This window comes from Poecile atricapillus, chromosome W, assembly GCF_030490865.1.
Source record: "Poecile atricapillus isolate bPoeAtr1 chromosome W, bPoeAtr1.hap1, whole genome shotgun sequence".
Classification (NCBI taxonomy): Eukaryota; Metazoa; Chordata; class Aves; order Passeriformes; family Paridae; genus Poecile; species Poecile atricapillus.
Window position 1 is genome coordinate 58,358,875 of NC_081288.1, and position 72,089 is coordinate 58,430,963.

The 72,089-nt window shown below is 36.4% G+C and overlaps 1 protein-coding gene across 7 annotated transcripts; it reads left to right on the top strand.

The window, feature by feature from the left end:
- Nucleotides 1-667: 667 nt before the first annotated feature.
- Nucleotides 668-55,887, top strand: LOC131591727 (bromodomain-containing protein 1). 7 transcript variants are annotated; one of them, XM_058862716.1, is made up of 13 exons: nt 668-1,016; nt 5,105-6,485; nt 17,877-18,033; nt 23,418-23,549; nt 24,751-24,879; nt 25,790-26,102; nt 26,888-27,148; nt 30,321-30,809; nt 45,614-45,749; nt 46,908-47,035; nt 48,841-48,950; nt 50,973-51,127; nt 53,893-55,885. In XM_058862716.1, the coding sequence occupies exons 2-13, from the start codon at nt 5,119-5,121 to the stop codon at nt 54,074-54,076; spliced, it is 3,561 nt and encodes a 1,186-aa protein (XP_058718699.1). In that variant the 5' UTR covers nt 668-1,016; nt 5,105-5,118; the 3' UTR covers nt 54,077-55,885. The 7 variants fall into 7 exon arrangements, with proteins under 7 accessions (XP_058718699.1, XP_058718698.1, XP_058718700.1 ...); XM_058862715.1 differs by having other exon boundaries at nt 731-1,016; nt 48,844-48,950; nt 53,893-55,887; XM_058862717.1 differs by having other exon boundaries at nt 731-1,016; nt 30,705-30,809.
- The last annotated feature ends 16,202 nt before the right edge of the window (nt 55,888-72,089 follow it).

Here is a 72,089-nt window from a genome sequence, read left to right on the forward strand (position 1 = left end):
CTTTATGATTGGCATAGGCAAGTGTTTGTGTTAGGCTTGCCCAGCTAAACGTTTTTTAAGGATGTGGGTGCAGCTGCCTTGCAGAAATGTATTGCAGTAAAATCCTCCAGTTCTCGAATATGACTGTAATGGCTGTCTAAAAATAATACCTAACAAAGAGTGTCCTTCGCAGGAGGAGCCAGAAATAACCTTCTTTTTCTCTGTCAAAATGTAAGTCTATTATCTATTAATCTACTAGCAGCAGCTTGACCCAGAGACCACGAAAGAGCTGACTTTCAAGCGTATTTCCTACGTAAGGAATCTTGAGCTTGGACTTCCCCCCGAAAGAGATAATAAATACCACTCGCTTCAACTTTTGAGCCTCGGTTTTGTAACGAGCCGCGTCCCGCCTCCGTCCGTTCCCTTGCCCCCGCGCTGGGCCGTTCGAACGTTCTACCAGGGACGCGCGGCGGGTTCATGCTCGGGCCCGGCCGGTCCGGGCGGGAGCGCGGTGCTCGCGGGGCCAGCGGGTTCCCGCCCCGAGCGCGGCCGGTGCCGGCCCCGGGCGCGGGGAGCGGCGGCGCGCAGGCCCCGCCCCGTGGCGGCGGCAGCGCCGGGGCTGGGCGGTGCCTGGCGCCCTCACGTCCCTTCCCTCGCTCGCTCGCTCCCTCCCTCCCCGCCCGCCTCTCCTCCTCCCCCCCGTCGGCGCAGCGCTGTGGTGAAGCCGCATTGTTTGTGCCGCGGGGGGAGGGGAGCCGCTCAGCCCCGGGAGCCGAGCGCCGAGCCCGCAGCCGGACGGCGACGCGCGCCGCGCCTCACGAATGCGCCGCGCCCGGCGGCAGCAGCAGCCCCGCACCCAGCGCCGGGTGACCGTCGCGGGCAGCGCGGCCCTCGTAGCGCCCGCTCGCCCGCCCGCGGCTGCCGGACGGGGGGCCAGGCGGCAGCACCGGCGGGACCTCCGCCATTAACCCGGCCGAGCGTCGGCCGCAGCGGCGGAGCGGGAGGTCTGTCAGCCGCTCCTCGGCGGCTCCCACAACGTGAGTACGGCCGGGTGGGCGGCGGGGCCGGCGGGCGGGGGCTGCGGGGCCGGGAACCTGCGTGTCTCGCCTCAGCGGGACGGGAGAACGGCGTGGGGGAAAGAGCAGGGCGGACTGGGCACGGCAGCCTGCGTGGGGGGGGCAGCGGCGGGCGGGCGGCGAGGCGAGAGCGGCGGTCTGGGGGAGGGAGGGAGGGCGCCGCTGGAGCTGTTTTGTCAGCCGCCATATTTGTGGGCCGAGTATTTTCGCGGCGGGGAGGGAGTGACTGTTGGGAAGGGCTGGAGATGATGGGCCCGGGCAGGAACCATCCTGCCGGGGGCCGGGAGGGGGGAGCGCCGCGCCGGGCAGGAACCATCGGCGGGAGGGGAGGGAGCGCGTTGGAGGCTCCCTGGGCGTGGGCAGGAAGTGTTGGCGCGGCACCGGCGAAGGCGGGCCCGGGGGCGTGGGCAGCCGCGCGCGGGAGGCAGGATTCCGGGATGGCTGCGGATTCTGGCGTCGGCGGCCCTTTTCCTCTGGGCCGGGAGAGAGCGGCTCTGGTGGTCTCGCGTGTCTCGGCCGTGCCCGCGCACGTTCGCTGGGCTCCGCGAGGCCCCGCTCTGGGCCGTGCCCCGGGGAATCGCTCCTACTGCGCGGCTGAAGCGGCGGGTGGTGTCCGCCCCGTGTGAGCACGGTTTGCTTACCGTCCCTCATTGTCTAGGATTGAAGAGCATTCCTGTGACTTTTTTTTTTTTTAATGGTTTGCATGAAAGTGCCATTGAGAATGGAATTCCCCAGTCCATTGAGCAGGGGATCCAGGGACCAAAGTTCATTCGAAGAGGAGGAAGATAACTAGGGCAGAGATTGTAATTTGAAAGTATGTGGTACTGTTCTTTTCGTGTTGGTTTTAGCCATCCTACACCTTGATAAATAGCTTGGTTGGGTTTTTTTTTGTTTTGTTTTTTTTTTTTGTTTTTGGGTTTTTTTGGCCTCATACTGTGTATTTCTGTTACAGTGAGGAAAAACGTTTGCTGGTGATTTCCTTCCCAAGTAGCTGATGCAATTCTAGGAGATGTGGATAACTTTCCTGGTTTATATTCTGCAGTCTTTAAGGGTAGGGTAGTGCTAACAGAAGTGCATTAACGTAATTTTGTGTGTAGTTAGTGCAATATCTTTGTGAGCATTGGATGGAAACTTGTCTTAGTTTACTCTCCAAATCTTGGTCCTCATTCCTGTCGATTTACACAATACTGGGAAGGGGAGTGGGGGGGGGTGGGAGGGAGATATGCTAGCTGATAATTACCTTGGAAAAGCAAACCAGTTGTAAGTCATGAATTTGCTATGCAGAACTCTGGTGTTCAGAGTATTTCTAGAACATTTGCAAACAGAAGAATTTTGGAGAAACAAAACACTGCTTTAGCCTCTGGGGCATTTAAGTTATTCACACTAAATTTGTATGAAATTCATCCTGAGTACTACCAGTTTCGATTCTGTGTGCATTGCATTATATTTGTAGGCTATCCATTCTGTGTTTTGAGACTGCAGCTTCCTTCCTAAGTCAGCTGTATTTACTGTTGAGTATTACAGTATACTTAGATGTTAGCTCAGTCATTTTTTTCATCAGTCTGGTTCATACAGTTAATTTGACTTTTGCAACAGCTGTCCTCAATCTTTAAGCAAGATCAAAGATCTTGTACTTTTGAGTATTTTCTTCTTACTTTTAATGCCTGCCTGAAGCCATGCTCAAGAATCTTGGGAACACAGTGGGGTGGAGAGCTTGGAAACATTAATGTGTTCTACTGTGGTATTGGGCTAAGGTAATGTGGACAAGTTACACGTTTTTGATTTCTGGAGGTCACCTCTCATCTCTCCCTCTGTATTTTTTTCCAAAACGGTCTCTATCCTCAGGAGCCACAATGAACAGATACACAACCAGCTAAAATGTAGGAAGGGGCATTAAAAATACCAAAACAGACTTTTACATCTAGACAGAATTGAAAGGCAATTATATGAGGTAAACATGCTGTAAACTGTGTTTCTTGGTTGGTGAGTAAACTGAGTCCATTCTGATCTGTACTAAGTTGCTGTACAGTGACACATCAGTGTGTTTTAGCTGAAGAATCCATCATTACTGGTTCACAATAGCAGAAATCAAGGCCATTGTATTATCTTTCGGTCTCTGAATTGCAAAATCTATACTGAAACTGGGAATTAACTTTTAGTTTTGGTTAAATTACTGGTATGTTTTTGGTTTTAGTCATTGTACCTTCTTCGGCAGTATTAGTTGTTGAAACTGTTTACTGCAGTTAAGTGTGATCAAATCCTGTGCTTTACAGAATTTAATTATTAAATATTTCTTCCAAAGTCGTTTGAAGAGGTGGAACCTTTTATATTCTTCTGTTGTTTCTAAAAGGTAGATCAGAGATCTGTCATCATTAAACACTGATTGTTGTCTGGCTATATGGTATAGGAACTAGTAATAAGGGTTAAGAATTAGTTGTGTAAAAGTTAGATCTATGAGAAGCACAATTCTTGCATGAATAGTAAAACTATCTTAGGTTACGAAAGCAGAGTCTGTTTGTGAGAGCAGACAGAGCCTTTTGGGAACTAGTCTAGGGTTAGTTGGCTAAGTGATCTAGTCTTCCTGTAAAAGGAGTTCCTTCAATACTTTGAGGCCTTTAGAAATCGGCATCATGGATTTAAGCAAAAGGCAAGCAGCATGGAGTAGTTCATGTAGTTCAGTGCTTGCTGTTTTCTTCCCAAAATAGATACACTGGTTTTTCACAGTAGTTGTGTTTTGATTTCTCTATTTGTCTGCTATTTTGGCAATACATGCTAACGCTAGTTGTGTTATAGTGAGCAGCCCTGACTCAGAATGCAGAGTTGAAATGGTGAGGCCCTAACAAAACTTTAGGCAGTGATTAAAGATCAAGGGGTTTTTTTTTTGTAGCTGAGGTTGAATGATGCTATTTATTAATGATTTATTGGGAAGAAGGAAGGTGTGGAATAGAATTTTAAACTTGACAGTGTTGGTCAGGTTTGTAATATATTCAGCCTTTATAGGAGAAAAACCCCACCTAGTGTGAAGATGTCAAAAGGCATGAGGATGTATGGAAGCTTTTAACTTAGAAATTTTGCGACCAAAATGTGTGCTCATCCTAGTCATGGGGCTTTGGAGTGGAGGGGAGAAAGCTATCTTTTTGTATGGTATGTGATGTTTTTGCAGTAGGTTGTAAACTTAAAAATTGTTTTAAAGAGCTTGGGACTCGGTTTATAAACAGGGAGATTTTTATCTATTAGCAGATGATTTGAGAACAAGTCCTGAAGAATCTGTTGAAGGAGAAGGGTGTGTGTACATGCATACTTAAAAGAAGGGAGAATGTTTTGGCCCTAAGTCAAATCTACTTTACAGGTGGAATATTTACTAGTTGCAGTTCATACTGCATCATATTGGGCACTGTGAGTTCTTGTCATGTTGTGAAAATAATGGGCTCACTAAGGATTGAGGAAGGTAAAAAAAGTATAGGGCTGTCAAACTGCCCACTTGCCAAATGTGGAAGTGTGCTTTTTGAGCTTTTAAATATAGCTATAGTAATTGAGTTGATAACATGAGTGGTCGAAATTGCACTGGAAAATATTCAGAGAAAACTTGTTTTTCTTTCACAATTGCATAGTTCTTTTGAAAAGAGGTCTAGAGGACAAAAATTTTCAAACTGCAGGCACCCCTAAGGTATTAAGAAGAATTGTATTAAAGGTTTTCTTACAAGGTAACAAATGCATTTTTTTAATCTGTGACACTTCTGAAATGTTTTTATTCTCATGCAGTGGTCTTTCCAACAGTGCTTCTTGAGGGTTTCTAGCAAGGATTTTGTACAACTGTGTTTACTCAGGGAAGATGTTATTTAGAAGATCTATTGATCTTTAGGTTAAACTTGTACGAAATTGAGCATTCCTATTGAGTCAGAGTGACAGACTTCAGGTTTTGTTTACTTTTAGTTAAATATATGCGTAGAGGGCTGTAAAACTGAAGGTTTTTCTCCTTACTACAGTAAAACTACTATTTTAATAGGATTGATTTGAGTTCATAGTATTAACTGTTGCTCTAATTTTAGGTAAACATTACCAAATGAGGAGAAAAGGAAGATGCCATCGAGTATCGGCAGCAAGGCATTCTTCTTCCCCATGCAGTATTAAGCACTCCCCAACACGAGAAACCTTGACATATGCTCAAGCTCAAAGGATGGTTGAAATAGAAATTGAAGGTCGCCTGCATAGGATCAGTATCTTTGATCCTTTAGAAATTATATTAGAAGATGATCTTACTGCCCAGGAAATGAGTGAATGCAACAGCAATAAAGAAAATAGTGAAAGACCACCGGTTTGTCTAAGAAGCAAACGCCATAAAAATAACAAAGTGAAAAAGAAAAATGAAGCTCTTCCGAGTTCACATGGTATACCTGCTACAACAGCTCCTCTTCCAGAACCAAAAGTACGGATTGTTGAATACAGTCCCCCTTCAGCTCCTCGGAGACCTCCAGTTTATTACAAATTCGTTGAGAAGTCAGCAGAAGAACTTGATAACGAAGTTGAGTATGACATGGATGAAGAAGATTATGCGTGGTTAGAATTGATAAATGATAAGCGGAAAAGTGATGGAGTGTCAGTTGTTTCACAAAATATGTTTGAATTCCTTATGGATAGGTTTGAAAAAGAGTCTTACTGTGAGAACCAAAAACAGGGTGATCATCAGTCTTTAATTGATGAAGATGCAGTGTGTTGTATATGCATGGATGGTGAATGTCAGAACAGCAATGTGATCCTGTTTTGTGATATGTGTAATTTAGCAGTACATCAGGAATGCTATGGGGTGCCATATATACCTGAGGGCCAGTGGCTCTGCAGACACTGTTTGCAGTCCCGCTCTCGGCCTGTAGACTGTGTGCTGTGCCCAAACAAGGGAGGTGCCTTTAAAAAGACAGATGATGATCGTTGGGGACATGTGGTGTGTGCTCTGTGGATTCCAGAAGTTGGATTTGCCAATACAGTTTTTATTGAGCCAATTGATGGTGTCAGGAACATTCCCCCAGCCAGATGGAAGTTAACATGCTACCTCTGTAAACAGAAAGGTGTTGGTGCCTGCATCCAGTGCCACAAAGCAAACTGCTATACTGCATTCCATGTGACGTGTGCTCAAAAGGCTGGTCTATATATGAAAATGGAACCTGTGAAAGAACTGACTGGCAGTGGAACAACTTTCTCTGTGAAAAAGACTGCCTATTGCGATGTACATACTCCACCAGGTTGCACACGGAGACCGCTAAATATTTATGGAGAAGCTGAAATCAAAAACGGTGTGTGTAGAAAGGAGGGATCAGTCAGAACTGCTAGGTCTACATCAAAAATCAGAAAAAAGACAAAAAAAACCAAGAAAGCAGTGGTTGAACCCTGTACAGTTATGCCAACAGTATCTGCTCCTTATATCCCCCCCCAGAGGTAAGCAAACCATCAAAATGTGAGAAACCTTTATTATCTGTCTAATTTTAAACCAGTGCTTTTAGAGTCCACCTTTAAGATTTTGTATGTTTTTTACATGCTTTCTTTAAAGGTCTTTTTCAGATAATTACTGTTAATTATGTACATTGCGCTTCTGTGGAGTTGCATTAAAAATACAGTAACTTCCTCAGAGAAATTGTTAAATGATTAAGTGATCTATCTTGTCCTCAGAACATTTGGTTTGGGTTTTTTTTGTCAGACTAAGTTATGTTGTATGTTCATTTGTCATTCACTGTACTTCTAAGAATTAACCACTGAATTTGGAATAGTAGATGCAGTTGATCTTCATATTAAAGAAAAAAAGCCAAGCTCAAAGTTAACTTTATTTGTAATTTTGGATTTCTGAGCTTCTTTTTCTGATTTTAAGAGGTCCAAAATGAAAATCATAATTGTGTATGTAAGTTTTGAATCTTGTTCATCTCACGTAAATTACTTGTAGTGTAAAATCTGTGGACGTTTTGCAAACAACCTTCAAGGAAGTGTTTTCCTTGTGTGGCAGAATAACTACTCCGGAGGCGTTCCCAAAATTTATGTTTGTATGTTTCCAACACCAATATATGTGTTTACCTGTTGAATTAATTTAAGAGCAGTAGTTTGGAAAGTTTCTCAAACAGGCACCAGTTCATGTGGAGGCTCATTTCCTGTACTGTGACCAGACTCTGAGTACACAGAAGTGAGGGCTTTTAAAATAATACAATGCCTTTTTAAGTAGCTGACTCACAAGTCTCAGGTAGTAAGCAATTAAAGCTGGTTAAATTAATCTAAATAAATACATGTTTAGAGACTGCAGTTCTTTTCTGTAATAACTTTTGTTAATGTAAGAAGCTACTTGACTGACTTTAACAAACAGCCTTCAGCTTCCATACGGTGTTCACAAACACCAATCAGATTTATTGCTCTGTTCTCTGATAGGACTGGCTTGGTAAAATGGTATTTCTGTTTAATAATGCACTGCAGAGAAGCTTTAGTTGACTGTTGACAACTAATACTGCTATTTAAACAGGAACTACTGTCCATGGAAGAGGGAAGTCAGTGTAAAATAATTTGGCTTTGTCTTAATTAGGACCTAATAGTGTGTTTTTGTTTAGCTTTTTTTAAGACAATATAAGAAAGAACATGAACTAAGAATTGAGGATTAGAAAGTATGTTCTCAATTGTGCCTCTGGCAGATCATTTCATTGGCAACTTTAAAAAAAAACAGGCACTGAAATGATGCTATCATCAGATTTTTTTTTTTTTAAATAGTCATTAGATGACAGGAGCAAAAGTGCAGAGACATATTCTTTTCTTCATGTTAATGATTAAATTTCTTTTCAAGACTGCAGAGAAATTCAGCTTTCTTCTATTTATGCTTCTCTTCATATTTCTAGAAACAACTACCGTTCCTATACTATATGTCATAAGTGTGAAAAATGTGTAAGTTTAAAGGTATTTTAAAGTTGAGCTTTATTATAGATTGCTTGTCTTTGGTTGAGGGAGGCGCTTGCTTAAGTAGTCTTTGTAACGTGAACATGTTCAGTCCTAGAAAATCGGTCCCTGAATTAAAAATGAAACAGAAATGAACATACTAAAAGTGATTACACTGCAGACCCAGATCTCTAGTTTTAGAACCAAAGTTGTCTGGTTTTCTTTGGCTGTTCTTCATTTTTTTTCTGTTTAGGAAGCACTCTTGTGTTTCTGTAGGAATTAAGTACATACCTGTAAAGTATTAAAAAATTATTTGGATAATTTCACAGTGGTCTTCATTTTAATTATTCTTTTTCCCTAATCTGTTTTTTAATACTCTTTTTTTCCCTTCAAGCTGAAGCATAATTTTTCAGAGGTTTTGAGGAAGAACAGTTAAGCTATTTAAGTTACTAGAGTATAAATATATACACTCAGTGTTTAAACACTAACCAGTGCTTTTTTTACCTGAATAATTTGATTTCAGTGTGTTTCCAACATCTCCGGAAACTGAGGCACACATGGAGATGCTTGATTAGGATGGCTTTCTTAATACCTAGACTATTCATCTCCTTAGCATATCGCTGGCTCTTCAGAGTAGGTAGTTGGACGAGTGTACAGATATGAAGATCATAGTGAGGAGAAAAAGTACACGCTGGATGCAGCCCCTGAGTACATCCAGCGAAGCTTAAGGAAAGTCGTCTTTCCTAATGTTTGAGTTCAGTTTAAGGAGAAGGATTTGTATCCTTCTCTGCATGGTGACCGTATATGAACAACTGAGCATTTTAGTAACACAGTTTTTAATAATTTTCTTTTCCAAAATAGTTGTCTTAATGTTCAGGATATTTAAAAAAGACTGAGAGTGGAAAGCATACTTCATAATTTCTGCACAACTTTTTGTAGCTTATGAATTTCTGGATCAGCTTACCTTATGGTCAAGTTTCTCTGCTACTGCCTTGAATAACTAGAATTCCTTACACAGATGTCATACACTGAGGTTTTTGCTGTTAAATTATATGGGTAGTGTCCTTTCTCTAGGTCATTTGTAATCTAATTATATGACTTCTCAGACTGTGAGCTACTGATTTAGGGCTGAGTTTCATCTGTGAGCTACTGATTTAGGGGTGCAGATCACAAGTTGCTAACCACTAATCCATTGATGATAGGAGGTAAATGCTTACCTCCCCTGCCTCTTATTTTTGTAATTTATTTTTAATGCTGGTCCTATATCTGTCCTGTTGCCTAGGTATTTTGGAAAGTCTATACCTAAGTATTTACTTCCAAAGGTGCAGTAGTTCATCTTAGAGCCTTAAGGTGGTTTCAGTTTTCAGTGCTGTCAATGCTGACTTGTAACTTGCTTAGCACTTGTAACAATGTATGGGACTACCAGGGAGTTCTTATGCTTGGAGGATGTATGTCAGACCTGCCTGCAGAGATGTGTTATTTCTTTACTAGGAAATTCCATTCAATTTTTATTGAAATACAACACTCTTGAATGTGGTTGCTTACACTCTACTGTTTGTTGTCATCAGCTTTTTTTTTATTTGCACATTTTTGGGGGTTTTGTTTGTTTTTGTTTTATTGATTGTTTAAAGGTAGAAATGAGCATCATCTAAAAGTTGTGTTTCTGTGAAGTGTAAGAGCAGCTGTGCCATGTGGGGAGAAGAGTGGGAAAGTACTCTAAACTGTCCCTGTTTGGGAGGGACAGACAGTACCTGCTCCTCTTGGCAAATGGTATTCCAGAAGTATCCTCCCACTGCCACCAGCTAGTTTGGGTGGAGAAAATGGCATTTTTTTTCTTGAAGTAGTATTGCCACTAGGGATGTGTAGTGGTTGAATTTTGCTTAGTAGAGAGATTCCCCACCCCCAACCCCCCCCCCCAAAAAAAAAAAAAAAAAAGTATTAGATTTTGTTTAGACTGCAGGTCCAGAATTTTCAAGTTAGGAAATCCTAACTTTTAGGGCTGGTTTGACGATCTAAATCTAGCTGCTTCTCTCTGTTTGTTATCTTGCACTCTCTGTGCTCAATTTCTTGTGTTTTTTGGGTTTGTTTTAATCTGCTGCTGCTAATCCTTGTACTTTGTAACTATTGCCTTATTCAGCAACCAGGTGAGTACCTGAAGCAGATGTGTTACAATGTTAGCTGGAAAAATGACACGCTTTCTATTATTTTTGAGCACTTGATTCTTTAGTGCAAATAGCATTGTTTTTGTGTAGTCTCTTGATCTTGTGTGTTAAAAGAGGCATTTAAAAATGTTTGCTTGTTAGCCAGTGTCAATATTCATGCTATTTAAAAATGCTGTGAATTGTACCTATATACTTAGAGGGATATAGCATGTGATATAAAATATTTAATATTCAGTATTTTAAAAGTATACACTGAGATACACTGTAATCTGCTTTATTAAAATGCCATTCATGCAAGTACTGCTCTATTAACTAGAAGCTGACATTACAAGCATAAATATTTGCTTTCATCTTTAAATTTCTGTTTCTGCAAACATGACATGGTTGTTATGTCTGAAATTAAGAAAACATTTGAAATGCGATACTTGTATAGAGAGCAAAGAATAAGTAAAAAAGCCCCCCTTTTATTAGACGTAGGAACACTGTATGTTGTTGCATGAGGTGTGTTGCATCATTAATATTAAAAGAGAATTCTAAGATTGTTATGAAAGTAGGTAAGTAGTAGCTGACAACTGAGAGCAAAAATTGCTGAGACTCTTAGAAAAACATTTTCAGCTCTTCTGATGGATCAGCATTTATGTGTCCCACATTAACTGATTTCTCTATGTTGATACTTGGTTTTGTTAGGAGAAGTACTGTGCCTGGTAATAAGCTGGATTTCTGTTACTGTGTCTCAAGGCAGAACCTGCATTTTCTTTTGGTTTATAATTTAGCCAGTTGAACTATCCTGAACTTTCTTACCAAGTAATTAAATGTAATCTTGTTACCTTAACACAGAAATCCTGATAGTCTCTGAAAGGCTGTATGGACCAAAAAAATAAATAATAAATAAACAGGAAGTGTTGAAATGCAGTATAAGGGGAAAGGAACATTAACAAAGCCTTTGAGACACTGTTAGTCAGCATTCACAGATAATACTTCTTATTTATATATATGTAGCTTATTCATATATATGTAGTATGTGGATTTCTTTTGGGGATTTTTTAAAACATTTTTTTGATACTCAAGGGTTTTTTTTTTTAATACATTCAGAAAGTCTTCAAGGTAGGAGAAAAGAACAAGAAATTTAGCTTAAAATTCAGCATAAAAAAGCTATTGAAAAATACTGCTGGGGCCAACATTACAAAGAACTTGGAAGCTGAATAAATTTAGACCAATGTCTGTCAGCTCTTTCTCCTTGAATATACATACATGTATGTATAATTCACAGAATCATGTGAAAATGCTTATTTTAATTCCAGGGGAGCATGATGTAGGTGTGCCTTGTGACTGTACCTTATACTTGGAGCATAGAATCACCTAAGTGAAGGGAACGGCAGAAGTCATCAACTGCTGATGTTTCTTTTCTTGTCATATTGACTTTGAAACCTTTCTGCTATGTGTAGAAACTACTGCTGGTGTCATCCTGATCTCTTTGCTTAAATAAAAAAAAATAATTTTCCCTAAATTAAAAGAAGAGCTACTGTGGTACTACTAGCTTTCCCTCAGCAGTATTTTAAAAAAAAGTGAAGGTAACTTTAGAGCATAATTTGAAGCTAGTTCATCTTGACACTGGTTGAATTATTAAACAAGGATTAATTAATGTGTTCAAAGCAGTGTAACTTACTTAGTAAATTGGAAAAGTAGGGGTTTTTTTTCTTCTGTTTATTTTATGTATACAAGGCCAAAAAGCTCAAAACAAATTAATATGTAAGTTCTGTAAGGCATATAATTAATATTCTAGGTGCTTTCTAAGGTGTTTGGTCCACAATGGTTATATATGTGATAATGCACTTACAAAGACTAAGATTTATGTGATTTTGTTCGTCAGAACTTCTGAATTTCACCAGTTATGTGAATTTCCATTAATTTTTTTTTTTGGCGGCAAATAGAGGATGTTGTGATTTGTGCCATAGCAAAACATCTAAAGAATGCATTGTCTAAAGAGCTGTCTCCTGGCAGGCTTTTTTATTCAATGATCAAGTTACAGAGTGCACAAAAAAATAAGATAAATACTAAGCTTTCTTCTTATTGCAGATCAAAATGTGATTTTTGATTAATACATCTGATGTGAATTTAGCCTTTTGATATTAGATTTCAAAATCGTGTGATCATTATATTTGTATAGTAATATATTTACATATGTGGTCACTATATATGTACAGGAATTGGCAGAAGTAATGTGCATATGATTTTTCCAAGAAGAGATTTTTCCAGTGTGACAGGGTGGAGGTTTTTCATTGTTTGATGTGGGTTTGGTTTTGTTTTTTTATTTTACTTACTGTTTTGGGGTTTTTCCCTTCCATTCCAGAGTTTCGGAATGTCACAAACTCTAGTTGTTAGAACAGGAAGAAAATAACAAAGAATTAATTGAAATAACAATGTTTTCTTACCTCTTCAGTTCACTGTTCTACTTTTCCTGTCCAAGAAAATTTTACAAGCTGCTTGCTCAAATAGAAAAATAGGGGGTTCACAGTCATGTAACCAAGACAAAGTACTTTCTACATGTGCATTTAAAATCAAATACTATTTAAATACCGGTAAATGTTGAATAAAGAATAGGAACCTGGAGAGACTTTCAGGCTTAGAAGATGTATCAATAGATTAAGTATATACTGTTAGACTTTCAACCTAGGAGAGGCAAATTCAGTAGCTATACTTATAAACATAACAGACAACAAAGAATAAAAGCTGCAAAGTAGTTCTAATTAAGAAAGTGTGTATTTTTGCATGGGGATTCTGCACACTTAAGTTGCAGAGGTTTAAATTAAATAGTTTTCAGTCTTCCAGGATTTGATATGTACTGTTAGGCATGTAGCTGACTTCTGTTTGTTATTAAAGGAATGTTACTCTTTTTCAAAAGGAAATAAAGACATACAGATGGATTCTGATTTTTACATAGTTATTCACTTACCTGTGTTGTCTTTCAAGTTGGTCAGAACAGTTTGAGAGTTTTTTTATTTTTAAGTCATACAGTAAGTTTTATCTTTTATTGAGGAATAGGATAACAAAGTTGTTTCTTCACTGTTTAAAAGTTTCTTCACTGTATTGAAAGACAAGTTTTGCAAACACTTGGATAAGCAGCTGCTGCCAGAGGTTTTGTATAAGAGTAGAGAGAGTTTCATCTGTCCAGGTGGGCATTATGATCTTCAAAAACTGAAGTTCCTAGATATGGAGGTAGGAAGAATAGTTGCTAAGACTCCAGAATTAATTCCAGTTCCCCAAATAAATACTTCCATAGCTTTTTATTCTAGTTTTAAGCATAATTGTCTTCCAGTGAGTGTCATGGGAATTACTGTACTAATCTGTAGGGAAGTCTTGCGTCTTTCCTGCTTCCTAGAAGTCTCATTATATTTTGTGGAACTTTGCTGAACAAGGCTTGAAAATTTTTAAGTGTTCTGCAAACTCAGTTTACTTTGTTGCAACTTGTTCAATTTCTTTTATTTCATTTTGTTCTGACAGGTTTTAAAATGCATCTCCACTCTTTGTGTGGGAAAATAAGGGTATTTTATTTGCTCTGTAAAGTGGAACATAAGTTGATTGTTAATGGATGTCAGCATAGGTCGAGAGAAACTGGTATGTTAGTGGTACTGAATGAAATTTTACAGAGTATAATACAATTTTCTTGTGTTACGTGTACCTTTAGTAGTGCTATGCTGGATGAAGGAAAATGCAAAATAACTGATAAAACCGGAGGCTCGGGATGAGTACAGTAATTAAAATACTAGGGTTCGTTCATGTTCAAAAATTGCTTAGTTCTAATGGGTATTTGATCTTCCTTTGGGTGTTTGATTAATACAGATTTTCATACTAAGTTGTTTATGCTTGAATTGCTGTAGTAATGTCAAATCACATACTTGCTCAAGATAATGTTCTCTCCAGTTTATATTTCAAAAACTTAAGAATCTTGAGGTATTTGAAAACTAAAATAATACCTATGCAGTTAAAAAGTGGGTTTGTGCAGTAGTTAGGTAATGATTGATACACTATTCCCTATAACCAGTTGCCATAGTGTCCACAGTGATATGTAACTGAAAATGGGAAAGGAAGGAAGTCATGAGTCAAAGGAGGCAGCTGTGAGGTTTGCTATGTTAAAAGCACATGTCTTACATTGACAAAACTTAATCTATGCATTTGTCTTAAAGGTGAGGAAACAAGGACTGAGTGACACACACAGCTCTCTGAATGCATTGACCAGTGCATTAAGTGTATCATCCTTTACAGGGTAGATTATCCATCAGATGTCTCCATGTGAGGAGGCTATAGGTGTTATTTCAAAGGTTTGGTTCAAAAGGGATCTCTGCTTGTTTAAAGACAAGCAGGAAATTGTATTGATATCCCTGTTTCCAGTGCACCTCAGTGTTCTACAGGGCTGGGGCTGGGGAAAGGAGGTAGTTCTGGCTCACTCGTTTGGCTGTGGCACAGTTAAAACCATTCTGAAAAATGTTTTTGTCATCTGTGTAGTTTTGGCATGTAGCTCTAAAAACACAAAAACAAGAATCCGTGTGACTGCCAGTGCTAAAACATCAAAAGACTGCAGTGGTCATCAGATTGAAACCTAATGCTTCTTTTATGAGACCAGTTAGATAACAGCAGTCACTGAATATCATTGGAACACAGTCACCTTTTTAAGAATTTTCAAATTCCTCTATCAGTGTACTTTATTTTAAATAACTGGTAAGTTGAGGGAAAACTATGGGTTTTTCTCCCAGTAGTTGGTATGCTTGACTTGCCTTTGTAGAAGTGCAAATGACTTGCTTGACTATGCTTGACTTTTATTTGTAGAAGATAATTCAGAAAGCTGTTCTTTTTTAATGCGCTTATACTGGAAGAAGTTCTAGTGTGGACAGATACCTTAGCAAAAATGCCTTTGCTGAGGTGTTTTCTGTAGTTCTGGGAGGTGCCCTAAATTCTCTAAGCCTTGCCCCTCTGCACTGGGGATTTATCAGTGTAGTGTAGCAATTAGTCCTGTCATGTCCAAGTCAGATCTTGGATGAAGTCTTTAAACAGCTCTCCCTTACCTAGACCAAATACATGCCTTTCTTTTATTCCTCCTTTTTTTTTTTTTTTTTGTTACATCTTTATTGGATAAAAAAAGGGAAGTGGAATGTGTGGAAAATTCCTTTTTCAAAATCAGTACCCAGGCTATACAACTTGCAGGGTTCTACGGCAACATTGTCTCATTTCCCCAGAACGGTTGTATTGCCCATCAAAATTTAAAGTACTTGGGGCTGTTAAAGTCCACCTGGAAGTATCAGATGAAGCAAAAGGGTGGTTCAGGAGCTGTGATACAGGTAGTGGGTTGTTAGTCTAACAGCAGATGTAACATCCTCCTAGCACTAAGTTCATAGTGTAGAGGCTCTGTAGATATCTGCCACATGAAGAGTTTCAGAGCTCTATTTTGACGAGTATATGGCTGCTACCCATATGTGGTGTTTAAATTAAATACCTGGTTTAATTTAGAGGGGAAGGCAGAGATGAGTAGTTTTTAACCCCTTGTTAAGTAGTCTCTGCACTCAAATTACCTTCTGTTTATTTATATTTTATATTTTGAAAGTTGGAGAGTGTCTTCTGTGAACATCTTTCTTAAGCTTCTTTTAACACTCTACTATTATAATTATATATTAATAGTATGGTTCATTATGTGAATTGGCAAATGTACTTAAAATTGTTGTTAAAGATGTTTGCTTAGTCTTGCCACATCTGATGGGCATGAAGCCAAGGCACCTCTCTTCATGTTTTGATTCTCTGATCTTTCCAAATAGTAGTGTATTTGGCTATGGTTTTTTTTTATTCAATTCAGTAGGTTTTACTGTTTCCAAGAGATGTATGAAAGCAGTTACTTGATTTTGAATGCATTCTATAATTAATTGTAATTATGTTGTTTGAAGTTTAGTAGGGTCGCATCTCTTCTGCATTGAGTAAATCTTTGTGAAGCCTGTGTTTGTCTTCCAGCAAAAGATGTACAAGACAGTCTGAAGTCCATCTGCAGACCTTCTAAGCTTTAAATTAAGCTAGAATTTTTCAAGAATGCCTAACTAGCTTAGTTATTAATTAAAACAACGTCACTGAGGAGCCAAAGGACACAATGACACAGTATTTTTAAAGAAAACCTGGGTTTGCTCTGCCTTTACCTGGTGATGACTGAAAACTTCAGCTACAGTTAGTAGCAATGAATAGACAATGAATATTGCTCCTTATCTTCTACACAGTCCACAAAACCCCAGGGTTAGATAACATTTGGTGAACTCAAAGTACATGCACTTGTATGTTAGTCTGAAAAATATTTATTTTTCCTAGATATTCTTAAAAACCATTTTACCCAAAGCTTACTTCTCACTTTACATTTTCCTTAGGTGTTTTGACTACTTAGCTTTTATCACTTACCTGCAAAACTTTCTTCCTAATACAAAAAAGGGGAAAAGGAGAAAAATATTAGTATGTATATACAGTCATGATTAAACATTTTTGTTTAAATGTCTCATGTTACTGCTCTACAGATCAGACACTTCTTGAATTAATATATGCTTGGTTTAGTATTAAATTTTGGAGGATATGTGATAAACCCTGTACTATTGAATGTAGAGTTTTGCTGTGGGTAGTAGTAATATTCTGAGTGAAGATTTAATTTCTTTTTTCATTGTTATTATCCTTTCTGTAAGTGTTTTACATCCAGCTCTCTTTGCAGCTCACCCCTGCTTCCAAATGAAGGAACCATCTCTCTTGCAATACAGGGGGTTGGTGGCATGGGGTTTCTTGTGTTAATTTTACAAGGACTGCCACCAGTTAAAAATACCCAGCATTATCATACAAAGAGAAAATATTTTCATTCTACAACCATTCTTCTAACTTCTGTTTTGCTGTAATTTCAAGATACCGTAGGCACAGACAGCTGAAGATGTTTCAGATAAACTTTCTTTTAATATGTTTTCAGAAGCCAGTGTCATGTTTGAGACTTGGACATCTATCTAATATGTCATTATTTGAAAAATAGGAATCAGTGTTGTTGTGTGTTTGTTCATAAAGCACTTTTCTTGAGTATTTGTAAATGAGTATATGCATATTTACATTTGTTAAAAAGCAACTCTGGGCAAAATACTGATTGGTTTTGATCTAAATATTTTGTTAACTGTTTATATCATCCTCACATCTTCTCTGTTTGATTTATTTCTATCATATATGTGGGGTAAAATAATAATTGTTCCTGTGTTTTATATTTTTTGGTTGGTTTATTTGTCAGAAATGTAATATTAATCGAGTAATACAAGGCTTTCATTGCATGTTTTTCTGCAAAAAGTTTGAAGATGTATTGTCTGTAAAATAAACTACTTTCTGTAGATGGCAACAAATGATCTGATGATTTTCTTAGTGACTTGGAGCTTTTTATCTGATTTCATTCATGAAATCGTTCTGAAATGCACATAAAGCTTTATTCTCAGCCATAATCTGGGATTGCTCTTCCAATAGTGATACAAAAAAATTGGTTCCTTTTGGCTTTATAAAGTACCTTAATGTATTTAGTAGAAACTACAGTGTCAAACACTGGTTCTAATTTACCTGCTCAGAAATAATTGTACTGGAAGGGATCTTACTGAAAGTAGTAACATATTGATTACTTCTGGTTTTATAGTATACATTCATATATATATGATGTTTAACTTCCATAGATAAATGTTTTATGCTTTGCTGTGAAAAATACAATATCAGTTTTTCCATGTTTTAGATTAAATAAGATTATGAATCAGGTGGCCATTCAGCGAAAGAAGCATTTTGTTGAACGAGTGCACAGTTACTGGTTGCTTAAAAGACTGTCTAGGAATGGTGTTCCACTCTTGAGAAGGCTGCAGTCCAGTTTACAGTCACAAAGAAATACACAACAGGTATGTGGCATACTTTTTACTTACAAGAAGAAATCAGAAATTTTTATTTTATTAAGTTAAAAAATAAACTAGGAAACCTAGTGTGAAGTGAAAACTTTCTTTTACTCAGGACTGAATAAATTCTTTATGCTGTTCTGAAGTGATATTACCTCTATTGGCAGTTGGGAATTGTCTAATATTTTTTTAAAAGCTGAGATACTAAAAAAAAAAGAAGTGCAGCTTTTTCTTCTGTTTTGCTTAAATGTTTCACAAAAATACTATAATCACAAATATACCATAATAATTCCATTATTCTTTGATAAGTGTTGTTTTTTGGAACTCATTCTTCAGTGTATTGTCAGAGAAAAAATAAAAGTTACTTTATATTCATCAAGAGATGCAAAGCAGATGTCTTATTTGACACTTGAAAAAAATGCGGATTTTAACAGGGTAAAGGGTTAGATAGCTAGTTTGCAGTTTTCAGATTCAGATCTGTGTTGCCCACCTTGTTCGGTAATAACAAAATGCAAGCTCTTGATGAAGTTCAAAGACCTGTTTCAACTTCTGGTTCTGCTTTTGACACAGTCAAGTGGGCTTATAGACAAACACAAGTTTAGTTGTACACTCCTGTGAATAAGTTGCTGAAAAACATCAAAACAGCAACTCCTGGTGGTCTCTTGGTTTCAAGTTGCTGGATGGCTTCAAAATAAGTAAAACTTCTGAATTGTGTAGTTCCATGTGTGAAGCATCATGATGTGGAAATTTTTACTGCATCCCAGTTACTTTTTTTAGTGGAATGGAATGTGTAGGTGGCTGTGTTCTTTCCGGTCTCCTGGCATTTGGCTTCTTGTAAAATACCCTCTAAAACTTAGGAATTAATTTTGTAATAATTTACTTGTATTAAATTGATTTTTTTCCCCTCTCTGAAGTGGAACTGTTATTTTTGTTAGAATTGTATTTCTGTTTGCTGGTTAAGTCATTGATTGATGTAGTCGTAAAAATACTGTGTTCAACACTACTTCCTAATTATTTGTTCTTTCATGTTTATATGTGTCTATTTTTTAGCTTTTCTTGTGGAAAAACTAATTAATAATTTCCAGAATAATTGAGATTGGAAAGGACCATGATAAGGGTGCAACATTTCTATATATTTAAATAATGATTTTTCATAATAAAACCATTATTGTAATTGGTGTTTGATTAAAATAAAATAGGCCTTTGATATGAGCATTTTAAAATTCAATTGCCTGTTTACACTTTGGTACAAACAATATTTCTTTATTTTCTTTTCTAATTTGAGAATGATTCTTAAATAATGAAATAATATATTCTAAATAAATTGAAAGATATTTATATTGGTCTGTTAAAAAAATTGATATTTTGAAAAGTAAAATCTAGTTTCAAGGTGAGCTGAGTATTAAATGATTCTGTTGATGAAAAATGTGTAGTTAGTACTTTTCAGTGAGTAGCAAGTGTCCTGTGTATGACATTGTGTTTTCCATAGCACCTTTAATAGCTGTTTATCAAAGCAGTCATAACTGCAAGGCATTTAATCTATTTTGTTACTCCCAAGTATAAACCAATCTATAATCAAGACAATAAACAGCAGTGGCATAGCTGTTGTGAGAACACCTTAAAAATTTTTAGATAGGCATGAGTATTTTGTCCATTTCAGTCCAGATGGGAAAATTCTTTTTGTTTTATGTGACGTGTCAGAATATCAAGAAACCTACACAGGTTTTTCAGTTCATCAAATAAATATAAAAAGTGATGTAATACAGATTCAGATTTTTTCTTTTTAATTGCTATTTAAACAGAAAAGAAGTGTTACAATGATGAACCAAAACCCTGAAAATTATTTCAGGATGTGTGGTGAAAAGTGGTTTTGATCCCTCTCTCTGGTTTGGTTACTAGAACAAATTTGGCAAAGGGATAGGTCTTCATGATCTAGACTTATTTCCTAATAAATGTGTTTCAGAGTTCAGTTATGGTATGGTTTTGAGGGTTCTAAAAGTTCTAAACTAGGCAAGAAGACCTTGACTGCCTCACTATTTGCAGGAGCAAGGAACTCTCTAAGAGAATGGTTTATGCTCTCACTTCTCTCTCCACCTAGAAATTAAAGAAAGATACTGGAATACTCAAATAGATTTATGTTGTCAGTGTTGTAGTTTTTTTTCCTGAACTTTTAAGAATGCTTGAATGAAAATAAGGCATGAAATAGAAGTGTAGAAGCTTGCTGCTGCAATAGTGATGTTAGTTTAAAGCCACCATTAGAGGAAATAAAAAAATAAAGAAAGAAATAAAAGAAATTAAGAAGGTGCTGATAACTTAAGGTCGCACCTGCACTGAAGATTTCACTTAGAACATAAGTCGCAACCACTAAGTATTTTTTTTTTCTGATTGGCGTACAAGTCCAGCGGAGCATGCTAATAAAACTACTTGTATTGCTCAGGGTCCAGTTTCATCACTGTCATTCTGTTTTTGTTTGTGTCATATTAAGTTACAATCTCTGTAAAGAGTGAGTCTGTTCTCACACATTCACATCCAGCATAAGGAGGGGTATGGTGCTACATTGACAGTGTGCCTGCTGGTATGGAGACACTGGTAGCATACTAATGGTGAGATGAGTTCTCAGTTGCTGCATGTTCTTTGTGTAGACTTAAAAATGTTTTCCTCTTCCCTCAGTATTAATAACTGTATAAGTTTTAGCTTTTCTAAGTAATGCTGTGTTCAGCAAGAACTAAGTCCATTGGAAAATCATGGACTCATAGAATGGTTTGGTGTGGAAGGGTCCTGAAAGATCACCTAGTTCCCACCCTGCTGCTGTGGACAGGAGCAGCTTCCACTAGACTAGGTTACTGAATGCCCCACCCAACCTGACCTTGAACACTGTCAGGGATGGGGCATTAACAGCTTCTCTGGGCAATCTCTTCCAGTGTCTCACCACTCTCACAGTCAAGATTTTCTTCCTAACATCTTATCTCAGTTTCCCTTCTTTCAGTTTGAACTCATTGCTCCTTGTCCTATCCAGTACAGTTCCTGATGAAAAGTCCCTCTCCAAATAAGAATTTCTTAGTAAGTTTTTCTTGTGTCATCAGCCAAATGAAACTTGGTGGCTCTCAGAACAGTTTTAAAAAGAAAGACTGGGAAGAAGAGCTTTCCTACCAGAAAGTTAGTAGAAACTTTCTGTGTCAAAGAATTGGAGGCTTGCTATTAATCCCCAAGACAGAGTGCCATTCAGAAAGGGTAGTGTTTGAGTGCAGAAAAAAAAACCAGGCAGGCAGGGTGCTCTTGATATTTTGAGTCTCATCACCACATTGACAAGTATGTACCTTTTATAGGGAAGGAAATTGGTAAAACAACTGATTCAGAGAAAAGATTTTAATTTTATTCGAGTGCAACTACACTTTGAGGTTCAGACAAGTACTTAAGTGTCTGCTTTAACATTATTTTTTCTTGCTGTATTTAAGTTTCCTGACCTGCCCTAGAACTAGTACTCTTTGTTGACTTAACTTTCATTAGGCTTGGTTCCCCAGTTTCTTAAATTATGCGGTTACATAAGGCAAGAGAGCACTCTGAATGTTAGCAAGCAAAGGGAAGACAAGCCTTCTACATCTGGCAGTTTAATTTTGGTTCTGAAAAACAGTAGAACTGAAAAAAAATAGTACAGCTGAGAGTTGGGTTGCATTTCCATGCATGAGTTTTTTACTCACAGATGATGTGGTTTAGGAGAGCAGCAGATAGTGGCAGTGTAGGCTTCTTATTACAGTGAGTCTCTTGAGAATTTTAAGGAATTGAAGATTATTGAAAATATTAATATTCTTTTCTATCAAAATTTACTTTCAACTATTCTGACCCCAGCAGTTAAATTATCTTGTGTCTATGTAAAGATTTAATGCTTTAAAAGAAATGAAAACTGTCAGTTGTAATAGTCACTGGGAAATGGAACTAGAGGTTTCTAGCTCCAGTTTTTAGGTAGTTTTCTTTTTGTTGTTTTTTTTTGTTGCTTTTTGTTTGTTTGTTGTTTTGTGTTGTTGTTTTTCTTGTTGAAAAGAGGAACAAAGGGTTGTTTCCAGATTACTATATTCTAGTGCAGAAATAGTTGATATTTTAAGTATTTCAACTTCAGTGAAGTCAGAGATTTGAATAAAACTAAGCTTTATCTTTACAAAGTATATAAATCAATTATATACAATGAAGGTGTTAGAATTATAGCACTAGCAAATCTGTTGGATAATCTTCCAAGTTTTGTAATTGTATTTTTAGAGGCAACTATCTGAAGAATTGCACAAGCTTCCTTTAGAGGACCTATGGTACTTCTGAATTATTCTTCTCTTACAGAATTTATGGCTTTAGTGTAATAATTTGTAATGTTGTTTGTTGTTCATCTGCTTAGCCACTTTCCTTTATTCCTCTGTGTTCTCTATATGGAAGCTGATGAAATTTGCTGGTTTTGTTTTAGCTTTTAGAACACCCTCTGAGATCACTTAAGTGTATATTGCATTATACTAGTTACGGACAAGCATGCGAAGTTTTGGGTATCTCTCAGAGATGCTTTTATAAAGTAGTCATTTTTCAAATGTGATAAATTTCCAAAGCAGATGTTTCTTTTGTGCACTTGGTAGTAATATCAGGAATTCACTCTCTCGATGGCCTCATTTCTAGTGAATTACCAGTACCATTTGAATCCTATAAGTCGTGTTCTAGTATCCTCCCTTTTCCTTACGAAAAATAGTAAAGGCAAACAAACATTCTGGGCTTTGTGGGTACAAATCAATCTAAATACCGCAAATGTTTAAATATTACTTACTCTGAAAAATATGTAAATTAAATTCTTTCATCCATTTTCCAAAAGGGTGTGTTGCTGCATTATTACCTGCAGAACCATTTGAAGCTACTATATTTTCTAATAAACATTTTTCATTTCCTGTCCTCACAAGCCATAATTACTTCGTTTTGTTAGAAGTGTGTCCTAGTTCTGCTGGGTATGAGGGAGGTGGACTGTGTTGACCACATCAGTAATTTGTTTCTACCAGGCTGGAGTTTCTGAAGAAACTGGTGGTGTTCACCTAATTCAGATTTTGATGCAAAAAATCCTGTATTGTATTTTGCAGCTTGTTGTAATTCTCAGTTGCTGTTTGCTGTGTTACTTCTTCTGATGTCAATAGCCATTGCCATAGGATATAGTTTAGGTTTTGTTTTCAATTAGACCCTCAAGTAACTCTGGAAGATACCCTGACCACAGGTTTTCTGTTGTTGCAGTATGAAGCTTATGAGCAGGTGCCATAACTATAAGACAGTAGTTTCTCCTTTCATGTGCATACATTTTGTAATTGTATAGAACTATCTTATTAAAAGAGATATGCATCTTTTATTTCATGAAAACATTTTGATTCTTTTCTTAGAGGGAAGATGATGAAGAAATGCAAGCCTTAAAGGAAAAATTGAAGTACTGGCAAAGGCTGCGTCACGATCTTGAAAGAGCACGTTTATTGATAGAACTTATACGTAAGCGTGAAAAATTAAAAAGAGAACAGGTAAATGGAGCACCTTTTAATTTGGTGAAACTTTTCTGAAGGGAAGATAATTTAAGTATTTTCGCACACAGTTTTTTCAGTAAAAGGACAGCTGTATTTTAATCTGTGCATAGGGTCAAGTAGCATATATGCGTGCTGTGCATCCAAACTATTTAAAATATAAAAAATTTTCATAGAATCATAGAATGTCTTGGGTTAAAAGGAACATGAAGGATCATATAGTCCATATATAGGATCAACTAGATCAGATTAACCTGTCCAACCTAACCTTCAGTTTTTCCAGGAATAAGGCATCTACCACATCTCTGGACAACCTGTTGTTCCAATGCTTAATCCTCATTGTAAAAAATTCCTTCCTTATACGTAGTCTGAATCTTTTAGTTTAAAGCTGTTACCCCTTGTCCTGTCATTACAGGCCCTACTAATCAGTTTGTCTCCATCTTTCTTATAAAGCCCCGTTAAATATTGAGAGGCTGCAATAAAGTCTCACTTGGGCCCTCTCTTCTTCAGGGTGGACAGCCCCATTTCTCTCAGCCTTTCTTCATAGGAGAGCTCCACTCTGATCATATTTGTGTGTCGTTCTGGTGTGCTTTCTGGAATTCTATGCGTCATTCATATACATTCATGTATCACTAGCTTTACACGTGTATTATTATTTATATGCATGTATTTTACCTATGTGTGTTTGCTTATACTTTATTTCATGTTTATATTATATGTATGTACGCACACCTTTAATCTTCCATTAAGAATTTACTTTAGCCATAGCAAGACTGTTTAATTGCTGATAATTGCTGAAAATTAAGCTACAGCGGAACTGAAGTAGTGTAAAAAATAAAGAAATTCTGAAGGATGTTCAAGTATTTGAAGATGTTGATTCTGTTTTTTGAAATACTTTTCTTGGAATTTATGTAGAGCACTGTTTTTCCAATTACTCTTTGTTTTGGTCTTATGTAGCTTGTGAATCAGATTCTCTTTTTATACTTCAAATGTAGCAGTACGACTGAAATTTAATTTGAAACTGATTTAGCTGAAAACTGATGTCAGATAAATGCCAACTGATGATATTGAAAGTAGTACTAAACTCATTTATTTAAATGTACTTTTTATCTTATCTAAAATACTATACTATTGCTGCTAAACAACTTTAATGCAATATGTTAATGAAAAATGCTCAGTTGGATAACTGTTACTTCTTTAGGTCAAGATTGAGCAGGTTACTATGGAACTTCAGCTTATTCCATTCACTGTACTACTGCGATCGGTTCTGGATCAGCTGCAGGAAAAGGATTCTGCTCGTATATTTGCTCAGCCAGTGAACCTTAAAGAGGTATGTTTGCAGCTGTGCTTCCTGATGTTTACATGTGTCTTGGTGGCACTTAAGTACGAGAAACAAGTCATTACATGCAGAGTTAGCAGTGTTACCTTTTAATCTTTATTCTGATAATTAACATGAGTTATGGTTTACTGCTGTGAAGCCTTTTTATGTTTATATACCAAAATAATTTATTGGAAATACCTGTTTGGAATGTTGGGTACATACTGATACTTTTTAGTAAGATGATTTTGGTAAAGCAAATTCTAATGTTATCAAAAATTGCAGTGCAGTTACTATGTTCTTACTTGAAGGTGAAATAGACTTAGAATACGCATGTGTGCATATACATATACTGCATACCCGTCTTTTTATTATACGTAGAATCTTTCAGGTTGAAAAAGACTGCCAAGATCTTCAAGTGCAGTCTTTGACCTAATAACCACCATGCTGACAAAACCGTATCGCAAAATGCCGCACCCGTTTGTTTTGAATACTTCCGTGGGTGGCGACTGCAGCACTTCCTTGGGGTGCCTGTTCAATTATTAACCACTCTTTCAGTGTAGAAATCTTTCCTAGTATCCAACCTGAACTGCCCCTGGCACAACTTGAGGCCATTTTCCCTGTCACTAGTTGCCTGGAAGTAGGAGTACATAAAACCACAGAATTCCCAAGAAAAAGTAATTTTAGCATCTCAGTAGAGCTCAAACTTGTTACCTGAGATGCAGAACATTGTAATATGTAAACTTTCGTTGGCATGCAGATGTTTGTAATATCAAGATGTGCAATTCTAAGTTACATTTTTTTATTTCTTGTATTGAGGTGTTACAAAATATGTTTTAAAAGTGGATCAGTTAGTAACTAATGTTACTTCATCTGTAATAAAATAATTTTACCCATTTGTGTTTTAAATATTTATTCAAAGGTTCCAGACTATTTGGATCATATTAAACATCCTATGGATTTCTCCACCATGCGAAAACGGTTAGAAGCGCAAGGGTATAAAAACCTCACTGAGTTTGAGGAAGACTTCAATCTGATCATAGATAACTGTATGAAATACAATGCAAAAGATACAATATTTTATAGAGCTGCAGTGCGGTTAAGAGATCAAGGAGGTGTAGTTCTCAGGCAAGCCAGGCGAGATGCTGAAGGAATTGGTTATAACAATGAAACTGGAATGCACTTACCAGAACGGCCTAAACTTGAGTCACCCCAACCTTTCTCTTGGGAAGATGGTAAGATGTTTTTGAATTACTTTTGAAGGTTGCATATTTTATTGCACACAGCATGTATGTTCCATACTGATGCTTAGGATTGTTGCTGTTCAGTTTGCTAACTAGATTCTCCACCCCACATTAAAGACATTGTTTGAAAGAGTCTGATGTTTCTATTCTCTTCTATGCCATTAGACATAAATGCTGTCTGGATTCTGATTTTGGCAGTGTCAGTCTAATTTAACAATTTATGCAGAAAAGGTTTTTAAGTTGAGTGCTTTCTTTCACGTGATTGTTTATGCTTCTAAGACATGGAAAATGAATACCAGTGTTCATAAACTTAAGCGGATTGCTAAATATCTTACTCAAAAAATTGAGCACGTTTATAATACTAGGATTTTTTATTTTTTTTTTTGACATACACATGAGGTTTTCTAAGGTCTGGCAGTGCAGGAGAATAATTAATACATTTCTTTTGTAACCATAATTTTGTCCTTTTCTTTAACGAGATAGAATTCATCTGTTAGAGTGGAAAGGATTAATTATGTCTTCCTTCTGACCTTTTACTTCTTTGCTCTACTAAGTTTTTTTGAGCAAAATGCTAATTAAGAAAAACAGTAAATATATAGTAGGAATTATTTTCAGTATTTCTGACAGTAATCTAAATAGGTTTTTGACAGTATTTTTTTTATTTTGGCATGTGAATTTAATTTTTTTCCTCCTGTTGGTATTATTATTATTATTATTTCCCAGAAACATTCTGGGAAACGCTAACACGTTTTCAATTGTACATGTTTTGACTCCAGTGGATAGGTTACTGAATCCTGCAAACAGAGCACATATGTCCTTGGAAGAACAGCTGAGAGAGCTGCTAGAAAAACTTGATCTCACCTGTGCAATGAAATCCAGTGGGTCAAGGAGCAAAAGGGCAAAGCTGTTAAAGAAAGAAATCAGCATTATTCGCAACAAACTCAGTCAGCAACACAACCAAGCTCCTCAAATAGAATCAGGTATTGGAAGTTTCGAAGAAGAAAGTGCAGCATTAGAACAAGACGGAGAAGAAGAAGGTAAGATTGTAAACCAGGTTTAAATGCGTACTGTTCTGAACCACAGTCAGGTGCTGTGATATGAGTAATAGTGTGAATTAAAGAATTTGATAAATGATAATTAATTAAATTTAAAATACTGATTTTAATATTAAAATAATAGTTTTAAAACATTAAAATAACTGGTTAATCACAACAAATATTTTAAGAATAGAATGATCTTCTCAATAAGAAACCTCCCTCTTATTTTTCATGGTAGCAAGGCTTTAAAAACATAGGTGTTGAAAAATGAAAGTACAAATAATCTCATATGAAAAACAGTCAGAAATGCCAAGTGGAAAATATATTTGTACTTTTGGAAATACATTTAAACATCAGAAAATGTATTAGGGATCATGTGAGCCTAGGTTAATGGTAATGAAGACTCTGGCTGTTGTTACTGTGTTTGTAGCCTTTTTTATTCACTGCTCTAAGGAGGAGGGTGGGTAGGCTTTGGAGTTATTTATTTATCTATTTTAAATACAGCTAACTACTGATAAGATTTAACAAATTTCATGTTGTAGAATCAAGTCAGCCATATCTGCCCAGCTCTTCCCCTTTTGCTTCTCTTCCTCCTCAAAACATTTATCTCAGAGCTGTCTACTTTTGGCTAATTGCCATGGTTTCAATGCGAGCAGTGTGCTGGAAGGACTAACTTCATATTTTAATTAAATATCACATTTGCATTTTTTAGCTTCTAATTGAGTTTCTGAGGTTTTTATTGCTCATTTTTAAATGATGCAAAAAAATCTGTCACTCAAATAAGAATTCTCTTGACTTTATTTCATGATTAGCTCTAAGAAACTAAACTTTTTCCTTAGGAGAGTTAGAAATGTGTTTAATTTTTGAATAAGTGCATTGAATAGGAGGAGGAAAGAGGGGAAAGTGGAAGCATGGTAATAAATAAAATCGTCTCTATTTTCTGTGGCTTTATGCTATCAAAATTTTTGAAAGGTGAAGTCAATAAAATGGTTGTCCTTAACTGCCATTCAAACAGGCACTTAGTGTTTAATTCCAAATATAGAATTTGCTGGAGATTTGAGCATTGGTAGAAAAAGCATACATGAGTCAACACATTATCTTGTTCTGAGGCTTTTAAGTGTTCTCAAAATGTTTAATGCTTTGTGTTTTTTAAATTTGGGTATCTTTTAATCTTCAAGTGATGATGGTGTTATAGTTCTTTAGGAATGTGGGGTTTGGCACCTAATGAGTCCACAACATTTTTTGATTTATAGCTTAACGTTTTTATGTCATAGCCTTTCACTTCAGCTATTTTTTGCGAGAAAAGTAGTCCAAAGTGAGCAGTAGTGGTTTTCTTATATTTACAGTATGCTTTTTAAATAAAACATGATGAAAGGCATGATGCAGGGTTGATTGATATGGTTGTTACGGTTCTGATCTAGTGGAGAGTAATAATAATTGGTTCAAATTTCAGTTTTCAAATGGAAGGTACATAAAAGAGTAAAGAAAATAAATTGCCCAAAAAAAGACAAGAAAAGTATTAAAATCTTGTGCCCAGGATCTCTACAGGAGCTGACTTTGATAGAGCTGTGAATTATACCCTTGCAATTCTGTTTCTTTGATTACATGAAAAATACAGTACCAGAATAACCCCATGAAATTTAGGTTTTATTTCTAAATAATTCTCAAGTGGTTTTATGTTCTTAAATCTTTCTGCAAATATTTTCTAATTAGTTGTAAGAAAATCAGAATTTGCTCACAAAGAAAGTCCCCTTGGAGATTTCAAAGTACAGGATTTTTTAATGGCTGGTAGTTTAAATGTGCTTATCTGACTGTACGTTTCATTCTACAGTCTTCCTGAAATACTAATTACCAATTCTAAAACCTGTGTGCCTTCAAATGATCTAAACACAGTTACACTGTATTTTAAAAACAGGTATTTTTAACATGAACTATGCTATTGTTTGATTAAACCTTAAAGAATGAGGTAAATATTTTTCTGCACTTAAAAATCATTGATTTCCAAGTGAACATTGCTGTGCCAAAACCAAACAAAATAAACTGCAAATAGAGAACTTAAACACTTGGGGGTTCTACACCTTTCTTCAGGTAGCATAGAAAATTTAACTAAGTCTAAATATTTTATGTGATAGCATAAATAGTACATTAGTGTTATCCAGTTACTCCAGAATAAGTATTTCCTTTCTTGTATTCTTTTGGAAGCTAGAAAGATTTTAACATCTTTTTGAGTTGATAGTTATGAGTTAGGACATCCTTCTGTTTGTTTTAGGGTATGTTGAAATAGTAGAATGTTTATTTTCTTTCCTATTACTTGTGATGAAAAACCAAAACTACTTTTATACACTCACTGTCCTATCTCTGTTGTCTTTTCCCAGCATGGATTTAGTAGAATTGAGTGGGACATGATCATACTAAAATAAATTAAAATGTGTGTGGGTGGAAAGGGCCTGGAGAAAAACGGTAGAAGGTGTTTCTTCTGATTTTTCATATCAAATCTGTATTATCAAGTGAGATATTTGTTAACCAGTGTCTAATCAAGCTGCAGGATTTTGGGGATGTTGGGTTTTTCTTCCCCATTTTTATTACTTTTTCTTTTTGGTAGATAAAACTGGCCAAAACTGTAAAAAGGCTTTACAAATCATGTCCTTGTGTAGATTATGTAACACATTCTAGTTCATTCAAGTAGAACAGGTTACAAGTTGGTTTTTTTTTAATTGGTTAGCTGATAAAGTTTTTCATAGGCAGGGGTAAGGTGAATACTGATAAGGTGAAATAGATAAAAACATGCGTTATCAAAAATTTACTTGAATGGCAGTATAGTTGTATTTAACAAATAATCATCCACCACCCCAACTTTCTAATGAAAAAATAGATTTTGTAGTTTTTAGTTAATGAACTAACATAACTGCATGAGAAGGAAAAAAGTATTTATCCAGGTATAAGTTGTTAATACCAACTATAGACATCTTTTCTACCCCTGTTACATTCCCACTATAAAAGTAGGAGCTACTAACTAGGACAGATTGTTGCTAGATAAGTTTTGGTTTTAAAATGTTATGCTTTGTTTCCAGACAAAAATTTATTTGGTGGGCTGCACATTTATAGTGAGTTTTATAATAGACTTTATAACTACAGGTTTTCAAAAATCACACTCTATTTATAATTTTTTCAGGAGATAAATCTCCCCCTAAACTTGAACCATCAGATGCATTACCTCTTCCTTCAAACTTGGAGACTAATTCAGAACCACCAACCCTCAAACCAGTAGAACTCAATCCAGAGCAGAGTAAGCTTTACAAAAGAGTAAAATTTGATAATGAATTATATAGCACTTCCATTCAGAAAGAAATAAATGGACACACTCCAGAACACTTACTTGACAGTAATCTCAATGAGTCGACTGTTTCTGCTGTAGCTGAGTCATCAACTGATGTAAACAGACGTACATCCATTCTCTTCTGCAAATCGAAAAGTATAAGCCCCCAAAAGTCTGCAAAGAACACTGAAACCCAGCCAACTTCTCCACAGCTAGGGACCAAAACCTTTTTGTCTGTAGTCCTTCCAAGGTTGGAGACACTTCTGCACCCAAGGAAAAGATCAAGGAGTGCATGTGGAGATTCTGAGGTTGATGATGAGTCCCCTGTAAAGCGCTTGGATACAGGTAAATGTTTACAAAACTTATTTGAATGGATGCATCTGGAAAGTTAACATACCTGTTAATTTTTACGTACGCGTGATTGCTAATCTTCAGATATTAGCATGTGAAACAGGTTGTCCTCACTGTTGAGTAGTTACAGTTCAAAAAATTATTATTCATTTTTTTGTTGGCCCTTGACAATTAGACTTACTGAACCAAGTTTGGGTTCTTTAGTTTCATGATGCAGTTTTTTAAGATTACATGTATGGGTGTATATGAAACCTCTAGGAAAGATGAATCGGCTGCTTTTTTTCAAATTCCCTGTTAAATTACACAGAAACTTGATGTATGATGCCAAAACTTGAAGCCTTGTGAGCAGCAGCATAAAAAAATACTTGTGCCATGTATGATTTCATTTTGCTGAGTGTTACTCCAAGTGTATTTTTACATTATATAACCGATGACTGTGTATGAGGCACTTTGTATATCCATGTATTTTATGGAAGTGTTAAAATCCCAATGTATGACACTTCATGTGTTTTTTTTTCTTTAGTCTGTGCACTTTAAGTAGATTTGCAGGTAAGATTACACTCTCATCAAGACTTCTCTAAAGGATATTTTAAAGGAAATGTTATCTTGATATGTTACTGCAGAACAGTTCAAGACATTAATTATATCTTCTCTTAGCACACCATAGTTCTATTTATTTGAGAAGTTCATATAAAACATTTGGGGAAGAAAAGCAGCATGAGGAAATTACTTATGGATATTTACTTAATGTCATCCATGGCCATTGCTATGACTTATATTACCTTTGAAATAAATAATCTGTTTCATTGTCATGTTGGGAACCCTTATGCAGGTATGGAAACAGCTTGTGGGGATTTTGTCTCTTTGGAGATAGGAGTTTAATTTGAACATTAGGTGTGAAGATGTTCATCAAAAGCTGGGGGGACAGGGAATTTGTTTGGGGGAAAAGGAAAGTTTTTTGTTTCGTGGGAATTTGGTTTTTTGTTTGGAATAACAGGATTTTTTGGGGTGTGGGGTGATGCACTTTTTTAATTGGTTGGTTGGCTGGGGTTTTTTTGAATGATCAGGTGAGGACACTAATGATTCTAATGCTGGAATCATAGTATGAGGAAACATTATGTAAGATAGAGTGAGGGGAGTTGTCTTTCATTTATATTTTTGGGGTTTTGTTTGGTTTGACTGTTTGGAAAGCCCCAGCTTCAATTCATTTTCCTAACAGCTTGGAAAGAGCACGCAGCTTTGATCTGGTACTTTAGTTCTGAAGTAAGTACCAAGTGAAGGCAGTGTGATAATAGAAATGAGTTAATCTTTATTATTAATATGAAAAGCTTTGATTTTCAAATATCCTAATTTGCTAGTTTATAGTCCAGATAATTTCATTATGTACCTGTATATAGATTGCATTTTATCACACACAGTGGATCATTTTGTGCTAGATCAGAACAGGAATTAGTAGTAATTCCTTGAAATTTTTATGTTAAACATTGTGAATATTTTCTTAAGGGGAAGAAAAGGTTATATTATTGTGTAAGAAAATTAACTTAATTCTTAAAGGGGAAAAAAAAGGCAGCATCAAAACTAAAACTCACCAGATTTCTGAACACATTTAAATTCTGCCATTTTTCTTTCTCTCTGTGGAATTAGGTATATGTAGAGCAAATATGCTTTTGATTATCTTCAAAATTAACAACCAAGTTGCAGAAATAAAATCCAGACATTAAAAGGTTTTTCTATTGTTATTCTAAAACAAAACTATGTAGTCTCTTCCTGAAGCTAGTAAAGACATGAAGAGAATTAAATTTATGTAGAACTAATACTTAAGGGGCATTTATAATTAGAATTTGTACTTGTTCAAGAAGAGTGAATTGAAAAGGTTTAGCCAATTACTATTGACCTGAAAATGTTCTGGTTAGTCTTTAATAGTATTTTGTGTTTTAAGCATATGTGGTTCATACAGATGTGGCAGTTTATTAGATCTTACTCCTTTGATTAGTTTTCCTAAGTTAGTTTTTTGGTTTGCAACCAAACATCTTGCTTTCACATAGGAAATTTTATTCCTCGTGTTATTTTCAAATTTGTATCTCCACGCTAATTTAAGCAATTTGCAGTTGGCAGCTATTTTGAGCTACAGTTCAGCAAGAAACCAACACAAATGTCAGATATTTACCAAGATTTAAAACCAGTTGAGATTTTGTATGTATGCAGCTGGTATTGATTCATGCAGATGTCTGTGTTATGATAAAAATGCATTAGGGGATGTATACAGCAGTACATTCTTTCTATTTGGTTATCTTTTACAAAATTTAATCTCATGCTGTAAATAAAAATGTTTTTATTCAGTAGAAGAGAGCAGAGCTTTTCCATCCAAAGCCATCCAGTCATAGGAAAAGGCATGCAACAGGCTTCCTGTGTGTGCGTTGACATGAGTCAACAGCTTTGTGGGAAATCCCTGCAGTTGAAAATTAGTTATTGTTGCACAGTTTTCTTTGAATGGTGTGAACATTAACTATCCTTAATTTTCCTGAATACAGAAAAAATAATTGAAAAGAACTTTGCTTAATATGCAAAGCATTGAAATTTTTAAGTGGTTGAGAGCTGGCTGCACTGCCACATATTTTTTCTTTCTTACCTATTCATAGCCAGTATGATGGTTTTGGACATTATTTAAGGATATTTCTGTCCCTTACTCTTCAGTCTCTTCAGTGTTTCCCCCTTTCTTGTCACTTCTGCATTCTTACATGATGAAGTTCAAAGGAAGACTAAAGTTTATTTAATTGACTAAAACCACACCTATGTGATTGTTTCATTATTCTTATAGACTGCTTTTATCGTGCTCTCTTGACTTATATTTGGGGTTGATATTTTTCCAGTTATTTTGAAGAAAGACCACTGACACACTCCTTTTTTTTAAGTGTGATATCCCACATGATGTTTTCGTACACAAGATTACTGAAATGCCAGTTCTTTTTCAGAAATTCACATTGTTGAACAACATGAGTTAACCTTCAAAGAGGACTGAAAGCAGTTCATTTCAATACTCTGACCTTTCATATGTGAATCTTTAAAATATACGAAGCAGGAGTGTAGTGTAATCTTAAATTTAAATTTTATAGTGCTCTACTAGGGCATTGTCACAGTGTACACATGTCTGAGTAGTTGCTATGTAGAAACTGACAGCTCCATAGTGGAGACATGTTTAAAAATTTCCTATACATACTTGATGTACTTTGGGTTTCCTTCACATGGTATCTAGCAACAATTTCCAAAAGAAGATTGTTGGTTTACTTAGGAAATTCTGGTGACATCAGAGATAGATGTATGATTCTTGAAGGCTGAATTGAATTGAATGTCAAGTCTTAACTGTGACAAGTTCCATGACCTTTTTATAATACCCATTGGATACTTACCTTGCTCCTTTGTTACAAAGATGAATCCTTTTTGTCAGGGAAATATTTTCTGCAGTTTTTACATCAGAGAAAAATGAAACTGATTAATGGATAGAAGGTAGATTTTACTGACCAATAAAAATCTGCCTGTATCAATTGTGTATAAGTAAGATAGCAGATGGAACAAATTATTGTTTAAAGAAGCCTTTTTTAACAATGTAAAATGCTAGATTATGATCAGGTGAAATTTGCCTGTGTACTTGGTATTATTAATCATCGCTAAGCTTTTGTAAATTTAGGTTAATTCACAGTTACTGTTACAGTACTCCCTATTTTAATTAGAAACAAAGTATTTAAAATACACTATCCTAAAACAACCACTGTAACTTACCATAGAATCAAGATTTCAGATAGTGATTTTTATAGTACAGTATGTTGTGTTTCTATTATTTCTTGTCCAAATGCTGTAGTAGAAAATTTCAGTGAAGTATATAATATACTTCATATTTTTGCTTTCAGCTACACAGATTTTCTCAAGGTATTGAAACACGTGTAAACAAGTACTTAGAATATGGATTGCTGAAGTAGAATATTGACACAGTAGAAATCACAGAGTGGGAGAATTTATAATTTCTTAATATATACTTCACATACAGTTACCAGCATACTACAAGGATTCCTTATTAAATCTGTTAGTATATGTTGGGCTTTGTTTCTGCTCAACTACTACAAAATGATGGCAAGTAACCTGCATATGAATTCCATTTGCATTTGATAGAATATTGTAGTGAGGACCGATATTGCTTAATCTGATATGATATGAGTAGACGTTGTGTATGGAGTGAAATAGAATACAGTTTATTTTTTTAATTCTTGAGTACTTGATTTCTAATGCATCTTTGCCTCTCTGGAACACAGGCCGATTTGGCTAAAAGTCAGGCTTCATATATACAGCATTCAGGTACCACTCACTAAATGGAGGAAGTGAAAGTAAAAGATACATATCTAAGAAACTTATGTCCTCCAAGTAAATAAAAAAAACTAAAATAAAGGTTCCTCAGGAAAAAAAAAAAAAAAAAAAATTGGTATAATTTCTCTTCTGGGTAGCACAGAGAGGAATGATAGTACATGTGTATATAGATAGATATATAATTGATATGCATTAATCAAGTGCAACAATTTGACTAAATCTATTGATAGATCCACAGTCCTGATCTGTTGTCTTTAAATGTATAGTGATTATTTCATGTGAAGTCTGATTTGAAATTTAATTACTTGAGCACTTAGTGGTGTCCATGAATTTTAGCTGCCTGACTGCAGGAGGTTTGGGAACATGAAACAATTTAAGGTATATTTGCAAACCAGCAAAATATTGGAGATTGTGAGGGCCTAAAAGGAATTATTCTCTTGATTGTTAAATTTATCAGTGTAGAGAAATAGGGATTACAGGAGTCTGACTGTTGAGTTGCCAGAATAAATTTGGTTAATTGGTTTTCTAGTAGGTTGATGGGCTGCTGGGAAATGTACAACCATTTGCTAAGAAAATAAATTAAGGAGAGAAAGTAGGAGGGGAAAAAAAAAAAAAGAACCCCACTGCATTTCTAAATTTCTTTTTAGCCCACTCAAACTTTAGACAGCTCTGCCAGCCCGATGAAAATTTCTGTCAATTTAATTTCTGGGGAAGATTTTGAGAGGTAGGGGCAGGGTTTTGTAATACACATGGAATAAAATAAGTGCACAGGGCAGAAAGATAGGGTTGGAAACTGCTTCATGTCAATCAGCACTCACAATGGCTTTTAAAAAAATAAATGTTCCTTCTGGTTTTATTTCATATAAATAATTATAGTGATAACTTCCTGACTATGAAAAATCAATTTCCAGTTTCTTGATTTGTATTACTAAAATAGGGGGAATTTTGAGCAACATAGTTGAGAATGGGGGGGGGTTGATGAACACCTGGATAAATGGAAACTTGTTGCTTTTTTCAAGGCTTGTGAAGTGTGTGCATGCATAAGGTACATTATACACTAGTATTCTGGAAAATTTTCATGGGTCTTAAACATGTTAATTTATATGAAAATGATGTCTTTTGGGTTATTTTTAAGATATTAATTATTAGCACCTAGTGTCCAATTGCTGTGTTTTCTCTTATTATAACCAAATCTTATGTAATAATAAATGTTTCTAGAAGGCTTTCTGGGTTTTTTTGCTGCTGTAAGAGTTGCGGAGCCATTTACTGTATTCTGGTACTGCTTTTTTTTTTCTTCTTCTTCTCTTTTTTTTTTTTTTTTTTTTAATACTTAGCTCATTTCTTGGCCTAGGTTTGGCTTTCTAAAATAATTAAATGTCATAGTTCCCTATGTGCTTCATCTGCGACATTTAAGACTATTTTTTTCTGTGTGGAACAGAACGTGGGATTTCTTCATAATATTTTAAAAGTTAGTGAATTCGGAGACTCACACTATACTTTTTATAAATGCATTCTTAATTTTTTTAAGAAGACACTTGCCATGGTGCTGAGGCTGGGTATAGATTACCTACCTTCAAATTCACATGCTTAGATAGGGTGAAGTCCCCTCTTACCAGACATACAGTGTATCAAAGTGAATCAAGTCAACTGACCTGGTTGGAACATCATAGAATGCCTTGGAAGGGGCCTTTAAAGTCTGTCTAGTCCAGCCCCCACATACTCCCCCACAGGTCTGATTGAAGAGGTGGACAATCAAAAAGGTTAATCCAGTGACTCCAACAGTAGCGTCAGGCACTGAACCTGGCAGGCAAAAGTACCAGTCACTTAGGGCCCATTCTGCTGTGAGTGGAGAGAGTGGGACAGTTTACACAGTGTGATTGACTGCAGATTCATGTCTCTCAGAGAAGGTTAGTGTGTGGATTTGTGGTTTGTGATTTTTTTTTCCTTTTCCCTTTTCCACTCAGTGAGAAGAGATTAGATTATGAATTTGCATGCACAGAGGAATGTCCTTCATAAAGATCAATTATGGTAGCATGTACTTGTCCACTGTATCATACACACAGCCCAGTATTTGTGGATAGTTTTAATTGAATAGCTCTACTATGTTTCTCATTGTAGTACCCGGATGTAATTTCTTTGGCATGCACATGCTATCCTAATAGGGTAATGCTCCCACTTTGATTTCATTTTCTCTTTTCCTTCTTTTTATTCTGTTTTCTTCCTTGACTTCCTTTTTCTCTTCCCTCAAAAGTTGTAATAATGCTCAGAAATTACTTCCTAACAGCATGGCATTGGAAAAAACAGTTACAAAACCAGATGCTGAGAACTAACCTTCAGCTGATAAGCATGGCTAACTCCTGCATTCTCTAAAAAACTTCCGTGTTGAAGATAAAAGTACTTTAGGTCTGAGGGGAAAAAAGCAGCTATAGATTAATCTGATTAGACACAAAGATATGAGCATGCAAGTCAGACTTATTTTAACTCTTTTGTTCCTAAAAATAGCAAAGCTGGGCTGGGTTTAATAGCTCTTGATTATCTTCACTTGATGATGCTTCAGGCACTGTCAGGTTGACTGCATGAGCAATGAAACATCTCATTTGGTCTTTCTAGCTCCTATCAATGAAGCCAGGAAGACAGTCTTAGGGTAGCAAGCGCTATTAATTTTTGCTGGGCTGGAATAACTTTTTAGTATGGTGCTTCAGTCTCAAAAGATTCAGGTCATGCACTTCCTCAAGTACTCTGCATACTATCATAGAAGGAGGCTGAATCATGTGAAGTTTTAATCTCCCTGCATAAAGTACCTCTCAAAGTAAAAAAGGCCTGGAAAATTAGCACTGGGAATGCAGCTGTGTAACTTACGGAAGTAATGCAAAGATTTGCAGTTTACTGTGGTGTCCTATATGTCATCTCAGGAGTGGCAGATCTCTGCCTTGATCTCTCTCATGTAGCAACTTGTTTCATTCTCTATCCTAGAAAGAGGAACAAACTATGAACCAGTTTTCCTAAACAGTTGTAGAAGGCAAATAAATACTAAATTATTTATTTTTAATAGAACAGGATTACTGGACCTGCTTACATAGAAGAGCTCTGTAGTTCTCTGTCCATCTGTTTCCTTTTCTTTGGATACCATACCTAAAAACTGTGTTCTCACAATTATGGGGAAACGCTTATTTTCAGTGAAGAAAAACTGTATTGATAAAAGCTCTGTGTAAAATCCTGTAGATAGTAATTTGCAAAAGTTAGTTCAATTCAGGAACAGCTCAGTTTAGGAAATGGAGCAGCCTTTCTTTGTAGGTGTAGGTCCTGCTGGCTGCTCTGAAAGACTGTTAGGCACTAAGATTTTCATGCAGTATATTGATAAATATTTATCATGCTTTTTCATTATATAAACTGTGAATTAAAATAATAGTTATTGATTTAAGTCTTCAAGAAATCTATTAAGATTTTTTCATTTATATCAGGATTTTGTAGTTGAGAAAGTAAAAATCTTCAAATGGAAAACGTTTAAAAAAATTTGTTTCTTTCTTAAGGATCGTAACTATTTGGGCATAAATCAGTAAAAAATGTTTGGAAAAAAGATTTGGATCTTAAATCCTCTTAAGCAATTTTTGCCAAGGTAATTAGAACTAAATGGTCCTAAATATTACTGACTTTCTGTGGTAATTTCTTGGATTGTGAGTGACATACCATTGGTCTGTATGTGATTTAGGCATTTAAAGCTTGTATTTTGCAGTCATCTGTTTTACATGTCATAAATTATATAAACCAAAGCTGATTCAGAATTCAGTTTGTAAAAGTTAGTTTTGAATTTTTCAGGTATTGTACTTTCTAATGGCATTTTCTACTCTACTGCTTCATCAGTCTGTACCACTGGAACAGCTGATACTTAGAAGAAGTTATAAATTTTAATATTTTATATTTTTGAGAAATGTTTCTTCTTGTATGCTCTTTTTTTCATTTCAGAGTTTTCTGGAGTGTTTTCACATTCCTCCACTAAGGTTGTCTGCCATTTGCATATTTTAAAATGCCTTGAACAATCATCCTACAATACAGAGATCCTGTTGTAGGGCAGAGCAGCATATGATCCTTACCTTATAGAAGCTGTAGCTATTAAATGCTGGTTAGTTTTCCTTTCTGTTTTGTAAATCGGATTTTGCTGTTCTATCAGAGTCTCATCTGCTTTGACAGAGACACATCTTACTCTCAGAACTGTAGAAAATTAGTAGTTAAAGGATGAATTCTTTGGCATTCTTTTGGAACCCATCAAACAGGCCGTTCATTCATTGAGCCACCAAACTGTATTTGTTCTGTATCACTTAAACCTTTAAAGGTTAACGTTTTCTGGTTAGGATCTTGAAAGGTGCCTCTGTTTATTGTATAGGTGCCACATCATGGAAGCTTATGTTGAGCTCTCTTTGCTGTCTTTAGCCATGACCAAGTTGTAAGCACATTTTAAAAGCTTTATTTCCAAGGGGACTCTTCACACCAGGCTTTGTAGTCTTTGAGTAACTGGCTTCCATTTTGTCTGTATGCTGAAGACTGTTTTAAGCGCAAGAAGCTTTGATGTGCTCTGATATTCATCTGTGTATTCTGAAAAGAAGAATTGTGTTTAATACTTGTACAGCACTCTAGAATTTACTGTTTGAAGTAACATTTAAAGAGTTACTCTCAAGGTCTTAGGCTCTTTTGACATAAAAACTCAGTGGATGCCTTCTTGTTTCTGCCCGTTTCCAAGGTTTGCGTTTTTAAGTGTACAGTAACTTTTGGTGATTTATTACCTTCAAGTGTTCCGTTATCTTGTGTGTGCTTATCTGTATATATAAATCCCCCTAAATCAGTGACATCCCCTTTCTTACTCTTACTGGAGATATTTTTAGACACATTTCTAAACTGTGTTCTTGATACATATCATGCACTTGGAGGTTGTATTCTGTGTTTTCGATGACTTTCAGTATTTTCTTTTTCAAGAAAGAGGCCTGAATCAAAGTGAAACTTAATTAGATTGTCCCTTTAGAAAGCTTAGGTTTTAGTGACAGAATATATGGGACACCTGTGTCATACTCACGGTCTCTGGACACTACTGTAAGGATGGCTTATTTATTTGAAAGCTCTGTTTCCTTTCAGAGTGACTTAATGGCTTTTTCACTGTCTTCCAGGTTCTCATATTAACTAATAACATGCTGGGTATTTATCTCTTTGGATCCTAATTATTTTCTATTATCCTCAACACGGAATGGAGTTCAATTAAATGATCATTTTGGAACGCAGAAAGACAATTACATTTGAAGTAATTAATTTGGATCATGTTGGAGACACCAGCCATCCTTAAAACAAAAAACAAATAGAAATGAACACTCTTGGAGGAAGTCTTTGACATATATGAAACTATGCTCTTCATTCAATATATTGCCCCATTTCCGTAAGTTACAAAGATGTACGTGTTGTAGTATATGTGACACAGATTGGTCTCAGAGTTTTACCAGTCCCAGCATTCTTATTCCCAGAACATGTTTGGTGAGAGCAGATTAGCTAAGAATGCTACATCTCCAACCTCTTCCCTTCCCCAAAAAAAAACAGTCTCATCATCCTTGGAGAAGTGAAACCTACCAAGAAAAAAATGTGGGTTTTTTTTTTTAATAAAATACAGATTTTCCTCTACTACATATATATTTTAACGAGGAGTAACATCACTTGTTCTGGGTAAGTGCACAAGTCACTACTGAAAACAAGACTAAATAGTGTTGTAGAAGTGCTGGTGCACTGTTTGCAGTAATTTTTTGAATGCTCCTGTTTTTTTTATTGGTTAAATCTTAGCCCTTCAGTTCTAGTTTTAGGAGAGCACTTCATCTTACATTTGGATGTGCGTGGTTTTGAACCAGGCCACACATAGTACAGTTTTAATTGCTTTAGAATAATTTCATTCAAGTTCTGCTGCTTTTTGTTTCAGCAGAACTGTAAGATGTGATTACAGTCTGAAATGTACAGTTCTGTATTCTGGGGCAGCATTTTGTACATTCATGGACATGCTGTGCTGCTCTTTGGCCTATACTGAGCTTTGTTCCTCTACCATGTTTTCCTAATTTCTGCTCTCTTTTGGAAATTACCTTTTCCTGCTTCCTTTAATTTAGTATGGGCAACAGGATTCTAACTTGCTTGATGTGTAGGTAGTCAGTGAAAGTTTTAATTGCAGCTTAAGAACAAACTGGCATTGTTGAGAAAAAGTTAAAACTTTCCCTGATAAATACAGTTTTCAGTGCAGTGAGAGACCTGTGGAAAAGTATCAGGCTGATCATCTTTGCCTTACTTTTCTTCTTCTTAGTTAGGATTTTTTTTTTTTTCAAAATGGTTGTGTTATGCCATAATTGGCAAGGCAGAAAATTTTCCATGTACATTGAAGTTGAGCTGAAGATTAGAAATGGCAGTAACCCTGCATTTAAGATTGATAGCAGACTTCATTGTTTGAGAATTCCCTTTCTAATTCAAAAAAGTTAAGTTCTGCTTCCTGAGAGTGGACTGCTTTTTTGAAGAAACTCAAGAACAGAGATGAAAAGTAAAGGAAATGAACCACTAATTAAAGGCTTTTAGTTTGATCTTTAGGACTTTTGGGGGGAAGAGGAGGATTGTCATTCAGTGGCAATATGTGTAAGAAGTTACATAAAATTTCACTCCATGACTGTAGATAAAGCTCATTTGATATAAAAAAGTCATGAGCTTTTGGAAAGTTACAAGCAGGAGGAGTTATGTCTCATGGATTTTCTTTATTTGGCCTTCTTAGTTATATCTACTGATTCAATAAAATGCAAGTTCCTTAAAGCAAATGGAGATCTTTAATTTCACTCTAGCAGCTACAGGACATTGAGTGTTTCATGATTCATGGTAGGAAATAGTCTTGTGATGATATAACAGAAACCAAATTGTGTAGTACATTGGATCTATTTTTGCACATCAGTGCTACTACCATAAAGCACTTAGATTTTACCGCTTCCTTTTTTTCTGGCAAGTTACAAGGTCACTTGTGAGCTGCTTCATCTATGACTAGATATGAGAGTGTTTTGTGTAAAATAAGCCTTGAGATTTTCCCTTCTTAAAATAATGCCTATTCCTTATAACTTCTGAAACATGAACTGTGTAAACTGGAGTCTCATGGATTGTGTAAGCTCCTGTCATTTGGGGCTTGATGCTCAGGAAAATTACTTCTGCAGATAGCTTGCATGTTCTTTGTTTTTTCATACTTCCACAAGCAAGAGAGAAATATGTCTGGGAAGCTCTAAATTATTTTGCACTTTAGGATTCCTTTGTTGTTAAAAGTGTCTTGGGTTTTTTTCCCAATTTGCTGTAGTTTAATTCCAGCGGACAACCAAGTACCACCTGGCCACTCTTCACTTCCCCACTCCTCCCTCCCCACAGTGGGATGAGGATGAGAATCAGAAAAAGGTAAAACCTCTGGGTTGAGATAAGAACAGTTTAATAATCGAAGCAAAGTAAAATACAATAGTAATAATAAAAAAAAGGAATGAAACCCAAGAGAAACAAGTGACACACAATGCTCTGTTGCGTAGCGCACACTAACCAATGCCCAACCCTCTCCCCCAGTCATGATCAGCCCCTCCCAGCCAACTCCCATCAGTTTATCTATGGTGTGTGGCACTCTGTGGTGTGGAATATCCTTTCGGCCAGTTTGCATCAGCTGTCCTGGCCATGCTCCCTCCCAGCTTCTTGCTGGGAGGCAAATACACCTGCTCACTGGCAGAGCATGAGACACTGAAAAGTACTTGACCTAATGTCAGCACTACTCATCAACTCAAACATCACTGTGTTATCAACATTATTCTTACACTAAATCAAAATATATCACTGTATCAGCTACTCAGAGCAAAATTTGCTCTATCCCAGCAGAAACCAGGACACCACTGTTGGTAACCATTCTACAGATTGATAAAACATCTTTTACTGTAATCTGAAGTGAATTAAATGAGTCATTAAACTCAGAGTTTATATTTAAACTAGAATAAGGCTGAACTGTCACTTCAGAGAGCTGTCTCCATTGCTATAGTTGAATGTTTCTGTTGTATCCCTCATTTCTTAACTTCAGCAATCCGGCAATCACGTGGTTACTTTGTCCAGTGCATTGCTGAAAACTGGCTCCTTAACGTAATCACATATTTCTCTGTACTGACTTGTTTACGATGAGACAACACTATTGCCAGGGACTGAGAGTGCCAAAATATACATTTGATGACAGCACAGTCATAAACTGATTGAAATAATGAAAATATGAAGCCCTTTTGTCCTGGATGTGCATGTACATACAAAACCAGTGTATGCAGAAATAAGCATCCAAGTCACATTTGGCTTATATATGGTTAAATGTTTTTCACATGCCCTTACAATACAGGTACTTCTTTTTACACTTCCACAGTCCATTGGGAACCTGAACTGTGCCCTTGTTCTAGCAGCAATCATTACTTGATCTGTCTTCCTGTTTAAAATTCAGTCTATGGTCTTACTTGTTTCTGCTGATAGCTGCTTCACATTAGCTAGATGCCTGAGTGATAACTTGAGTCATGTGTCTCCAGCTTGTGGCAGGATGAAAACAAAACAGTTTATATACCTCACTTAAAAGATAAGTCTGACAGGATATTGAAGAGTAAAACATTTTTTGCAGAGACGTAAGAGATGTCCTTTGCAGAATGTTTTTTTTAGCTTTTCATTTCAAATGCCATGCAAAATGTATTGTGATAACTTAAATTCCCCTATACACTTTTTCATAAAGCATACTCTGTTTCAGCACAGTCTTAGACCCAACTCCTCCTTAATCTGCAGATATTTTCATCAACTTGCTGAGAGTGAGAACAAGATCAATAAAAAGCACTGATTAATAGTTGTGTGCTTGACACTCAGGACAATGCTACCTTTATAATTTTTCTGCTATGGGAAATCAAAGGCAAATGTAGGAGTTACAAAACAACGACTCTTGAATGAATATTTACAGTGTAAACTAAATGACAATGAAAGAGAATGCTTATATGTAAATATTTCAGAACCTTGAACAAATATGCTCCTTTTTCTCTTAAAAATCTAAAGTTGTGTTAATAATCCAAATGGAAGGTCTCCTGGGGTGGAGGGGAAAACCCCATAAGTCACTGTATGAAAATGGTTGAAAAATTACTGGATTGTACAAAGTAACTTGCTAAGCTCAGGTTCCTTAGTTATCAGCCTGCTTTGCAGAGGTCTTTGTAGCAAACAGACTGGAAGAATTAGTAAAGGGAGTTCTGCCATAATTGTTTTATAGTACAAAGCTCTCTGGAGGGGAATGTGAAGTTACATCACCTAGTTTGACTGTGTCTGAATGTACAACGATCCTGATAACCTTCAAGCCTTTGGTAGTGGTAAGGATGGCTGGGATGGGTAGCTCTTTCTTGTGTTGCAAGCGGCGTGCTCAGAATTGAATTTGTTTTAAAATTTTGTAGGCTGCAGTTTGCAGTAGCTAACTGCAGGCCTGTACCATTTGCCTTTTTTAGTGAGCACATTTCTGATTGTATTGTAGAGTCTCTCTTGGATTCTTTCCTTGTTAGTCCTAATGTCCACACCTCCACACACACTCCCACACATCCTGGAAAGTGTTCAGAATGCTGTCTTAGAACTTTTCATTTGCCTCTTTAATCAAGTATAGAAATGGCTTAATAAGGACTAAACTGTTTGTATAGCAAACCCAGAGCAGGATTGGCAACAGCCCATCAAATAAGTAGATTGTGATATAAAAGCCTTTTTAATGTTTTCATTACAATTATGGAATTAAAATGTAATATCCTTTGATGTATATAAACATGTCTTAGGGGAAAGCTAATTAAAAACAGTACCATGTGTATTGTTGATTATTGGTGACAGAAAACGGTCATCATTGTGTCAGTCAGCCTGAATTTAAAATGGAAAGACTATCAGGAAGAATTAGATAGTGTCATGAATAAATACATACCAGTTTTTACTTAGAGTGTTTGAAAAGATTTTAATGATTACAGCATTGCATTCAAATAAGCCTTTTGTTGACTTGGTAATCTGCTTTATTTGTAGCATTTTATTTTTGGGGGGTTTTTTCTACTTAGCTTTTGCAGAGTGGTTGTTTTAACAGTTGGAAACATTACTGCAAAGACTGATTTGCTAGTCCATTTAGTATTTCCCATATTGCACTCTCTGCATATTTTTTTTTTTTTTTTTTTTTTGTACCTTACCTAAAGCTCTATTCTGTCTTTAAAATCTGGACAACAGGAACTTTCTATTTATAATACTTCCTTGAAATTACATATTTTGTTAATATTCATGTTCTTTTTCATCACACCTGAAGGACAAAACAATAATGATTTATTGTGTGAATACAAAAAGTTGTTAATGAAAATGGTGTGGTTTCCAGTTTGATGCAGTTTATTTTCTGTGTTATGCTGCAGGTCTGTCAAATGGTTTTGGAGATGAAAGTAAAGAGAGAGCATTAGATGATACTCCAGGAAGAAAAGTTGAACCTCGTCGCCGCTGTGCATCAGAATCTAGTATTTCATCTAGTAACAGTCTCTTGTGTAACTCAAGGTAAAACTGTAAATACAAAATGCAGATTTGAGACTGGATATATCAGTTTTCTGTAGTGCTTGTGACCCGTGTTGGAGGATTGCATAAATTCTGGGAAAAAGAGTGTGTTTCAGTTTTCTCAGTTACATCAGATCTGAGATATCTTTCAGGATTGCTGGGATTCATCTGTTGAATTCAGGTTATTGCATATCCAGGCAGTTACATTTTTCAACTGACTGTGCTTCTCTTGCTCTGTAAAGATGCAGATATGTTTTTGCATATAGTATCTTGGCTTCCTATCCTACTTCCCTAATCCAGAACACTAAAAATGTGTTTATTTTTCTGAGGACAAGAGAGAAGCAACTTACAAAGCAGAGTCTTGTACACAGAAAAGGTAGTTCAACAGCTTTGGAACTGTAGGTTGCTGGTAGGGTACTACAGTGATGATAGTAACTCTGTACCAAGTCTTGGCTTCCTCTCCATGGAGTCTCTTGTTAAAGACAGGACTGTCAGAACAGACATCTCTGCCACCACTGATGTCTCCATCACCAATGGTGCATTTTCTGAAAGAACACTAATCTCTGGGTGAAAGGTAGCTGTCTCCAGTCCTGGGCTATGAGGAAGGGACATACAGGAGAGTATAGGGTAAATCTGTTAGACAGAAAAAGAGGACTGTATTCATGTGTTCAGGTTAAGGGAATGGTGTTAATGCAGTCATGTTTGAACAGGCTTCCAGAAAGAAAGAAAATTTAATATGGCATCTATTCTAAATGTGATATTATAGATCAAATTGTCAGTAAAATTGTTCAGATTCTATTTTAAGATTTCTTGAAGAAAACTCAAGTGTGCAGAGAACAATTTTCGCATTTTGAGTAGAGACATTTCACAATTGAAAGACTGGAATTTGTAGTGAGAAATTAGAGAATAGTTGTGTTTTCTATGTAGTAGAACTGTTGGAGCAGTGGAACTGTCTTTGCTGATAACTGCACAATTCTGTGTATGAAAATAATCAGGGCTTTGGCTTTTATGTTGTTTGTATTTGTTACTCAAAATATTTTTAGAGCTTGCTCCACTGATTTTACTCTTTACTAATGAAATTTAAATTCCTGTTCAAAATGTTGATTTATAGTGAACAATGTTAATTATCAAATAGTGGTTTTAATATTAATACTTTTGTAGTTTCAGTCTACCGAAGTGTGGTAAAGGTAAACCTGCCCTGATACGGAGACACACACTGGAAGATCGAAGTGAACTGATATCATGCATTGAAAATGGAAACTATGCCAAAGCAGCAAGAATTGCAGCTGGTAACTATAAATAATTGAATTCTTAATAGTATTGTATAATTTTGTTAATTTATTTGCCAGATTCTAACATGCTTATTTTTACTGCTTAAATACATTAAGCCTTCTGAGAGTGTTGTTGATATCCTTCCAGAAACTACTGAATTCTGCTTTTGACACTTTAAAAACTTCTAAAAGAATAGTATCTGACAAATAGTATACTGACAAATAGTATTTTGATTAATTTTCTCTCCTTGCTTGAGGAAATAAAAAGAGTAGATGACTTTTCTTTTACAGATCTTGTAAAACAAAATTAGTAATCATGTGCTAGATTAGTAACCCCTTACTACCATGTGGAATAAATTCTGACTAGGAAGAATTATAAGACTCTTACTTGTTTATACACCTGAGAAGTCTTTGAGTCTGGCTGCATGCATCTATCAGCTTTTGTATGATTTCCTATTCATCATTAAAATACCATTTTCTTTGCTGCTGAGAATAGTGTAGCTCGCTCTTGTTAGCTGTCCTGAAGAAGAGGTTTTTATGTACAAGATGTAGTTCTACATACATATTTTTTTTAAGCAGTCTGTAAATGAAGGATGAATTAATTGAAACCCTCATGGCTCTTTCTAACTAACATGTTAGAAATTTACAAACTGTTACTAACAGAGCAGAGAAATAGAACTTACTGTGCAGAATGATTGAACTAATTTTTTGTTATGTGATCACTTCACTTTCCACTTGCTATTTTTACTTATAAATGGTCTTAAATCACCTTTTTTCCCTAGTATATTTTTGTAATGTTGAGATAGAACATATGTCTGCATGCCACCTTTCATTATAAATAAGCAATGCTCATTTGAAATGCATTTTCTCTCAGCAGTAAGTACAGCTGCAGCCCCTGAACTGTATGTTGGTACCAGGTTTCCCCATACAAGAAGTGCTGCCTGACCTTTACAGCATATGAACTTGGATAACTTTTCCCCCGTTGATCACCACCCCCAGTTCATCTTTAGGGTGTAACTCACTGTCTTCAGATCAGTCTCTGGACTGTATCTAAGGGGGGATCAGTTGTGGTTTTGGTTGACTGAAAGGCTTAAGCCCATCTCAGGCTTCAATCCATTGCTGAGCAGTGGAGAAGATAATTGAGCATTCTGGTAGAAGTGCACAGTAACATAAACTCAGTTGTTCATTACCCTGCTTTTTGAGAAGAAATAAAACCATAGTGCTGCTGCCTGGAAACCTGTTGATGTTTTTGAACTCGACTGCAGGAAAGGGCAGGGCAGAGAAACCAAAAAAACTTGTTAAAAATAAATAGAAATCAAAATACAGGTTAGAATTTAGGCATAAGAATAGAAAGGTGTACCAGAGTAGTACTGTTAAATTACCAGGTGCTAATCTCAGTGTGGGTATCTAGGTATCCAGCACTTGGAAATATGTACCGTGCAACTTGCATCTTGAAAACCATCATCTCTGTGACAGGATTGTCATCGCAGTTCTAAAAGAAACTGTTATTTGAAGTACCATAATTTTATGTTTTCTTTGGAGCTTTTTGAAAGTGAAAGAATTACTGGAATTTGGAATACACTTCCTAAGAACTTAGATGTTTTAAGATATGCTATTTCTAGAAGCATCTAAACCCTTATTCTTTATCTGTAGGCTTGGAATAAAGTAGTAATATCATGTAAAGAGCTCTTATGAATACTACCTTGTTTTCATTGGTATTTGGATTCTAAGGATCATGAGCTATTGATTAGAAAACCAAGAAATGCAGATTTGTCTGAGGTTTCATTCTGGAACATTTTAATTTTGTATTTCTTTGTTCTTAGAAGTTGGGCATAGCAGTATGTGGATTTCAACTGATGCTGCAACATCTGTTCTTGAGCCTCTAAAAGTAGTATGGGCCAAATGCAGTGGATATCCCTCTTACCCAGCTCTGGTAAGTGCCCAGATTCCCAGAAGTACTACAGTAGTGACTTTCTGGTCTAAAAACACCATGCGCAAAGTTAAGGTAATTGGTAAACTCCCATTCAGGTTGAATAAAGGTTGGCTTATTCTGCCCTCTTTACCATGCACTGAGTTTGTACTGTTATTGCAATGTCATATTTTAAATCAGTAACTTCTGCTACCCTGCCTGCCCTTTGAGATGTGCAGTACTCCTGTGTCACGGTTTAACCCAGACAGCAGCTGAGCCTCCTGGAGCCACTCGCCTGTTCCCCATGGGTGGGGGAAGAGTTGAAAGAGTCACAGTGAGAAAATTCGTGGTTGAGATAATGACAATAGGGAAATAATAGGGAAAGCAAAAGCTGTGCACACAAGCAAAGCAGATTCATTCACCACTTTCCATGGGCAGCAGGTGTTCAGTCATCCCCAGGAACACATCATCACATTTGGCTTGGTAAGACAAACGCCATGACACTGGCCGTCCCTACCTTCCTCCTTCGCCCAGCTCAATATACAGAGCATGATGCCATATGGGATGGAAATATCCCTAAAGTCAGTTGGAATCAGATGACCCAGCTGTGTCCCCTCCCAACTCCTTGTGCACCCCCAGCCTCCTCATTGGTGGGGCAGTGTGAGAAGGGAAAAAGGCCTTGACTATGTATAAGCATTGCTCAGCATTAACAAAAGCATCTTGATACTGTCAATGCCATTTTCAGCTCAAATCCGAAACATAGCTCCATAGTACCTACCGCAAAGAAATTGTCTCTGTCCCTGCTAAAAACAGCGTACTTGTCTCAGTAGTCTTCATTTCTACATTATTTATTATTTCTGTTGCAAAATGAGTATAAAAATACTCTTGATTCTGCAATGCATTAAAGAAACAAAAACTCAGTGGCTGGAATGAACTGTTCATACACTGGCTTGATTTATATACGAGTCTGGAGAATCACGACTTAATATGTGTGTGCTAAGGACAACATGAAATGTAATCATACAGAGTCAGGTTAAAACCTCTGGAGGTACATTATAGGACTCAAATACATTTGAATCAGATGCTGAAAATTTGATGATTTGATGATTGTCTCTTGAAAGGTGTTAGCGCTAGATTTAAAGTGATGAAGAAGACCAAATGGTTCCTTTTCTGCTGCCTTCTTTATGTCAGCATTGGTGTTTCTGAGAGTGGGACAACTTGAGGAGTTAAACCTCTGTCAAGAGAAGAAAATTTTTCTGATTTCTGCAAGCTCCCCACAGTATTAGCATTCTATTAATTTATTTCCCGAAGTCAGTTTACTGTGGATTAAGATTGGTGCCAGTGTGGATGGTGGAAAAACAACAGAAGTTTGTAGAGTAGGAGATGGGTGGAACAGGCATGGATTAGAAAACTTTCTTTGGGTAGAAGCTAAGCTCTTCATAATGCTGTGAGCTGCCTGCAAAGGAGTTTTTCTATCAGAATGGTTAGCTTAATGTTAGCAGCATATTCCCTCTCTCCCTCAAGTTTTGTTTAGAAAGACTTTGTGACTGTAACTGCATGTTTTGCTGAATCATTACATTTGATATGCAAGATATTTGAAAGTTACACCTTTTTTTGGTTTTGTTTTTAAATTTTTGCTCCAGAGTTTGAATATGGAGCATGTGTTTTACAGAAATACTTAACAGCGTAACATGGGGTGGTTCTTTCAGGTATATGAATTTCAAACACCAAAATTAGAGGCCAGTTACAGCTTTTAGAAATCCTGGTTTGACTTTTTCATTCTAAAACCTGCATGTCAGTCTCAAGGTTGTACTAAGTGGAATTAAAATAGGACTTTAAGAAGAACTGATGCTGGCAAAAAATGCCACTAGGTCTCCTCTATGCCTGTTCAGCTTATGTCAGAAAGTTGTGTGTAACACAAAGTCAGTTTTATCCAGTAATTGTTTAGTTCATTATTTATTTTGTGTTAACTTACTTTGTAATACCTTCTTAAAATGGATTACATAATTTTAAATATGAGGAACTATCCTTTCTTCTCTCTTACAGATTATTGACCCTAAGATGCCTCGTGTTGCTGGCCATCACAATGGTGTTACTATACCAGTGCCACCTCTAGATGTACTGAAAATTGGAGAACAAATGCAGACCAAATCAGATGAGAAACTATTCTTAGTACTATTTTTTGACAATAAAAGAAGTTGGTATGTTATTGAAATGTATTGCTTGATGCAGTGACTTAAAATTTTAAAAACCAGTACCTTTGATCTAGAAGAAAATTGGAACATTTTTTTTCCATGGATATAATACCTATGGAAGTATAAACTGTAAGATTAAAATTTCATATTTGAGTCTATATTTGGACTAAGATATATATCATCACTGAAAGATACCTTTTTATTGTCAGTTTGGAAAAAAATAGTATAAGTTATTAGTCTTCTTTATTTACAAGCTACTTTCATTTATTGACCTGATGAAATTGCTTCATTGCTTCATAGGTCTTTTAAAGTTATAGTGTAACATTTATCTGTATCATTCTTCATCATTGCTTTCTGAACTACAACACCTCTCCTCCCAGTCTGCTCAAGTGCATTTTCTTTGTATTTTTAACCTCTGTTTAGTTAAATCCTTCATTAACACTTTCATTTGAAGTTCTTAGCCTTTCCTAATTTTTCTTTTTTTCGTTAAACCTTCCCTATTTCTAGTTATTTTGGCATCAGCAATATGCTCTGTAAAGCCTGAAGGGGGATAATTCACATAACAAAACATTCTCTTTCCCTCCCCCATGGCCTTCAGTTTTAGGGCTGGTGGGAATTTTCTGGAGACATAGGGGGAGACACATTAGATATTTTGGTGTTCTTTTGGTTGTTAGGGTTGTTTTTGTTTCTGGTGGGGTTTTCCTAGGCATAGAAGCTTCTCATCTACCTTTCATCAACTTACTATTTCTTTCCTGTGTTCTCTGTAGACACTCTCCTAGTTTCCATACAGGTCAAGCTAACTAAATATGTCCATGTCTCATTTTTCTCTTGAATTTGCTTTTACCTGTCAGTTTCCTCTTCAGATGAATAATCATCTGAAGATATTTATGACATATAAATGTGAAGATGAAGATGACGTATAAATGTGGCATCTAGTGATGCTGCCATTCTCTTGACTCCTTCTGTGCCAGTACGCTATCATTTAAATAAATTCTTGCCCAAAATTTAGAACTGATGTTTGCTATTCTTCCACTTAGATTTTTTTGCATAATTTCTGTGTTCTTCAGTTATTTTCTTAATTAATTGTTACGTCTTCATAATTATCTTTCTTCAGTTGCTCAGGATGCCATTAGCTCTTGCATTCTTCTGCCTTTGTTTGCAGAGAACATCTGCATTTAAACATATTCAGCATTCTGTTTCTTACTTTTTCCTCTTACTGGTGTCACCAGTGTAATGCATGTCTTTCTTGGTCACTTCCTTAATCATTGCTCTGATTGCTTCTTGATCTGGGGAGTCCTCTGCAGCATAAACTTTTCTGATTAGTCTGTATATGCAGGCAGTCCTAAAGAACGTAAATATTGTGCAAAGTTGTCTCTGATGGGTACTCTGCATAGATAGACAGGAAAAGACTCAATACTTCTTCCAGCCCCTTTCCTCCCCTCCACCCTGACCCCACCAACTTGTTTTGGTAATGATTCTTTTATTGTTATTATTTTGGCAGTTATAATTCTGTCTCTGTTGTGTCTCTTTTAGTCTGGAAACCCCTGTTTGTGATTTTCATTCATCTGCAGGGTGTGTGTCACCTTCAGTCTGTGATACCAGTGTCTATCCCCTATGGATTTTCGTATTTGTTTCTTCTTCGTCTCCCTGCTTGTATCTGGAGAATGTGCAAAGCTTTCTTTTAAAAATACCTTCTTAAAACTTTCTTTGATCGGTATTAAAACTGATAACGGTTAGACTGCTGCTTTTCATGCTGTTATCATACTGTGTCCTTGTACTGACTCTTCACATTTTATTTCAGTGTGTGCTCAATACAATAAGACTCTAGTTAGAGTCCTTTAAAAGAATGAAATTATTTCAATAGCCAAATTTACTTATTTAAAAGAATTTTTTTTCAGATTTGACTTTCTAATTTCCTGTTGGTTTGGCTTTAAATGGTCTCCCAAACCAATGTTTTTAAACAAAAGGAGGGCATCTGCCTTCTACAGGATTGAGATTGCAGACTACAGTAACATATCTTAAAGATATTCATTAATTTACCTAATATTTGTATTCCTTAATGTCTGTAACTTCAGAAAACAGGATTACAATTAAGATTTATGAAAATGACATAAATTTAATTTATACTTTAAAAATATTTAGAATGCTTTAACTAGAAGAATGGGATGTGGAGATTTTTCCATTATCACTCCTCCATGCCTAGAATTTAAAGATATTTAAGGAGCTTAAAACAGAAAAGTACCCTGAACACGGAGCTAGTGGGATATCATACTGCAGGGTAAAAACATGCTAAAGCAAAACTTCCTTGCCAGTTTAGCTTTCCCCATAAAGAATAAATTGAGGTGCCTGAAATGTAAGGCAAAAATCCATCATCTGAAAACTCCTTGTAGTAATGGAAGGGAAAGAATGAAGAGAAACAATACTGTGTCAGGTGAATCTTGAGCCCGTGTCCACTGTTAGTTGCTGCTGTCTATTCTGCAACTGCATCAGTATTTTAGGCTAATTTTTTTCTGTTGATACTTAATCACTAAGTACATATCATTGAATTGGAATGTATTCTGTTTTATGGAAGAGCTTTTTTTAATATTTCATGTTCTTTAAATATTTAAGGCAAGTGAGCACTATCTTAAAAGGTGTTTTATTGTTTTGTGTAAGATGGTAAAGCTGATCTGTGATATGAGAAACATGGCATAGCAGCCCTGACATTTTTGGACAGACTTCTTGACTTTATTCTATATTTAATGGATTTATTTTTTGCCCTTTTCTTACAGGCAGTGGCTTCCAAAATCCAAAATGGTTCCCCTTGGGATAGATGAGACCATAGACAAGTTAAAAATGATGGAAGGACGTAACTCGAGCATAAGAAAAGCAGTAAGAATTGCTTTTGATCGTGCTATGAATCACCTGAGCCGAGTCCATGGAGAACCAGTCAGTGACTTCAGTGATATTGACTAACAGAGATTCTCTAGCAAGGCATGAAAAATACCACAGAGACTTGAACTCTACTAATGAGCCTCTTTGTCTAAAAGAATGTATTAAAGATACAACCCCTTAATTGTTGATTCAGTGGCTGAGTTCTGCAAACTTGAAATAGTTGAGCAATTCTTCTATATCACCATTGCCATATTGATTAATTATTTTATTGTGTTGTAGATTGGAGGATTTTCCACTAAACCTGTTAAAATGTCTTGTTCATAGTGTTCATAATTGTACATAAATGTATATTCAACACTTAACTTATTCTGATTTTAGAAGTAGCTCCTTAATTCCTTTTATAATTTTGCTAGGGAGGGAATTGGTTTTTGTTTTTTCCATGCTTTTTATTTTTTTTTTCCTTCTTTCTGAGGTTAAGTTACCTAAGCACCATCTTCCAGCTTAAGGTGTTTAGTGGATCTTAAAGCCTAATATCAAAATGGCATCAAATAGATGTTTGCCTAAATCATATACAGTATGGTGCTGCTTGTATCATTTCTTCCTTGGTCTGTAGCTTCTGAAAAAGACTTCTGAATGTTTGTGTAAATTGTTGCTCTTTGCACAAAGTACCACGTATTTAAGATTGATGTAAATTTACAATTACAAATATGTATTTTAAGAAAGGAAGTTGCGTTATTTTGGAGGGTACTTTGTGAGAAAGACATCAATAAAAAATATACTATGTACATCACTTGCAAATCACCAAAAACACTCCATTGTTGCCCAAAATGACTTAAGGTTGTTATTGTTTTAAACAAACCTGGCTTAAAGCCTGCAAGCACATTATTTCTTTCAAAACCATATCCCATTTATCTCCCATTGGTTTAATTTTGTTGATATGTGTGCCTCCCTGTGTTTTATTTATTGTAGAAAATGTATTAATTTGCTTTATAATGAAAAATAAAATTGACAAATATATTGATATGCATTTTTATACAGGCACATGAGAAGACAACTTGCTTTGGGAGAAAAATGTATTGGAAATTGTATAAAATAACTCGATGGTTTGTGTGTAATTTGGTTTTTTGGTAACTTGTAATTTTTTGTTTCCAATGAGGGGATTTATGTAACTTTTAATTTAGAACACTTTGGTAGCAATAGAAACTTTGGATACATTTTTGTATGGTACATGTGATGTATATAGAATTAGTACTTTATTTTTATTTTTAAGAAGTAAAGCATTATGTTTGGGCAGGGGGAAGAAGGAGGGTGGGTTTCCAGAACTGCATTTTTATATTAAAAAGAAAAAAAATAAAGTCAAGATATTGATTGTTGTAGCTACTTTATTCCTACCTTCACTGAGATACTGAATTTGTAACAATGAAAATGGCAAGGTATGTTTGCAATGTGATTTATAATGGCTCCATTATTTATAAATGCACTGTGTTTGAACTCTTTTGCAGTGATATCGTAAATACTGTACCAAGTTATATAATATGAAACACCAAATAATGCATATGAATGCACGAAGTATTTATGCCCAGCTTTTTTATAAAGGATTAGCAAATACAGCAAAACCAATACTTTTTAAATCTTTTTTTTAAAACTTCATTGAATAGCATACTTCATTGTTAAACCTGCTTGAATCTTTATTTTAAAGGGACAATTACTTTTTAAATAGTTTTTAATGTTTTTATTCTCTATTGTTTGTAATACCCCCGTAGAAGCTTGAAATAAAATTTCTTTCTCAACTGTAAATTTTGTCCTGAATTTAGCCCCTGAGATTTTGCTGCAGTGCCCATTTTCTTACCCCGTGACTGAGCTGTTCCAGAGGCACTGGGCCAAGAAGCTGAATGTTCTCCTGTGGCACCCAGCATTGTCCTTACTGAGTGAGTCCTTTGCATAGGAGGTATTTCCAGTTAGCTTAGACCAGTGGCCTGTGATAGACCCTGGTAATTAGGGATGAGCTGGATAAATTTCACAAATGATCAAGCAAGTGGTTTTCTCAGACTTGACAGCAGATACAGCTTTAGGGAGAACAGTGATGGCAAGTACCCTGGAAGGACCATCACTGAGGTATACTGCTGTGATGGCCACAACAGCCACATCAGTTAGAAAAACTAAAATCTGGTTGTTCGCATTAAATATAATGATTTCAAGGATCTGCTGTGCAATCATGATCATCTTTAAAGGGAATGGAGCCTAATTTGGACAGTGTTGGGACACTAGAACCACTTGTCATCATTAGGACTCTGTTAAAGGTGTTAAAAAAATACGCTGCATCAGATTTTATTTCAGGCTGGTTCCACAAAATGTTCTCAGATTTTTTTATGTAAAACTAGGTAACAGTTCTTATTTTAGTGCACAGAGAAATGGCTTTTTTCTGTCTTGGACCTTTGAAAACTGAAATGCAGTTACAACAAAAGTTGGAAGATGACAGTACTTGTATGATCAGAATGTGGATACCTGTGAAATACAAAGTGTCAGTAAAAAAAACAAACGCACAGTTGCAAAATGATTGTTCAGAATGTTCCCTACATTCTCAGTTGCTTCACACACTAGCAACATAGTGGGGGGAAAGAGCTCATCTTTTACATAAAATAAAAAGAGCATTAATTTACTTATTTTGGAACATTTTTTTTTAAAATCACATCTTCAGGGAAAGCTCTAGTTTGAATTTTGCTCAGACTTCCAAGTCTTAAAATTTTTCCTTTCAGAGGTAGTTTCTTCAGTTCTTGAAGAAGGAAAATGTCCTGCCTTCATCTTTGAGGCACTCAGGAGAATTATCAGCTGGAAAACTTTACTGATTTAAAGAAGCCTGGTCAGTATCCTGACAGCACACTACATCTTCTGATGGTACTGGCATGAAAGGCTCGTTTATTTTTTGTTCTGAAAAATATTTTGTTCAGTGGAAACTCTGAAGAAGAAATCCCAGGAATTCTTCCCAGATCCTGTGAGGGGAGGTTACAGTAGTGTCAGTTGCTGTTCCCGTACTCTCTTGTGGTCAAGTCCAGTATCGTCCAGTGGCTCTTGAGATTGGGTCAAAGTTTAAAATAATTTCTCAGACTTGGCAGTCTTTGGTGTGACTGGGTGTTTTGAATGGATTTTATATCTACTTAGCAAAGGAAGTCTGAGCTCCAAAGCTGCTGTATTTCCAAATTCTGGGGCCTAGCCAGATACAATGGTCAGATGAGTGCGTGCATACTGGAGTGCACTTCACTGTGTTTTAGACCAGGTTCCTCTACAATGGTAATAACAACAAAATAGAGTTGAAATTAGTATTCTAGTGGAGAGAAAAACTGGAACATCACTTTCTGTCTTGTCAGCTTCTTGGGGAGTGTTACAGTTGTAATACAGGGTGTAAGTTTGCACATTCACTTCTCAGTTCTGGTGTGATCATTTCCTGTTAATACAAGCATGAGACCTACATCATCAGTTAAAACGAAATATGAAACTGTCTTCTTGTATCAAAATATGAGCAATTATGTTATAAATATTTAGGGGGAAAATGACTAGAAAATAATGGGTTTTTTTAAAAAAAAAGTTTGTTGCCGACCTCAGTGATTTTTTGGAGAATGTTTGTTGTGATTTTCTGTCTTTTACACTAGAGGGAGCAATGCACACAGACCATCAGCATCCACAAAATAAGTATTCAGTTTTTCATTTTCAAAATGCTGCTATTAAACTTACTGATTGTGAACAGTCTTTTTTGCTTCTAGTCTTTCTAGTCCATCAAAAGTAGCTTTCTCCGTTTTTGCTACAAGTGGGCCGATTTGGAAATGCTTAATTTTAACTAGAGCTACTACAAAGGACAAATTGCTCTGGATTTTCTGGCTCTCATGTCTGATTCCAAGTGACAGATGAGTAACTTCTTACACTTCTATTTAATTGTTGATTTTCTTTCCTCAGTTGCATTATGTAGTGTTAGAAAATGACTCCGATGTGGTTGCTGCTGGTAGCACAGTGCAAGTCAAACACATCAATTAACAGAAATACTCAAGTTTGAAGGTGAAGGTTCCAGATGAGACAGTTGTTCTGTCCTGCAGCCTGGCAAAGGGAGGTTGTCTTGAGGATGTGTGCAAGGGAATAAAATAAATTAATCTCAGTCTTCTGATCATATGGGTAAAGTTTGATGTCTATGTGAGAAAAAACTTTTTCATCCTAGTATATCTGTAATAAAAAATATGGAAGTGAAATGTAAATGGAGGAGACATTTACTGTCCACATCCAGCTTAGCACCCTTTTTGAATTCTAGGGAGATGTAATTGTAGTCTCTGTTCAGCTTCCTTGGAAACAGTCCCAAGTAGGTTTAGCCTAAGAAGATGGGTTAGGAATGCTCACACATCTTCCTCTCCCATGGTCAGTTACTGGGTCCTTCACTCCTCCACACTTGACTCTGTTGAGGAGATGGTTACTGTCCACATCCAGCTTTATGAGGATAGGAATTTTCACATCCTTATTAAAATAAAACACCAAAAAATACAGAAAAATCTTATGTAAATCCATGGAAAGTACAAGGAGGACAAAGGAGAATCTACACCTGTCATTTTAATGGGAAAGCAGTTGTTAATAGTCCAAAGATAATAAAGGATTGGAGTTGTTTTGATTGATTTTTTGGGCTTTTTTTGTGACTGTTTTTGAGATTGTGACAGTTCATTTTTTCAGTCTCCTTGTTAAAAAAACATTGATACTACCCTCCTTTTATAATTTTGCTTTAGGGCCATGGAAAGTTGATGCTCATGCTCGAGTAGATGGAGAACCATGGGAACATGAGTAATTTTTGTCAATAATCAATAGGGAACTATTGAAAACATTAGCCATTTTTTGCCATGAAACTTGCAGGATTTTGGGACTTTGAAGATTGTCTAATTTTTAAGTGTGCAGAGTTCACAAACGTAACACTGTAAATTACTTTAGTTGTAAGAAAACCAATCATGTCGTCTTTTCTGAGGAGATATTTTAAAAATGATTTACAGTTAAGGTGTGCATAAAGTGTTCCTGCTTAAGGTTTTCTGTTTAGCACTTCTATATAGCACTTTCTGTTTAGTTCTTACTCTATAATGAACATTTTATAAGGAAATCATTTGGAAATCATAAGGAAAATAAGATAATAAAATTATCTTAATTAAAAATAACCATAAAACTTAATGTAATAGCTATTATATACATATTATATTTAAAATATTAATCTTAAAATAATGAAGATAATATCATTTTATGCTGTAGAACAAAGGATCCACTTTATTTACAAGGTTTTCAAATAATTCTGATTTTTAATGCTGCTTTAATAAAAGTCTGTTGTTCCTGAGCTGTTTCTTTCACTGAGAATGACCGACAGCAAACCAGTACTTGTCAGGAAGCACAAAACAGAAAACACGATGTTACACAGATGAGAGCAGACATTTGGACAATCCCCATCCAGCTGCTCAGTGCGTCAGTGCTTCCCTTCCATGAATCACACAGTGCAGGAACTCCTGGGCAAAGCAAGCAAACAAACTTCCAGCATGGATTTCACACATGGTGCCCATTGAAGCAGTGGGGTAGGGACTTCTGGGCATTAAAAACAAAAAACTTAATTATTTTGTGATAGGAACTGTGCAATAGCAGGTCATTGTTCTTGATGGCCCAGAAGGTCTCTTTAATGTTGTGTCATTAATTCTTACTTGTTAAGCTGCCTCATGACAGATAAATACAACTTTTTACCTAATTTTCTTAAGTCTAATTTTACTATGAATTATTTTCCTTTCCCCATAATTCACCTGTTAAAATAAAGTCAGAAGTAAGCAGAATTAATGGTTCCCAGGATGAGGAGAAGCAATTATGCTGTGGTTTTTTGCTCTCCTTTTCATTTACTTACTCTCACATTCTGTTTATTATTTACTCCATGATGTTTTGCATTGTTGTGTTGGTGTTTATACAAGCCATATCATTAAGCAATATAAAAGCTCTAGTTTATATAAAGATAATGATATTTTGTGTAAATAAAATATGTCATCCAATATTGTATTTTTTTTCCTGTTTTTCAGAAGACCTTCTGGAATGGAGTAAAAAATACTTCTCATCAAAATTAAGAGAGAATTGTTAGCAGTTAGGAGAAGTTACTGAACTGATTTATCAGAGACTATGCCTGTCAACCAGAAAATACAAGGAAAAGGTAAACTGAAGAGGTAAAGTACTGACGACAGTAAAATAGTTTTTATTTTAAAAGTCATAATTCCTAGGCAAGGAAGACTGCATAGAAAATGAGAGCAGGATTAGAAAATGAGAGCAGGATTTTCAGTTTAGAGTTAGAATAAAAAAAAAATAAGGTCAAAGACAGTAACAACAGCAGATAGTCATATGACACCCTCTCCAGAGCCTTCCATGCCAGAGAGACTGTTCATGCTGCTTATTACTGCAATTGGTCAAAGTGTCTGTCAATTCTCCCATGCTTCATATAAGCTATTTGCATAAAAATAAACCATTAGCATTTTAACACCTCAGCAATAAAAAGTTTTACTTTTGAAAACCTTGGTCTTATTTTATATTTAACATTCGGTAGTTTCATTAATCTTGGTTAGCTTGACACTGTCTTCTGTGTCCAGGGTTACTAGAGTTGACAGTGATGTATGCAGTCAGGTTAGGTGTAGCTAATGAACTACACAAGTCTGTTTTATTACCTGTCTCTCTAAAAATTACTTTTGGGAACAGCCTGAAGTTCGTATTAGCTTTTGTATTCAAAAGTCTCTTTAATGTCAGCTGTATGTGCACAATTACCAGTTAAAGAACAAACAGCCTTGAAAGTGAAAACACAGTTGCAAAGCTGAAGCTGAGCCTGTTTAACTGTTGCATTTTCAGCAAGAGAGCACAGGAAGCCTGTGCAGTAGTTATTGGTCCTCTCAAGCACACATAATCAAATTACCACTTTATTTTCTGATATTTTTGGGATCCGCTATAAAAGAAAACCACAGGCTGTTTGGCTATAAGTTTAAACAACCTCTTACTGATTAATTTGGTTACAAACAAGAGGGAAAACAGTTCCAGAGCAAAACAAAGGAATACATGGCTGAGTGCTGCCGCTGCTGCTGCTGCCATTAAACTAGTTCTGGTAAAGCTCCTGTTGGTGGAAATTGAGTGAATTGTTCAAGAACAGTAGAAATTCAGATTGTCCAGGGCCACAGAGAAAGCCTGGGACAGAGCTAGGAATCAAACTGAATACATTTATGCCTCAGTGACAAAATTATGTCTTCTTTTTTAATCAGCTGGTAGATTTTGAATTTAATCACTGGCTCAGCTGCTCAGTGAATTTTGTTAGAAAAGGAGTGTGTGGAGCTGACCCCAGCTAGCAGCAAAGCACCCCCAGAGCTGCTCCATCATTCCCTGTGGGATGCAGGAGTGCAGGGGAAGAGCAAAAGCAAGAAAACTTGTTGGTCAAGGTTAAACAGTTCAACAGGTGAGCATGGAATACGCCTTTGTTCAGGTTGAAAGTTGTGGCTGCATTTCCTCCCAGTCTCCTTCCCCATCCCAGCAGAGAGGCAGAGTGAAAACCAGAAGGATTTGGTGCAGTACAAACACTGCTCAGCAGTAGCCAAAACACTTGTATGTAATCAACACAGCTCAGTTACAAACCCAGAACATGGCACAATATCAGCTGCTGTGACGTTCCAGCCAGACCCAGTCTTAAAGAAAAGTTTAAGGTTGTTTTTTTTTTCAGTTTGCTTTCATTTGGCATCAGCACCAATGGTCTTGTTATGGCAAATTTTTTATTTTTATTTTAAGGCAGAAATCCTCTAATCTCTTGTTAGAATAGTCAACAGTGCTATAGGCAGAGCAGTCCTATGGGGTATGGGAGACTCAGACAGATTCCTATTTCATCCTGTGGACACTGAACTTGAGCTGCTGTTACTCTGACCAGCCTTCTATTCTGTAAATAGGAAGTCTTCTATAAAAAGCCTTGTTGAAATGAATATGCTTCAATGAAAATCAAAATTGTTATAAAAACCAGCTTAATAATTATATCAAAAAGTTTTGCTACAGTACATTTATTTATCTTGGTCTCTGATCAACCCATGAATTTTTATTCTACCTAATTTCTACTCCTGTGCTGCAGATGTCAAAAACAATATAAAACTTTGTCTTATAAAACAGATACTAATTATTTTAATCCATTTACTGCTACTTGACTGTTGATATCAGTTGTTCCCAGTATCCAGTCTGTATGGGTATGACATGACAGTATTGAAATAAATAGAAGTTCTACTGTGCATCCTGGGAATGCATTTGGGGACTACCAAAGCAAATAGTGTGTTTAGTTAAAGAGTTTAAATTCATCTTTAATTTGTTTAAAGTTACAGGGTTTTACCAGTCTCTGCTCCATTTAGAAGTTCCATTTCTATTTCTTTATGTGCTGATAAAAATATGAAGGTTTTAACATTTTATTTAAGTTAATTTCATACTGCTAGATCTCTTGGCAAAAAAGATGACAGGTTGTTGAGTATTATTCCCTAAATACATGTTAAAATAGTAAAAAGAGAAAAGAAGTTCCTTACTTTGGAAAAGTGGAGGCACCAAAGGTTTAATCAAATGATAGCACAACATTAGCACGGTGGTCTTTGAGGGATCTGAGAACTTTGTTTTGATAGATGAGCTGCTCATTTAGTACAAATATACTACAAAGAGATAGGATAACTATGTTAAGCATAATTTTTCTTGTGAAAAGCTTTTCTTATTAAGACCAGCTTATTGTGAAAACACAGTGAAAAGATAAACCGTGCTTACATATTTCACAAACATAATTCATTTTCACTAAGTGAGTACAATCTTAGTTAAATAGTTTTCCCTCAAAAGCAAAATATAAATACCTTAATGGGCTGAATTTTGCCCCAACTTAAGCCTTGGGCTAAAATTCACGTATCATCAATGAAAAAATTATAGCCATGTACCAAAATTTTTGCAACAAAAGATCTAAACCTGACTCTCTTACTCAGTTAAGGTTGTTTGTTTGCTTGTTTGCTAGTTTGTGTTTTGTTGCTCCACCTCTCTCTGCTCATCCCTTATAATTTCTAATAATATTTCCCAAGGGTAGAACTGTAAAAGTCACTGCCTGGAGACAGAGATGAAGAGGACATGGCCCTGCCTTCCATTTTCCCTGTTGAGCTTCATCTTTCAGATTTCTTATGGTCCCGTTTTCCATAGTCATGGTCAGGTTTCCCTTTATCTGATTTTCTTTCTTCTCCTCTGCTGTGAGAGGGGAAAGGAAATTGTTAACTCTGAAGGAGGTGAACAAACAGAGCACATCTTCAGCAGGGGGCTTTTACCATTTCACAGTGTGAGATTAAGAAGGTGCACAAGACCCAGTTTTTCTGGATCCTGCTCTGTGGGCCCAAATAGGCCTGCTGAAGCAGGCAGGCTGAATTTGAACTTATAACTGCATGACAATATGTATCCAATATGAAATTTTAAATTGGCTGCTTGGTTGGATTTATTTATTACCTATTTTAAACCAATACATATTACAGACAAATACAAGTCTGCAGAGGTGCTGATTTCCAGACAATATTCTGCAACTAGCAGTTGAAACAGAAGAAATATACACAAGTAATATAAAGTGTAATATAATATAAATAATATAAAAAATAAACCAGTTTCTTCTTCAGTAAATAAGCCTGCATTCTGCAGAGTAGAACTGACTCATGTCTAATTTGTTTTGGTAAACTAATGCTTTTTAGGTAAAACCCTCTCTTTGTATTATGGAACACTTGCAGAAAAATATTATAATATATAAAATCAGTCCTTTCACTCAATTTATTACTATTTGCCATGGTTTGATTCATGCAGTCCACAAATGAGGCAGAGTTTGCAGAGTCCTTCAACTGTAACTGAAGTCACAGAGTTGACTTACTGCTAGTGATCTCTCCAGGATAGACAATAGCAGTATCAGTAGGCCTTTGGCAGACAAAGATTATAATGTTCTAAGACTAAATTATGAAAGTCAACTATTTAGAAGGTCATGGGAATCTCTAGGGTGGGACATAATTGAATCATGACTTGTTCCCAGAGGAAGAGTTGCTGACAAAGGATAAATCTAGGGCATTAAACTTTAAACAACTTTTCAGTTTTAAAAAGTTTGTTTTATCAAAAAAGATCACTTGCTGAATCCCATGCTTGCATGAAATAGAGGAATTTTGACACTGGCTTTGAAAGTTAATGTTCTGGGGCCTATTTAATCCATTGTATTGGACTGGAATAGCAAGGTCTTTGTAGCAGAGGGGCTGCAGAGGTATCTCCATGAGAAGCTTCCAGAAGGTTCCCCCAGGTGTAATGAAGCCAATGCCTTCTGCTCCAAGTCAGATCTGGTGCTGGCCAAGGCTGAGCCCACCAGTAATGGTGGTGGTGATGCCTCTGGGATAACAGATTTAAGAAGATGGGAGGGAAAACTGCTGCACACCAGCTGGAAGAAGTGTGGAATGTGTGAAAGAGCCCTGCAGCACAAAAGGAGTTGGAGGAGGTGCTCCAGGCAATGGAGCTGGGATTCCTTCCCCTGTAGCCTGGGATGCCTGTGGTGAGGCAGCAGTGCCCATGCAGCCCATGGAGTGTGTGAGGATGCAGAGATCCACCTGCAGCCCCTGGAGGAGACTGAGGGAAGGTGGATACTCAGAAGAGGCTGTGATCCTGTGGGAAGCCCACACTGGAGCAGGCTCCTGGCAGTTCCCATGGGCTCACAGGGAGAGGAGCCCAGGCTGGAGCAGGACTTGTGACCCCATGGGGGATCTATGCTGGAGCAGTGCAGGGAGAACTGTCTCCCAGTGGTGGGACCCCACACTGGAGCACGGGAAGTGTGTGAGGAGTTCCCTCTCTGAGGAGGGACTGACATGGACAACGTGTGATGAACCAACATGATAGCCCCCATTCCCCATCCCCTGTGCTGCTGGTGGGCAGGAGGCAGAGAAATAGGGAGAAAAATTGAGCCTGGGAAGAAGGGAAGGTTGGGAAGGTGTTTTAAGATTTTATTTCTTCTGATCCTACTTGGATTAAATTGACAATAAATTAAACTAATTTCCCCAAGCTGAGTCTGTTTTGCCTGTGATCTTCTGATCAAACAGATAAGTGATCTCTGTAACTGCTGAGTGATATCTCCCTGTCTTTATCTCAGCCCAGGAGCCTTTTTTACATTTTCTCTCCCCTGTTCAGTTATGGAGGGGAGTAAAAGAGTGTCTGGGGTGCCCAGTGAGATCAGGCCCCCACACCAATCAAGGAAGCAACTCTCATGGTCCTGAGATGCAGGATGGATCTGTGAGATAAACACAGTGCCCTGCTTGAGATTGCCAAGGAATCTGAACACAGCCATGCAAATACTTCCACTGCTACCCTCATGTCTACGGTGCAAGCAGATACTCATGGTTTTGTTTTCTGGTGGAGCTGCTCAGCTCTGGCAAATATCAAACTGTTTGCACACAGACTCACTCTGTAGGCCGGGGAACAAACAAGAGATATAAAATGTCTGGATTCATTTCTTCATAAATATTTAATTGCTTATTTAAAGTGGAATAACTTTAGCAGTGATAAAGACCTTTCTCATCACAGGCAAAATAATTAACTATGAGGATTTAAGCTTATCTCTGTGACTTTGCTTTGGAACAAGAAAATTGTGCTGACCCAAACAAATCTTTGTAGTCACCTGGCAAAGGCTGTTCATTTCTCTTTCAGTCCATATTGTATACAATATATTATGTACTGGGGGGCTTAAAGCATGCTGAGAATGGACAGCTCTCCTGCAGAATTTCTGAGGCTTTCCAGAGTGAAGGGCACCTCAGCTAAGCAATAACGCTACAGATTTTAAGAACTTTTGGTGAAAAACTCGGGTTTAAATCACACATACAATGTAGATATTCTCATTGTTTTCAATTCTCTTACTTTTACAGAGTCTTGAAGTAAATAACTAAAAGGCATTGAATTTGTATTTGAATTTTTCAAACTATTTGAATAGTCTTCTGAAACAAATAAACTTACCTATTTGAAAAATTTTGTTTTCCTAACTGCAATTTCCTTGCAACAGAAGTCCTACCCAGGTATTCACTGAATGAGCAAATGAGCACAGAAGTCTGCCCATGGAAGGATTAGAGTCTAATGCTTTAAGCTGCTACACTTTAAATGTAGAGCTGAAATGTAGAATTAACATAATTTGGGAATGTCATTTGGTGACCTTTTTATTTATGTTTTCCAATTATTTTTTTTGTTTAGGCCATTTGCAGAGTGCTATTATTTCCCCCTGTCCACAACCTGACCAGCCAAAACTAACTTCTTACTGTTCCCGATTCTGACGGCTGCTATTTCTGCGTGCTAATTCATCACTAACTGTCCAGCATATCAAAATGCATTTGCTAGTTTCTTCTAGAATTTACTGAGACTATTGAGTAACTTTCCATTAAATCAGTATTTACTGGACTGATGAGCTGTAGATCCATCTGTCTGGAGTATGTGTGACCAACACAGCACAATTTGTAGGGATCTGATTCTCAAGCAGATTATTTCAAGGTAGTTGCTCTTCCACTGCTAATGAAGACTTTAAAGTGACAACAGATCTCAAAGGCTGAGTGGTGACTGTTTCATCCATTTCAAAATAGTACAGCTTTGCTTTCATATTTAAATCATCAGTTGGAATCACAAGGCTACAGAACTAGGTAGAGTAAAAAGGATTCCCACTTTAAAGGGAACAGAACCAGCATCAATTTCAGGTATCTTGAGAGTATATGCCAAATGAATCTACATATATAATTTTTTTTGCAATTATTCGCAGCTCTGTTGTTGAGTCTGAAGAAAAGACTTAAAAAGTTCACTGAGGTCTAGGAATAAGCGACAGTATCTAATAATTACTGAAAACGTTGTTCTGATGAGTGCTACCTGTATAATTCAGTTTCTATGTGTCTGTCTATATAGGTAAACCCATATGATGTAAATGGGTTCACACAGGGACTTTTCATTCACTCTGAGTGCTCTTTATGTTGCACAGACATCTGAAGTGGATCAAAGCTAACAAATGGTTCAGATAATCTCTAGTCATGTCCCAAGACCCTTAAAGAGGCCAAAGCACTGCTTCTGTTCCCCATTGTCCTCATGTATTGACCTCAAAAGTGGTATTGTAAGACCTGGTATTGTAAGACATAAACCTATAGAGAAAAGCCAGAAAGGAACAGTTTAGTTGTTTGAAGCTCTATTACCAGTTTTTCATACACCTGACAATTATTGCAGCTTCTTCACACTCCTGGTCTGGGTGATGGCCACGTCCTTCTCTTGCAGTGTGATAACACAAGTCTGACTGCAGGGTTCAGGCTTATCTAAAGGGGGTTTGCAGAAAAAGAGACTATATACGTTTAGTATGTACATTTTTAATAACAACTGGGTGACAAAGGTCCAAAGATCATTTTCTCCTCACAAGGTTACTCTTCTAGTCAGTTCTTTCCCACCCCTTTCTTGTTCTTAATTCTCCTGACAGAAGAAACAGGCAAAGACAAAGCAGTATCAGCCCTGCTGTCTTTATCCTTTGGGAGGTTTCATGCAGTGTGAAGCTGTCTCTGTGCTCAGACAGCAGGAAAGATTTCATTTTCAGCAGAAAGAGGAGTATCTGATCGTCCAGCCTTCTGGTGGTAGTTAATTCTGTGGAGCCAAAAGTGAGCCCGCAACATATAAAAAGTAGATTAAGGAAAAAAAAAGAACTTTTTTTCTGCAACAACTTTAGTGTAGGAGAAGAAAAAACAGGCTTCAATTGCTGCCAAGATGTTTTAGATTTGACAATAAGATAAAAGCTACTGGTACTTTCACAGCTCAGGTTTAGATGGTTGACATATTTTGTGGAATTCTTATCATTTTCTGTCTGAGCAGAGTAATTAATTAAACTATTTCAGGGCACTGGATTGTTTTGGTTTTTTCCCCTGTTTTTGTGTAATAATATTTCAGTCCTCTTTTTCTGCAAATGTCATTGTGGTTAAAACTTGTACACTTGATGTGAACCATTTTTACTTTTCCCCTCTTGCAAGCAGCCAAAAATAAAGATAGACCATTTCAAAAGTAAAATGTTTCTAAGTGGGAAACCACAAAGGCACACATTAAAAAAGGACTAAGGTTTTTAAATTTTTCAAATAAAAAGATAAACTGTTTTACAAGACGTAATTACCATCAATACTTCAGTGATCAGTGACAAGTGACACAGATAAGTAATTTTGTTCTTTTTGCTGGGGTTTTTGTTTGTTTTAAATAAAGGAAAACATCAAAACTAAATTACTCCATGGAAACTGCACTTACTCATGCTCAAAGCATTTCACATGATCTATTAAACACAAATATGTTTTAATTTGAACACTATTTTTATGTTCCTGGTGCTATCCATATTTATAACATTTATAACAAGTCTCATCACATTTCTTAGTATTTTAATTGTGAAATACTTAATGGTACTGACATTCAAAATAACTTTATCAGCATTAGAATTAATACGGAAATTAATAGAGTAGTGGAAACTCTAAGAACATCTTTATACTTACAATGACATTGTGTAACACTTTATTATAATTTTAATAGGAAATTATTTCATTATTATGGGTTTGCTATCAGCTCATAAATGTACCCTGAACAGGGAAGCTGTGTGTGGTTGAAACATAAATCTTTTACCTTAGCTTGACACTGTAATTCTTATAATGTCTGATAAAAAATGTGCCTGTGAACATTTTGGAGGCTTACAGAAAGGAGAGCCAAAATGTCCTATAAATCTAGTTTAGCTGTCACCAAAACCTTATCAAACCTCTTTCTTCATAGAAAGTTTCTTACATCTTAACATCTGTATCTTAAACCCAGGAGATTCCTCTGTTCTTCACCAGAAATTAACAGAATATAGTAATTTGTGGGGTTTTTCCTATGTTAGTCTTGATTTAACTTCACATCCAAATCCCATTTTAATCCTTCCAATGAACATGCCCTTTTTAATTGCACCCAACTTTTACCCAGAGAACATTCCAGCTATGATTTAAATAAAAACTCAAGAATATTGACAACTTTGAAGAGAATCATGTGTTTTCCCCCATGAAGGCCTACTCTTTATGCTGCAGATACTCTCTTTGATGGGTGATGCCACAGGGACAGTTTTGTTTTAACATAACATATTGCCTGTTAAAATAAATCTAAATGAACACAGAGGTCGCACTGAGCTGGTCCCAAATGTCCCTATAGACATATGTACAGACAGGTGGCTTATGCAGCCTCCTGTCCAAAACCAGACCTGGAGGGATTTCTCCTTATTCCTGACAGATGGTCAGCTCTTCTCAGAGAACCTGAATATGTTCATTTAAAATATTTATGTGATTCTAAGAACTGGAACTAAGGGTTCTTTGGGTGCAGAACCACGATGCACCTTTCAAAAACAGTTACTTAGGACTTTGAAATTCATTTCGTTTTCATGAGAAAACATCTACAAAAGTACTGAGGACAAAACATTAGTTATTTAAGGATAAAACAGCAGAGATTGACTATATTTCATTATGCTCTATTTCTTTTTTGTTTCTTTTAAGACATCTGGGGTACTGGGGCACATTGGGGCTGTCCTTCAAAGTCACTGCTGTTTGAGAACAGCTTATGACTTAGATATTTCCATCCTGAACAGAATGCAGAGGACACCCCTCTTGTGCAGAAGCACTGACCTGGGGACAGGGAAGGAATCCCTCTGTGTCCCCTGAGTTTCTCTGGCAGCAGCGTACAGGTCTTGCTGTAAGCACACAGTGCTGTGCCATGCAGCCTTTCATGGTCACTGCAGCAGCTTCTCATCCTTCACCTGCTCCCTTCATCAGCAACAGGCTCTGTGGGAGCAGCCCAAGGCTGCCTGTGCTGGTCAGTTCTGTGGGATGCAGCTGATGTCATTGCTATGACAGGAAACATTTGCCTTAGTGTTCTGGTCAGGTTGCTTGTATCATCAACCCCAAAATGACCATGGAAAATAACACCCACAGCTTCAACTTTGTTTCTCCGTGAACTGCAAAGCAACTCAGAGGAGCCCAGAATATAGTTGCACAGAATAACCCAACAAATGAGTCATAAAAATGTCCGTAAAAAGTATGAAGTATATGTGTAGTGATGGAGTATTAATATCTTTTCATCATTGGGTTACAGATAATTCCCATAATGTGACAGACCTGTGGATGATAATGGCAAGGCTCATGCTGTGGCACTGCTTAAAGTTATTACTGTAATTCCACCAAGATTATCTGCTTGCACAGGTAAAGAGAGTAGGTACAAAAATGTCTAGGCTTAATGTTCAGAGAGATTAAAAATGTGTTCTTTCACAGGCAAGAGTGGATAATCTGAGCCTTTGGGTCTTAAGTCCTGTATTCTGCTATAGAAATATCTTTCAAAGCCCATTCTAAACCCACTAAAACTTAAAGCTGGTTTGCAAAGAAATTTTGCTCTGACAGCTTCTGCACAATGAAGGTTTAGTGTCCTTATAACAGAGGCTCTGTTAAAGTGAGTGAAGCAGACCAAGTTTGTCTTTAAAAAATAAACAAACATATTTCTAAGAAACAGCTGTGGTATTTTTTAATCAATGGAGGTTTTAAAGTGAATTTCCGCACATAGCTGCAACAAACATATGGACCAGAAGATGATTAATATGTATACACAGAAACTCCCAAGAAATCTCTACTGTTTTGATAGGTGAAAATGACTCCCAGTAAGAACCAGACTCTATTCTGTGCTAAAATAATAACAAAAGAAAAAATTGCATTAATGAAGTGTGTTAGCTGTAGTCAGTCTGGAGAAGTTTAGCCCTTGCTTGAAAAGTGCTGTTGGTGACCGAAATAAAAGTCTAAAACATTCCAATGATGATTGATGTTTCCCAAAGGAGTAAACCCCACATAGCATATTTTCTAGTAATAGTTTAAACTTTTGACATTTTCAGATTACTACTCAACTGTGCAAACAGTGATTCTGCCCTCCTATTCCTATTAATTTCACTGAGGAATTATTAGCTGTGGTCCACAGCAGGATTCCTTACATATTTCTCTTTGCAACACCAGGCAAAATTGGAATTTTCATTAAGTGTGGAATTTTCTGTGTCCCTGTGTCTCTCTGGGCAGTAACATTAAGTGCAAGCTAAAAGGAGCTTACCTCAGGAGCTCATTGGTTTTGTTCCTTTATGTCCTTTTCAGTGGAAATACTGGTCTCCATGCCATTAGTATTGCATTAGATAGCTCTTTGAAAATACACCCACTTAATGTTCCACGTTGAAAGAAACATTGGGATACAACAGTAATTAGAACTGGAGGAGATTTAATGATTATGTCTTTAGTGTCAGAAGACACTTCCAGAATTTTGGATTTAGTCAGCTGATATATACAGGGATGCTAAGAGTACATGGCCTCCTTAGATACCCATATTAAGTTGTTCTCCATAGGTACAATTTATTTTCCTTTTTATGATGTTTGATGTCACATCTGATGTTTTCTTCAAAACTGTGATTTAACAGAAAGGTGATAATGTAAACATGTCAAAATACATCACATGAGGGTATGCGTATTTGTTATTGTTGTGACACAACATCTGTTCCTACTCATGTGCTTTGTATGAGCATTTTATAATAATGAAAAGTTGCAAAATTTGAAGAAAAGATTAAGCAATAAAATGTACAAAGCTTACTGCAACAACACACACCAAGAAGAGATGGATTTTTAAATTTGTTCTTACCTCTGCTTATGTCAATCTCTTCTGTGCTTACAGACTTAATAACAGCAGAATGGAGTCTGTGACCATCATTCTGCTGAGGTGTGGGCTTGTTAACATGGGATTTCCTTCAGCCAAATCCACACCTTAGTGCCTGGTGGAAGGGATCCAGCCTGTTTACTTGCCTGTCTTGTTTTAAAGGACTGAAATATTCCCCCACACTTTGCTCTAGAGTGTGCCATGTGTGCTGTTTTACAGACATGAGCTTTTCAGATGTGTGCTGATGTCCACTGAGGCATTATGTTGTATATTCTCAAATGCAACAATCTTTTGTACATGGCCCATTCAAGATATTCATGATTCTTTCTCAAAAGTGGAG

Excerpts from the sequence above, each read along its gene's own strand:
- LOC131591727 (XM_058862716.1), top strand. The coding sequence starts at position 5,119 with ATGAGGAGAAAAGGAAGATGCCATCGAGTATCGGCAGCAAGGCATTCT. Across the intron at positions 24,880-25,789 it reads AGCCAGTGAACCTTAAAGAG|GTTCCAGACTATTTGGATCA; the intron begins GTATGTTTGCAG and ends ATTTATTCAAAG. Across the intron at positions 47,036-48,840 it reads AGCAGCAAGAATTGCAGCTG|AAGTTGGGCATAGCAGTATG; the intron begins GTAACTATAAAT and ends CTTTGTTCTTAG.